General features: G+C 36.2%; 1 pseudogene, besides 1 other annotated feature; it reads left to right on the top strand.

Moving 5' to 3' along the window:
• Positions 35,837 to 36,338: an enhancer, noted in NCBI's record as "NANOG hESC enhancer chr2:76673861-76674362 (GRCh37/hg19 assembly coordinates)". NCBI's record gives its function as "activates a minimal SCP1, AML or CMV promoter by ChIP-STARR-seq in naive H9 embryonic stem cells {active_cell/tissue: H9 hESC(naive)}" and the evidence as "EXISTENCE:reporter gene assay evidence [ECO:0000049][PMID:30033119]".
• On the top strand, positions 37,663 to 37,903 carry RN7SKP203 (RN7SK pseudogene 203; annotated as a pseudogene).

The raw sequence follows: 72,089 nt of genomic DNA, 5'->3' as shown, positions 1-72,089 counted from the left end.
CTGTTAAGGAGAGGAGAGGTAATGCTGACCTGACTTAAGCCAGGGACAGTGAAGTTGGAAAGAAGGCAATGGGTTATAGTGTTTTTGTAAGCAGAATCAAAATTGCTTGGCGACTAGATAAAAAAAAGTGTCGGAAAGGGAGAGGAGAAAATTGAAGTTTACACATGTGTTTCTGCCTAGGTGACTATGTGAGTGGGAATGTAGTGATTCAATATCAGGAATGGAAAGGAAGAAGCAAGTTTGGAGAATAAAGATAATGACTTTTAGCCTTAATAGTTTTATGTCTGCTTTCCCAGAGTCACCTCACCACACACTGCAGCATATCACCAACCAAACTTGAGTCATTTTTGCATTAACTTCTTTTCCTTACTTCTTTTCAAAGTCATCTTTCATAATTAAGTACCACATTATTCTTTTAGGATGAGCGATTTTCCTTGCCAAATATATTTTCCTAGAGCAAGTTCTTCTGAGTTATTTATCTAAAATGCGTTTAACTTTGTTGTCGTGGCTGAAAACAACTTTTGTTCCTAACCTTCTTAGCAGTTTCTAAGACAAAACATACAGCTAAATTCCAGAGAGAGCACAAGTCAATTATCCTAGGTGAGTCTTGATTTATTGACTGAGGTTCTACGCATAGTCATTACTGCTATCTTCTGAGTGTCCTATTTCTGGTGCTGTGGTACAAAGGAAATGGTAGAGATTTGGGAGAGAGACACGTTTATGTTTAAACTCAGCCTTGCAACATTCACTGAATCTCTATGAGCCTCAGTTTCTCTATTCATAATAAATGCCTAGCTGATCATGTTGCTAAAAAGAAGAAATAAAACAATGTAAGAGGAAGTTTCATTCACAGATTTTCATTACAGTGTATCTGCTTACACATTGGTTCAATTACTGCTTATGTTTGTGTTCAAACATTTTTTTCTTACATAAATGGCACATAGAATCCATGACTAATTGTGAAGAGCAGAGAGCGACTAAAATAATGATATAGAAAACTTTATGGCATTATTTTTTAATGTGTAAGTAACATTAAGATTATAAAGTGTCAAATACATTTTATAAAAGTGTCAGAATTTAAAATTATTTCTACAGGCTGAAATAGTGAATTGGAACTAATAAAACATTTAATAGAGTAAAAGGTGGAGTTGACAGGTGTTATAAGAAGCCTAAGAACTATGAGTTGACTCCCCACCTAATTGAACAACAATATGGGTGCCTAAAAAGGAAATTTAGTTTTAATCTGTATTGACAGAGGTAAAGGGTCCAGAACAAAGTGGCGACAGCCTACTGTTGTACTTGTCATTCATCAAACATCATCCATTCAGAGGAAGATAATGAGCACAAAAAATGATTTAGTAACCAAATCTTAAGAGAAATGTCAATTTCATCTTCTGTAAAATGAGATAAGGGAACAAGATATACCCCATTCTCCTGTTTCAGTTACCTATTGCAGCATAACAAGCCACCCCAAAACTTGGTTAAGACAACTATTATGCTCATGGATTCTGTGGGTCAAGGATTCAGAAAATGCACATCAAAGGTGGTCCTTTTCCATGTCATCTTGGATGACTGGAATAGCTCGGGGTGCCTCAAGTGGCTGGGTGATAGAATAACTGGGCTAGCCAGGCTATTTCCAAGAAAGTTTCTTTCCTAAAATGGGATCTAATTAAACTAAAGAGCTTCTGCACAGCAAAAGAAACTACCATCAGAGTAAACAGGCAACCTACAAAATGGGAGAAAATTTTCACAACCTACTCATCTGACAAAGGACTAATATCCAGAATCTACAATGAACTCAAACAAATTTACAAGATAAAAACAAACAACCCCATCAAAAAGTGGGCGAAGGACATGAACAGACACTTCTCAAAAGAAGACATTTATGCAGCCAAAAAACACATGAAAAAATGCTCGCCATCACTGGCCATCAGAGAAATGCAAATCAAAACCACAATGAGATACCATCTCACACCAGTTAGAATGGCGATCATTAAAAAGTCAGGAAACAACAGGTGCTGGAGAGGATGTGGAGAAATAGGAACACTTTTACACTGTTGGTGGGACTGGAAACTAGTTCAACCATTGTGGAAGTCAGTGTGGCGATTCCTCAGGGATCTAGAACTAGAAATACCATTTGACCCAGCCATCCCATTACTGGGTATATACCCAAAGGACTATAAATCATGCTGCTATAAAGACACATGCACATGTATGTTTATTGCGGCACTATTCACAATAGCAAAGACTTGGAACCAACCCAAATGTCCAACAATGATAGACTGGATTAAGAAAATGTGGCACATATACACCATGGAATACTATGCAGCCATAAAAAAGGATGAGTTCATGTCCTTTGTAGGGACATGGATGAAATTGGAAATCATCATTCTCAGTAAACTATCGCAAGGACAAAAAACCAAACACCACATGTTCTCACTCATAGGTGGGAACTGAACAATGCGAGCACATGGACACAGGAAGGGGAACATCACACTCTGGGGACTGTTGTGGGGTGGGGGGAGGGGGGAGGGATAGCATTAGGAGATATACCTAATGCTAAATGACGAGTTAATGGGTGCAGCACACCAGCATGGCACATGTATACATATGTAACTAACCTGCACATTGTGCACATGTACCCTAAAACTTAAAGTATAATAATAATAAAACAAAAAAAAAAAAAGAAATTCTAACATGTATACAGTATTTACCCCTTTTTTTGCCCAGTGGCCTAACTAAACTCTGAATTTTAAAAAACAAAACAAAACAAAAAAAGAAGTCTTGTACCTGGGCTGGGAAGGCAATAGGACAGCCTCAGTTGTGCTCTCAAGCATGGGGGCTGTATGTGGCCCCTCCAGCATGGTGAGTTCAGGGTAGCCAGGCTTCTAATATGGAAGCTCTGGGCTTCAATAGTGAGCACTCCAGTGACAAAGGCAGAAGCTTCACGGGCTTTATGACCAGTTTTGAAAGTCAGAGTGCCAATTCTGCATACTCTATTGTTTGAAGCTATCAGAGAGCCCGCCCAGATTCAAGAGACAGAAGCATTGTTCTCACTGTGTTTTCAAACCATCATATGTCTTTCCTAAAGACAAAAAAAAATCATAACTTTCTGTCTCATAGGTGGGTAAAAATGAGATAGATTTTGGCTGAAAGTAAATAATAATAATAATAATGCTTACCTTATAGATATATGATAGCTGAAAAGTGGAATGGTGTGACCTATGAGAAAATTGTTCAGGATGTTGAAGAGGTATGGGATTTAGGAGTATATAAAGAAAATGATCTCATTATTCTGTGAATCTCAGGAGAGACAAAAAGTTTCAAACTTCAGTTACTACTGCTACTTGGTAGCACTATTCAAAACAGAAAAATCACATGAGGTTGTCTTTAAAGTACTTGCCAAAGAATAAACAAGAGGCCAAGTGAGAATGGGTTAGTATTCACAGTTGGGTCATCATCTCATGGAATAGTAGGAAATCACTCAACAAGCTCACGTGTTGTATCCAAATTAAGTATGTTCTGGACTATTGCCTATGTCCAAGAGAGTATTCATGAAAGGGAACTCTGTGTAATTCTTTGTAAATATTTCTGAGCAATCTGTGAATTTATGGAACCAGCCTTTTAGGATGGGATCATACCTAAGAGAGAAAGAGAGTGCTAAGAGTTAAGGGTGAAAAGCAGAATCAGGTCTAGATGAGTTTTCAATTCAATGAAGGCCTGAGCTGTGTATTGAGTTGACACGTAAGATCAGAGGGTCAGAATACCTGGAAAAAATGAAACAAAAATACTAGGTGGAAACTGAATACAGTGGCTAAACACATGCCTAAGGATAGACATTCAGATATTCCATGCATGTATTCAAAAGCTTAGGTGGCAGATAGACCCCATGGAAATAGGATATGATAGAAATGAATCTTATGACTATCCACAGTAAAGAAGGAAATGGGAGTGAGAGCACGGTAATGTGCTCCCCTCTTCCCCCATCATCAGCAGAGATAACTGAACATACTGATTTTGTACAGAAGAAACTTAGGCAGAAGGGAGACAAATAACACTATCAGCAAATCCAGGTCATGTGCCACTTATTGGTAGTCAAATATCAGACAAAGGCAATTATGAATAAAATGGTTTCTAAACCAAATCTTAATGAGAAGGACAGCTGCTGATATTTCAAGCTGGCATTGTAAGTGGATCCAGGACAGGGTATCAAGAGACTCCATCATCTGTGAGTAAAAGGAACAGCTGCGGCTGGGATGGAGCAGGTGAAGAAGTGGTTGTCCGGCAATTTAGAGCCAAGAAACGCATCCTTTGCCTGCCTCATATGTCTCAGGGAAATTTGATAGGAGTTTTACATGTTATTACATGGAGCTGTTATGAGAACAAAACAAGTCTATGTTTTCAAAGTAAATAAAAAAGGGTGTATGAAAAACAGGGCCTCACAGAGTATGAATTGAATAAAAACCATCATTCCAAAGTTGTTTCCTGTTTGCTTTCTATCTTTATTTTTTTTTTCCAGCCATGTGTCCTTCCTTACATGGGCTACTTGCCTCTGGTTTTTTATTCTCGTTGCTATATTTAGATATTTTAATTGACTCCTCTCTCTAGGCAAAGGGTGTAACTCAATCCTTACTCCCGATTAGCATATTGTTCATTGTAATTTGCTCTTCAGGGTTTAGTGACTTTGACTGGTTGGTTAAGTTTGCCTAACACAGACAAGCCTATACTTTCAAAATATGAACTCTGTAAGAAGAAAAGCAAATGTATAATTTCTGTTTGTAAGAGTCTGGATTAATGAACAAGTAAAATCTGTTGAATTCAAATAATAGAAGTAAATTATGAGTTTAAGCCCAATAAAATTGGTGTTTTTTTGTGGCTTTGCAAAATGTCTTTTTTCGTCTCTGAGGTTTATTTATTTTTATTTTTATTTTTTGCTTGTTTTTGCATTACTTATGAAAATATCTTAATTTATGAAGGTTAATCAATTCGTTAGTATAAATAGTTTAAATTGGTTTTTAACTTATTCTTTAACGAAGTTAAATTCTTTGAAAGAGAAGAAAATCTATGGATTTTGATGCTTTAATTTTTTGTTTTTTCTGAGACAGGGTCTCACTGTCACACAGGCTGCAGTGCAGTGGCGTAATCTCAGCTCACTGCAACCTCCAACCCTGAGCTCAAGTGATCCTCCCACCTCAGTCTCCTGAGTAGCTGGGACCACAGGCGTGTACCACCACACCGGGCTATTTTTTTGTATTTTTAGTAGAGATGGGGGGTCTCTTGCCCAAGCTGGTCTTGAACTCCTGAGCTCAAGTGATCTGCCTGCCTCAGCCTCCCAAAGTACTGGGATTGCAGGCATGAGCTACTGTGCCAGGCCCAATTTTTTCCCTTATCACCACAGATACAAGCTAGTAAGATGAAATTACTGTCCTCTTTGTATTTTCATTTTACATAAGTACATATTAGATGAAAAAATTTTAGAAAATAGAAATAAGTATCCAGAAGAAAATTAAAATTAACTATAATTGTTTTTATATAAAATAAATTCGATGTACTTTCCTTCAGATTCTATGATTAAATGCATGTGTGTGTATGTAAATATATATGCCATATATACAACTGTATATTATTTTTTAAACATGATTTTAATATAATTTAAGAAGTCATGTTACATACATGAATAAATAATTCTTATATTTGAATTCTTATGATCTTTTTTAGTTTGCATGAAGCATAACACTGTCTTGTACTTTGGATACATTCTTAAAATAAACTTGTAGTTAAAACATATTGAGTCAATACTTTTCAGTATTGCTCTCCTAAATTTTCCACTGAACTGGTAAAGGATGGTTATAATGAAGAAAAACCTGTATTACCACTGAAATCTGGTGATAGGTACCATCTATGTGCCAGAAAAGATACGAACATTCTATAAAATATAGAAAAAAAAAATCAACCATCAACCATGGACTCCAAGCAGAGAAAACAATTCACCAGTGATGGAAGGCCCAGGTACAGTGAAAATACATTGTAGCATAATAATCTACTGTTATAACATCAGCCCTCTTGCATGGGAAAGCTTTTATACAACCAGAAAACATGCACTGAAAATGACAATTGAAAGAAATCCCTTTATAAATGTTTCAGTGGCCCATCAGGTAGCCAAATGTACCTGAAGCTTTGATTGTCTTCCAGGAATTTAGAACCAAACATTGGTTTTAAACTATTTCTGCAATTTGTAAGTCACCACACAAATATATTCAATTTGGATTATTTTATCTTTTACATGGTGAGTCATGGAATGCAGAAACTTTAATAATAAAAGCTTTAAAAACTCAGAAAGGACAAGGCAGCCGTCCTGTTTCTTCATGAGTCCATGCTTAAAGGACTTACGTCCTCTTGGATACCAATTGTTTCTCCAATTTAAGTGCATGGCACTGATAACTAATGTTTTATCATAGGTAATTTGACTTAGACCATGGAGTTCATTCAAATTGTATTTTTAAACAATTTTAGTATTGGCTGATTTAGCATGATACTCTAAAGCTTGATTTTGAAAGGTTTGTTAAATACCGAAGGTTTAAAACATTAGATATTACAAAATAGAATCTTAGGTGACCATAAGTAGTTCATTTAGGCAAAATGATGACTCAAAAATTTTTTAAAAGAAAAAAAAAACCTTCTGACAGAGAGGAGACTCAGCTTTCCAAACAAGACCCACTGAGTCTGTCTCCTTTCTTTCCTTTTTCCCCTTTTTCTTTTGTAGTTTACTTCAACGGTAAATAAAAACCTTTCATTATCTCTTAATATTACATAAAAATCCTTTTTAAAAGAGAAAAATGAATTTTATGTTTACATTAGTGTGTTTTTAACGTTAAAGCTAGTTTTTTAACAACATTTTATAAATCTATTCAGTTTTAATTAGTTTGGCCATAAGGTGAGGTTTTTATAATCCTTTATAGTTTTTTCTCAGAACAGAACAATGTTCTAAGAAAACTCTGTTGTGCTTTTATTCCAATGTCCAATTTATGGAAAAAAATAAATAATGCCATTTTAACTTCAACCAATATGTTCACACATAGAATCTTTTACAATTTTTTTATAAACCTTCCACAACTTCTTCAAATCTTTAGCTTTATTTAATTTAAAACAATCCTTTAACCTTCTAACCTAGGCAAAAATTTGCATTCCCATACCTTCTTATAATCTCTTACCAAAACACATCTTATTCTCCTTACACACCTTGCATGTAAACTTATTTTTTCAGTAGATTCAATTACATATTACAATGTTAACTCTTAGTGACTTTTACTTTTGATGAAATTTTTGGTAAGTAAGGGATTTTAATTATGTACTAGGTCTGGAGCCTAGAACCCAAACAGAAATGAAGATAAGGTCTGACTCTTTCCAGTGTCTACTTCCATGTGTCCCAGGCCTTACCTAGCTGTAAAGCAGGCAAACTGTACAGTTAAGAATCACAGTGGTGGCCAGGTGTGGTGGCTCACGCCTGTAATCCCAGCACTTTGGGAGGCTGAGGCGGGCAGATCACGAGGTCAGGAGATCAAGACCATCTTAGCTAACATGGTGAAACCCCGTCTCTACTAAAAATACAAAAAATTAGCTGGGCGTGGTGGCGGATGCCTGTAGTCCCAGCTACTCGGGAGGCTGAGGCAGCAGAATGGCATGAACCTGGGAAGCGGAGCTTGCAGTGAGCGGAAACTGGGCCACTGTACTCCAGCCTGGGAGACACAGCGAGACTCTGTCTCAAAAAAAAAAAAAGAAAAGAAAAGAAAAGAAAGAAGAATCACAGTGGCATTTTATGAAGCATTTAGGAGACCTAATCACCTTTAAATCGTACAACATTTCTGGCATACATTTCTTTTCATAAATTATTTCATGACTTACACAGACCATGTAAGGCATTTTTAGACTTTCTGACTTGCCCTAAACATCCCTCTTTTTAAACAACCAATCATTTTACTTTAAAACAAGAATTTAGCATACAACATCCTTTCTTATATAAAATCTCTTTTCTGGCCAGGTGCTGTGGCTCACGCCTGTAATCCCAGCACTTTGGGAGGCTGAGGCAGGCGGATCACGAGGTCAAGAGATCGAGACCATCCTGGCCAACATGATGAAACCCTGTTCTACTAAAAATACAATAAATTAGCTGGGCATGGTGGTGGGGGCACCTGTAGTCCCAGCTACTTGGGATGCTGAGGCAGGAGAATTTTTTGAACCTGGGAGGCAGAGGTTGCAGTGAGCCGAGATGGTGTCACTGCACTCTAGCCTGGCGAAAAGAGTGAGACTCCTTCTACAAAAAAAACAAAAAACCTCTTTTCTTTATAACCTTCTTTGCATAGCTAGGGGGCATGGCTAATTCCATACATCCCCAGGTCTTATTTAGAATTTAATGTTTCCAAAATAAATTGAACAATTTTTAAAAGTCAAAGCAGTTTATGACCTTAAAGAATTTAGCAAACCTAATATCTGACCTGTGTAATTTAGACAAAGTGTCTTAATTTTATCAATATTCTTTAAGGCTGTTTTTATTTCCCAAAGATTACTAAAGTTACATGAGCTAAAAGGCATTACAGTTTTTGTTTTGCTTTCAAAATATTTAAGTGCTTGTTTTTGTTTAAGCCCAATTAATTAGTGCTCTTTTATATAAACATCACACACAAAACCTATATAATTACACAGACAGACAGACAGAAGATTACTACAGTAGTTGTAAGATTTTTTCATTTGCCAGTTTTTAAATTTCTTTATTGGTTATTGGTTTTAGGGTGGAGTCCTTGGAAGAACAGGGCCAGGAAAGGGGGTTCTGTTGCCTCCTGTTTTTCCCAAGGCATCCAGGCTATCAGAGCTTGAAAATCTGCTTTTAATTAAGCTGACTTTTAACCATACCACTCTTTAATAAAGTCCTTTTAAAATTTCTTATTACCCGATTTTAGCCAGACCAAACAGCGGATACTTCTGGCTTTTGAACTTTTCCAATGGTAACCTCCCAGGTGCTCAGAGAAAGGAAAATGTAAGAGATTTTGTGGAGGAAAATAGACTAGACAAAGTCATGCAGATATTAAACCAAAAAGGACTTACTTCCTAAGCAGAGAATCAAACCCAGCGTGCCAGTGTAAATGGGCAAAAACCTTAGCCACTGACCTACAGCACTGGGCAGCCTCCATTGCTCTGCCCAGAAGGAATCTGGAGTAATCAATTTTGAGCTTGCAAAGGCTTTTAACTACTCAAGACAATTTTCAGAGCTAACTGTGACATAAACCCTAAAATTCCTGTTCCCTGGAAGGCAGAGACCAAGAGAAAGTACTACCACGTGGTTACAAGGTCAGGCTCCCAAGGACAAAAAACAAGATGGAAATAAACAGTGACTTTTACCATTCATCTAACCATTTGCACATAGAGAGAGAAGCCAGAAATCTGACTGGTAAGAAATTCTTATCCTTTTGCCAGCATGCCAGGCTTCTGGGTTCCCTTTCCCTGAGCGGCCCTAGTGACTCAGCTTGCTGCACCACCATGCTGGGGCCAAGTCGCATCATAAAAGAAAATTACCTTTTTTCATTCGGGCCAGAATAAAATATGTGTGACAAAACATAGAAGTTAGCTACTCTGCTTAGTACCCAATATCAAACTGACAAGGCTCAAACTTGCACCTGGTTGCGCCCCATCATCGTAAATCCAACCTCTGACCAGGAGTTTCAACATGTGGTCTCTGGGCAAGATGGTCACCCTGAGTAATAGAAAAGATAAGAAAGGGAAAAGAAAGAGAGAAAAGCATTGCCTGTGGCAGGGTGGGGAAGGCGAAATACTCATGGAGGACAGAGAAAGACCCACCCATTGCAGCGACACTGAAAAGTTCAGGCAGCTGCTTCTCGACAGCAAAGAGATCTTTTCCAGAAGTCTCATCAGCTCTCAAATTTCCCCTTTTAGGGAGGAAAAAGCTCCCCATTTCCCACAGTCTTGTACATGCCTGATCCTGTCACCCACAGCTGTTCAGCAAAGAGTGCAACTCATATTATTCCAAAGAGAATAGCAGTTGACATCCTGTAGTGCCAAACACATTCTTAGCCCAAAGGGACATTACCAAGAGCCCGCATTTTCAAATGTACTACAATGCATTGTTGTTCATTCGGAAGGTACCACTGTAAGTGATCTTCAGTAAGATTTTGCCATTTCTGTAAGACTTTGCTGCCTCCCAGGCCTAAAGTATAATAAGCCAGATGGAACTCATTTTTCTGGAAATAAGGATTCCATTTTTACCTAAAATATTGGCTTTACTCTCAGGTTCTCTTGATTAACTTAGTCAACGATTTTTCCTACCTAAGCACACAGAAAAAATGAAACAAACGGGTAGAACACAAAAATCCCTGTGAATTTTCAAAAGCCAAATTCTATAACCCCTCCAATATTACTGCTTACTATCAGTTTCTTTCTGACCCAGCCAGATGTAAGAGGCCTCTAACTGGATCCAAGCCAGTTGATTCCTGGATCAAACTCATTCCTGTACCCAGTCCAGGTTCTGTCATAACTCCAAACCCAGTTTGGATCAGAAATTTCCTCAAAGAAATTTGGAGAGCTCAAAATCTGTGATTGGAGAGCTCAAAATCTGTGAAGCTCTGAAATCCAAGAGAGAGCTTACCCATGATCCCCAGCTGCTCTGAGAAATCAATAGATGCAAGTGGGTCCTGCAGGTAACTTGCGTGTTCACTCAGCACTCCTGGGGGTCACTAGAAGCTCCAGTTTGAATCCCACTTCTGACACCATCTGATAAAAGAAAAACTTCAGCCCAAATAAACTTAAAGGAATTTAATTGGGCAATGAACGATTTGCAAATTGGGCAGCCCCCAGAATCACAGCAGATTCAGTGACTCCAGGGGTACTGCATGGTCAGAACAAATTTATAGACACAAAAGGTAAAGTGACATACAGGAATCAGAAGTGAGGTACAGAAACAGTGAGATTGACTTCAGCTCAGTGTTTGCCTTATTTGAACACAGTCTGAACGTTCAGCAGTCAATGAGTGGTTGAAGTATGGCCACTGGGATTGGCCAACATTCAGCCATTGCTACAGGTGCATACTATTAAGTTAGGTTTTCAATTTCATCTGTTAAGCTTGGTTACAGTTCATCCACAAGGACTCAAATATAGAAGTACGGAGTCCTTCTCAGGCCATATTTGGTTGGCTTTAACGTTACACATTCAATAATCTTTATATTTGTATCCCCTCATTTTTTTTTCCTTTGTTGAGACAGGGTCTGACTCAGGCTGGAGTGCAGTAGCATTATCTTGGCTCACTGTAGCCTTGACTTTCTGGGCTCAAGTGATCTTCCCACCTCAGCCCCTACTGAGTAGCTGGGACTATGTAGGCATGCACCATCATGCCTGGGTAATTTTTTTGTATTTTTTTGTAGAGACAGGGTTTCACCATGTTGCCCAGTCTGGCCTCTAACTCTTGAGCTCAAGTGATTTGCTCACCTCAGCCTCTCAACGTGCTACGAGTGCAGGCTTGAGACACTGTGCCCAGTGCCCCCCAACTTTTTTTATACTGCAAATTTTGTCTAATGTCTAATTATTCCTGCTTTTCTTATGGTTATTTTTCCATTTGATTTTAAAAATGAGAAGACAGACAATTGACAAAAGCAGCACTTTAGAGAGATTGATGCCTGATGGTTTTCCGGAATGGTGGAGACCTTAGCATCATGCCTGGCATTCCTAAAAGTCAGCAGAAACAGCAGTTTACTGTTGGCTGCCAAAACAAAACCTATTTACTCCATTTTTCCAGCAGAAATTATGAACTTTTACATGGGAGAAAATGCCTATGAGCCATTGAATCTCATAGGGAGACTCAATGAGAGTCTCATAGGGAGATGGGAGGAAAATGGGAGGTTGCTCATACCATGTGTAGAGCTTTTATTACCTTTATGGTAACTTCTATTTCTTATTACAAATCTCTTTTTGACCTGCTTCTCCTAGTTCTTGGCTTCCTATTCTAAGCCATTCAATCTCTCCTTCATGAGAGCTACGTCCAAGTTTATGATATGCTTTATGTTTCTACACCTTGCTTCCTCAGTGCCTTCTTTTATCTGCTTTTCTTGTTACAATACGTATTTCATATTTTTCATTGCTGAATCACCTCTTTTCATTCTTTACTGAAATTTCAAGGGGCATTAAGAGAGTGCAGTGATTAGTTCATGGACTAATTCTTCCATCTTGATTTAACTACATACTTGCATATACACAGCATAATAGTGTACATTCTGTTTTGAAATGTTTCTTGTTAGTTAACCATCAAAATTATGTTTCCACTCAGTAAGTACTTTCACTTAACCATATTTTAATAATTATATAAAATGTTTTATGGACACACACAAATTCATATACTTATTTGGGATAAATTATTTTCTCATTTTTCTCCATTTTTAAATAGTGTCCAACTAATATTTTTACAATTTTACATTTGTCCCTGACAATAATTACACTCTTATGAGAAATGCCTAGAAGCTAAATTACTGAATGAATACATACAGAGGTTCAAAAATTGATGAATTGCCAAATTGTCCCATAAAAAGCTGTGACAATTTATATTTCCACCATAGTGGAAAAGAATAATAAAACTCATTCTCCGGGTTTTATTATTTTTAAGCTGGGATGATATATGGTAATTAAGTTGAATATATCATCATTTAATTTGCCTTTCATTGATGGTTACACAGATTGAAAACATTTTTATATGTTTAATAATCATTGGCAACTTTGTTCGTGAACTTTGTCTGTCCACATTTTGCCCATAGTTCTGTTGACTTTTTCTCATTCTTCAAAATTGTTTTCAAATATATGTGTCTGTATTGAATATATCAACATTTATTTTGTAACTGTTCTTCATATGTTCCCAAATTTTTATTTGCTTTTAATATTTTTGTTGGTTTTGATTTATTGATCTAAAAGTAATGTTGTAGAGAAAAAATTTATCAAATTGTTCTTTTTACCTTAATTAGGATCATGTATAAAAGTGTAGGTATGTCTCAAATTATATATTTATTTTCTTATAGTATTTTTATTTGTTAATATTCAAATATCTCATTTTGAAGATATTTTCATAACATATGTGAGCAATTATTTAACTTAAAATTTTGCCAAATATTTAGCCAAATGGCCTACAAACTACTTATGAAATAATTTTTACATACTGACTTGGACTGTCCACTATATTATATACATAACTTTAGAGTTGGGGGGAGTTGGCAGTTATGCTTTTCTGTTCCATTTCAATTGTACCTTAAGGGTGTGTGTGTGTGTGTGTGTGTATTTGTTTCTTCATTCTAGAATGAGGCAACATCTGGACATGCTCAGTTGTTGTTGTTGTTTTTAACATATCAGAAGTGAGGACCCTTGGTGTAGGCCACACTACCCTCATGTGGTGACTGGATACTCTTCTCAGATATAGAAAAGGAGAACATTCATACCACCTGCCCAATTTTAGGATCTAAAGGCTTCATTTAGGCATCTTTAATCCTAACTTCCTGATTTTCTCATATTTTGAAAACATGGATTTTTTGAAAACCGAAATGTCTAGGATATGTTGTTCTCACAGTTATCCTTGGATTCTTAAGAAAAAAGAACTCTAAGTTTCCTTCACAGGGTGCTGCCAGGAGGCTGTCGAGTGGTCACTGTTAGTTTTCAAGTTAATTTCCTCTGGGTCCGTGAGTCAGGGAAAAGAAGAAGGGAATGAAAAAGGAAATTGCTACATTCTTTTCTCAATCCCCTATTTCCTGAAATCTGTTTGGACTTTGATATGATTTGGAACACAGATTGTATTATTTATTACTTCCTAGCCCAAGTCTCCTTATTCATGTTACTTCCTCCCAGACACCATTATCAAATAATCACACTTAGTTTATTAGACTTTGCTTTAGTTTCAGTTTCCTTCACTTTTTATGATCTACTCCTGTAACTTCTTTTGATGTTTTAATGGGAATTCGAATGAAATCGCATCAAAGTCCGTTAACCTTTTTGTGATTTTTGAACCAGTATGCTATCCCTTCTTGATTCAGTTGCTGAGAATTGGTTAACATTAACTATACAATGAAATAGTGATTGATATGTTACATATATTTGATTCTATGTACTTTCAATGTTTAACAAATCTGTCTTTAGAAAGGAAAAAGAACTCTGCATTAATAAGTTTATGTAGAGTACACCAGAAAAAAAAACCACTATTATAGCTCCTTTGTTCAAGTCGAAGGTTTAGGAGTTGGACAAGTCTGGATCCAAATCCTATCTTGATCCCTTACTCTTGATCTCATTTTGAGAAAGTCTCTTAATCCTTGTTGGTTGTAGCTTCCTTACCTGTGAGGTTTTGTTTGTTTGTTTGTTGTTGTTGTTGTTTTCTTTTTTTGAGAGGGAGTCTCGCTCTGTCGCCCAGGCTGGAGTGCAGTGGTGTGACCTTGGCTCACTGCAAACTCTGCCTCCCGGGTTCATGCCATTCTCCTGCCTCAGCCTCCCGAGTAGCTGGGACTACAGGTGCCTGCCACCACGCTCAGCTAATTTTTTGTATTTTTAGTAGAAAAGGGGTTTCACCGTGTTAGCCAGGATGGTCTCGATCTCCTGACCTCGTGATCTGTCCGCCTCGGCCTCCCAAAGTGCTGGGATTACAGGCGTGAGCCACTGCACCCAGCCACCTGTGAGGTTTTAATGAGATCCGGCCCAAATACTGAGTACCCAAAAAGTGGGAGCTGTTGTTTTTATTATCACTATTATCTTGCCTTCAAATGTACCTTTATTTATAGCAAGGCTACTCAAAGTGTGTTTTCTGAACCAGCAGCAACAACATCAACTTGGAATTTGTTACAAATGGAAATTTGCCAGCCTCAGCTTGAACTACAAAATCAGAAACTATAGCAGTGGAACCAAGCAATCCATGATTTAATAAACCTTCTAAGTGTTTGTGATACATGCTCAAGTTAGAGATCCACTGATTTACATCATACCATTGCTAGTAGGCAATTTTCAATAAATCATTTTAGCAGACAAAAATAAAATACAACGAAATATTATCATGGCAGCCACACGTGACATTCTTAATTTTCTTATGGCTTAAATGGATATGTTAGTAACACTTACCAGGAAAAGCTAATGATTGACAAGCATTATTCTAAACATTAAAATGCTAATCATCAGCACTGGAATCATGGCGCCAGCAACGCATAACTGCTTTACATAAATAAATAAGGCCTGGCCTACTTGATTTTTTTTCTAACTGTACTTCAGATATAGGCCAACAATTTGGAATTTTTCCATGTCACTCTCCATTCAATCTTTTTTCTTTCAAAAGAGATACATTTATCAATACTTTTTTTTGACCACAAGTCAGAAAATATCTGCTGGACTACACCCACAAGTAGTTATCCACATACAGAGAGAGTTGAGATTACTCTGACCTATAACGCTTAGCTTAGGAAACTGCTTTCCCATAAATTTAATGTGTTAATTGTGTGGTTTCCATTTTCTCACATTATAGGTGTCAGCTCAAGCTGGCAACTGCAGTCTTTGAGGTCAGCAGACAGTATTGGTAGGCATACAGTTAGTGTCGCAGCTGTCTTAATGCACAGTTTTAACCCACTGGTTTGCAAACAAATGGCAAAATGTATGTGAAACTCTCTGTAGCTCCTCACAGTGTGAACTCTTACTCAGGTTTTCAAAACTGACTTCCTCCTCTACCCCACCCCTATTCCCACTGGATTTTTTAATTCATGTTTTCTAAAATTGCAAGAATTTTATTGTTAAACTTTTATAAAAATTTCTCTGACTTTAAAAAAATACTTTCAAGCTGTGCTGCCTTTTGAAATATCATCAGATACAGAGTTCCCTTTGGGGGACCATAAAGTTTAAAAAATTTTACTTTATTTTCCCTAGGGTAATAATACAGTGGTTTATCATTCACTCTAAATTCCTTAATTTTGTTCCCAAGGGGCAACCATTTTATATGTGCATTGTCAAATATCTCATGAAAACCTACTTATTTTAAAGCTGTTAGAATAGTTCTCAGTATTCCTAAGGGTTTCAGTTTTGAAGGAATTTTTTTTTTTTTTTAGTGACTGTTTCAAAATTTGTGTTTCTTTTTTGGATACAGAGATAGCAATTGTCAATGGAATGTGCTTGAGATTTTATTAGTGATTAGTTTTAAACCTCCAAGCTATCTCCATTTAGCTTTTAAAGAAAATCTGATATTTTGGGGGAAAAAACGATAAATGAAGAATATGTTTCAATAAGAAACATACTTTTATCTTTTTAAATTAAAATGAATTTTTAAATTGAAATGACTGTTTCACCGTGTGCTGGCTGCATATCCTTGAGCATGTCACCAAACTTCTGTGACTCTTGGATCCTAACTGCAAAGAATAGATGTAATACCTATTTTATATGGTTAATTAAAAATGATATTCAAATACGATAATATATGCAAAGCACTTAGTGCAATGCTTGGCACATATGATGATCTCAACAAATGTATTTTCGTTCCCTTTTCCCCAGCACAACGCTTATCAATCATGGAGACACATTAGAATCACCTAGTGAACTTTTGTAAATATGGATTCTCTTAGCCCTCCTGCCCAAACTTCTGATTAAATTCCTCTGAGCTAGATCCTAGGCGTCTGTAGTTCGTAAAGCTCCCCAGGTGATTCTAATAAGCGACCAAGGTTGAAAATCTGTATAAAAGCATTAGTCATCAAGCTTTCATGAGCTTCAGAAATACCTGTGGAGATTTTTCAAATTTTAAATACCTGGCCTTTAACCTTGGAAGACTCTCTGATTCAATAGAATGGGAGAGATTACATTAGGAGTTTCAGGAATATATTTTAGTGTCACTAACTGTTTTGGAATATCTAAAAGTTTAGAGCTACTCACATCACCTTACTTCTACCTCAGTTTCATAACGGCTTCTGAATGACTCACATTTTCTCATTTGATGACAATTCTGTGGAGTAGATATGGCAAAAATTGTCACTTTTGCTTGATGAACCAAAACAGTTGAATTTAGAAAAATGAAATAGCGTTACAGTTAGTTAACAGTAAGTGACAAAGATAAGACTCCCATTTGGGTTGTATAATAACAATAATAATTTACCAAGAGCATACTATTGCTAGGCAATGTGCTAAGAGGTTTGCATAATTTTTTAGCCCCTGCTGACTTAAACAGCTACTATTAATTTGCCCCCTCTTTATTTGTAAGATAACTAAAGTTTAACAGTGGAGAGTAACACGTTTGAGGCCACACAGCTGCTAAATGCCAAAACTCAGATTAACACCAATTCTCTCTGGTCTCAGAAACCTTGGACCAAGACACCCATGCTTCACTTTCTCCTTCTGAAGTGCCAGTGCCCTCTCTGTCCTGCCATGCTGCTCTGGAAGCCTCAATGTTATCATCAGACACCCTCTGTAGAGTGTTTCCCAGTACTCTAATTCACAAGAAATGCAATAGAAAAAAAAATATGGTTGTCATTACGTTTTCCTGAACTATCTGACCCTGACCTTAGGCTTTGGTACTTAAAGGCTCAAGTAAACTCTGTTCAGATCAATTAGGGCCTTTGGGTTGCTACTGACAAACACTCCAACTAAATTTTTGTTTCAGGAACTAGGCTTTTGGAAGTTTTTGGTTTATGTAAATTTGGAAAAAGACAAACTTAGGGCTGCTTGTAGGTTTTGCTTAATGTAGTAAGAAATGAAACAGTATCACTAGGACATGGTTTTGTCCAACTCTTAATCAGTTCCTACTCTCCTTCTTACTATATTGACTTCATTCTCAGAGAGATGAGCCACTTATTATTGTAAAATGGTTATGCTGAACATTAAAGAGAGCAAAGAAGAAAATCTGCTCCCCACAGAACCAACAATTATTTATAAACTCATTCTCATTACTCATGATGGTTCACATGCCCATCCTTGGAACAATCATTACTGCTAAGGCAACGTGACACTGTTCCAGAGTCACATGCCTTCTCAGAGGCTGGGTTTGGAGTCTGTTTCATGGGAATTGTAGGAATCAAAACTAGAAAAGAGATCTATTTTCGTAATCAAAATTGAGTGGTTGATGGAAGAAGGTGGGGTTTTCCTGCATGTCCTAAAATGCCATTCAGTTGTTTATGTTTATTGCAATATCTCATATTTATATAAATCTTTGTATTTCCCAAAATGTATTTTATATACATTAACTTATTTCTGCTATTCTTAAATTTATTACTAACAAAATTTATAACCCATATGTTTCTTGTCTTTTGAGGTTGTTCGTTGCTGATGTGTACCAATATTCAGAATGAACTCATCAAGGATTTAAAAGTTGGATGGACATGGGTCACTGACCATCAAGGGGATTATAGATTTGGTTGCCTGGCAGGGAAATTATGTTAAACTTTTCTTTGTACAATCAGTAAACTGGTTTTGCCATAATTACCTAAATGTATGTGTCACAACCAGAAGGCACACATGCTGGCCTGTAGTGATGATTAATTTGGCCTGGAGACTTCAACATTAGCAGCACAGCCGCAGTAAACTCCAGAGGTCAGTCTTGTAATTCAAATGTGGTGATAAGCCAAACTAAGCCTATACGGAAGACAAAAATTATACTGTAAAATTTCTGCCATTTTCTTCCTGATTAGAAAGGACTCACTCCTATAAGTGGCCCTTACAGTAAAGGTGATGAGAGTTTGAATGAGTGTCTGTGTCAAGAATACTTTTCATACCCAATGAAGAGCATTCAATTCACCTGAATCAAAGCCAACCCAATATGCCTTTTTATTCAAGACAGAAGAGTATTGTTTGATAGAACTATGACTAAAATTTGTGATATCTTGATTTTTAAAATATTCAGAAAACATTTTAAAACTAATATTAAAAATATTAATAATATTTATGAAGATAAAAGATCAAACATTTGGAAAATCTCAAAATTTATTTACTTTCACAATTATGGTTCTATATGTGGTGTTTGCATGTTTAAAACTTCAAATAATAAATATAATTACAGAAACCCCAGAAAAATGTGTTGAAAACAAAATTATGATCCTCTAGAAAACTGTTTACACACTGAGACACTATTTTATAGTTTTATGCTTTTTTCCAAGCTGAAGGGAAACAAGTTTATCTTTAACATAGTACTTTTATAAATATTCAGAGCATTTTCAGTCTCCTCTAATACAGTAATTATAAAAACAGTTGGTTCCTATTCATATTAAGCTTTCAATGATTTGTTTTGTCTTATGTATAAGCTTCTTTAGCTAGATAATGAGACTGAAAACTTTACCTTTTCAAGATTCCTCAAAGGTTATTCCTAGTCTACTTAGAATTTTCCCTCTACTCTGATCCTCTCTTTGCCTTTTTCAAAGCCTCTGTTTATACCTAGAAGAATATAAAATTAAAATTAGCCAGGAGTAAAATGGAGAAAGTAGCTAAAAATGATTTTATGACATTTCTATAGAATTATGAGATTCAAGGAAAAGTGATTCTATGCATTTTTACTAAATATTTCTTTTGTTTAAGGGAAAATGATGAGACTATTATTTCACTAATTTCTCTTTTATAGATGCTAACCCTATGCTACCTGACATGATGACAATTTCTGCCAAGCTGGACTTCTGTAGATGTGCTAGATCTGTTTATCGCATTTTGATGCATTTATTACAAACTTTCACTTTCAACAATATGGGTCACATTTTTCAAGATTCTGTTGTGCAGAAGAAAGATATAGTTATTTGCCTTTTCTCCAGTTTGTGGTTATGAAATAACTTCTGCCTGACTGAGGATTAATTATTCCATGAGATAAAAACATTGGTATGATTATAGAATTTTAAATGTTAAAGGACACTAAGTAACATTTATACCAATCACTTTCTTTCAAAATTGGATTAATTGTAATTCAAAGAGATGAACTATTGCTCAAATATGGAAAGCCATGTCATGGTTCAAAGGTAGCAAAAGCTAAGGGCAGTATTCTCTTCTACAGGACTGATTCATGATCTATCAGTTACTATATTACATTTGACGCATAAAACCCTTGAACAATGAAGGTAAGTAAGATACAGTATGTACTCCAGGGAGGTTGGTGTTTTAATCATGTGAGATAATGTATGTATGTATAAGTGTTTAAAACATGGTACGTGTTTACGGAAGTATTTTTAAATTAAGACAAAAGAAAAAAAGTTCAAATTGATAGGTTAAGGAAGAATTTCTAGGGAAGGTGGTGCTTGATCTGTATCTTGAAAGAGGAATAAATGATTTGAAGTTTAAATAAGTATCTACTCAAGGTAAAGGAAATATCTTATTCAAAGTTATGACTCTGTAGAGAACTAAGTAGCAATTTTCTGACTGGATTCCTAGTTATATAAGGAGCAGGAGAGCAACAGGAGATGAGGATGAAGATAATCAGACATGAGAGACTATGTATCATTCAAAATGGATTGGTGGGAGGATTCCTTTATCTTACACAATTGGGAGTACAAATGATCAGATGAGAAATTGTACTCCACATTTTTTCTTTTTACATTATATTCTCTGAACCTTTCATGATCAACTACATGAGGATGGCTATAGGTTTTTACATTGAACCAGGGCCTCTCTTTTGAATGCCATGATTGTTAGAAATTTTCAGATTGATTTAATAGCTAAAGACAGATTAAATATTAAAAATACTGTGTTTATTATTCTTAGCTCCCAACTTTCTTCTGATGAGAAATGTTACATGTCAATGACAATAGCAGTCACCCGGAAAGCCACTGTATTTTTTCACCTCTCTCGATCCAGAAGGCATTTGGGACACAATAAAAGAGACAGGATGTCTTCTTTATTCCCTCCTGATCTGCCTAGAAATGTGGGACTGGTCCTTTGCTCATATTTATCTTTATAAATAAAAACCCTGTTGGAGATGTTGTTGAAATAGCATGCATGTGATGTTCTGTGTAGTAAAATCAGTGGGGTATTTTCTTCGATGATATTGTTTTATCCAGTTTCTATAGGCAATGAGAACTCTTCATTGTAAAAGCAAGCAACAGAAAAGATTTGTGCATGTTCCTTATCCCAAGATCCCAAGGAATTATATTTGTTAAGTGAATTAGAGTCCTGTGTATCATTTACTTGGTCAAATTTGTGGACGCAGGGCCCCGTTACTACAGTAAATTGAACAGATGAATTATGAAAATTAAATCCAGTGTCCTCACAAATATTATTTGGAGAAAGCAGTATCTGAAAACTAACAATCTGGTTAATGAAAGCACAAAGAAATAAAACCTTAATCCGGGTTACAAATGTTCAACATATAATCAGAGTGGGAGAAGATAAAGGTAAGTTTAAATACAAGGGCGGAATATGTTAAGAAAATGCTTTTCTAGACAGGTGTGTTGGCTCACGTCTGTAATCTTGGCATTTTGAAAGGGCGAGGTGGGAGGATTCATTGAGCCCAAAAGTTCAAGACAAGCCTAGGCAACACAGTGCTACTATACAGCTATACAAAAAAATAGAAAATTAGCTGGGTGTAGTGGCACATAGCTGTAGTCCTAGCTACTCCAGAGGCTGAGGTGGGAGGATCACTTGAGCCCAGGAGTTCAAGGCTGCAGTGAGCTATGATGGAACCATTGTACTCCAGCCTGAGCAACACATCAAGACTCTATCTCTAAAAAAAGAAAAGAAAAAAAAAAGAAAACACTTTTCTGAATAGAACGAGGTTTACCTTCAGTTGAATATCAGCTCTGGTACTCACAAATATTTACTTTTTTTCTAATCTGTTAGGTAATAATAATTTTAAAATTACCTCATAGGTTTTATGAGGATTGAATGCATTTACACATTTAAAATATTCAACACATTTCATTACATGTGCCCAAGAAAGTTTAATTCACCCTTCCCTTCAATACTTTGTTGTGAGTTTCTGAAACAATACAGATTAAATATAATTGAGTTAAAGAAATTGAAAATATCTTCTAAGCTCTATTAAGAGACATAAAGAACAGTTTAAAAGAATTGCATAGGGACATTTCCCACCAGAGTGATAATGTAAAGATGACTCTAAAAAAATAGCTCTTTTAAATTATTATTTTTCCCGAATAATTTGTAAATGATAGTTTTGTGTTCATGTGTATGTGCATAGCTGTATTTTGAAAAGACAAAAGAATGTTTATTCTTCTTTATTCTATAATAAAAGCGGCCTATACTAATATTTATGCAAACATAATAAGCCTGTTGATCTTCTCATAATATGAATTTAAACATACTGAAATTCCAAATGTTATGAACACTAATTATTTTATAAATTGGTCACAGTTAAAAAAACATATCAAATATATTGATTTAGATTCATGTTTTAGAAAACAAAATATATAAAACAAATACATAATAAAAACTAATGCATTCCACTTGATGTAGAAATATACTAACCAAAGTCAGAGTGACAATGATTTATCAGATAGATAAATAGATAGGTAATTTGTACATATGCTATATAGGTGTATGTGCATATATAAATGTATAATGTAAATACATTAGCCAAATTATAGGACATCATTCCAATATTTTTATCTAAGAGAGACAGCATTTCCCATAATTTTGCTCTTATGTTTATTGACTTCCTGTTACTTTCCATGAATATATTTGAGGAAACAGGGATGGACATTGATACACTTGTACATGTAACATAGCTGTCCCTTTTGCAAAGCAGAAAAACCATCCCCTCAAGTGATGCTGTGCAACAGATTCTCCCTTTGAAGCCAATTCAGAATTTGTCTAGTAATCTTCTGGATGTGGGAGAGGACATTTAGGAATGAAATGTATCCCAGAGAGAAAATAAGAATAAAATTCACTATTTCAAGCAAACTGATTCCTTCATGCATTTGTGATATAGAAATATATTTTGTTGGCACTAATAAATATACATTAAGGACTATACTATTCTATTTCCAGTACACTGTTACATAAATGAATTTTGTACAATGTATGCGAATTGCTATAAATTCAGCTGAACCATTTAGTCACTTTATTTCAAAGTATCTATTCAATTGAACTAATGAAGTTGTAGAACATTGTCAAATAATAACAGGCTACAGAGATAGCTGTCAATATCATTCCACTCTGATTCGTTTCTTACTTGTTAGCATTCTTATTGATATGTAGGTGATTGGAAACAATGGCAGAGTAATTTTGCACAACATCTGAATTCAGGAAATAAGTGTAGAAAAGCAAATGATAATTTTGAGCAAAATCTCTCTGGAGTTAAAACATATGATAATTTAGTTTTCCAATTCATCATTTCTCTCTTTCTGTGCCCTCTTCCATGCTGAACAAAACCAGCTTCTATTCCTCTTTCCTATATTCTCTTAACAATCTACCACTCTCCCCTTCCCCTAACTTTGAAGCTTAGTGATATCATCAACCCTCTTTTTGCTTCATGTCCCATGAAAAACAGCACCCTTTTTTGTCAGTGCTTTTTCAATCTTCCACAAACATCCTTCCTCCCTACTCCTATTTGCCAGCATATTTCAAATGTAAATTCATATGTGGATACGTAGACTATTGTAATATTGCCAATCACTTCTCTACCACCACCTTCTCATCATTCCATAAGCATAGTCAAGCTGTTACAATCACTAGTCTCTGAAGATATTATTGTACCTTTGTTCTTGCCATATCTTCTTTTAAGAATATCCTTCCTAAAGCCTTACCTATGAAAAGCCTCCATATAAGACCCTTTCCTCAAGCAATCTTTTAGAATTTCTTTAACAGTTTTATTGCAGTCCAGCATTTAGCTTAGCTTTTTTGTATTCCACTAATTATATACGTTGTGTTTTGTCATTCTGAGGGCAATGTATAAAATGTACATATATATACATATGTATACATGCACAAACACATACATCTCCATACACATACACACACACAAACACATACACAAACAAAACATATGTATACATGCACATACATACACATCTCCATACACATGCACACACACAAACACACACACACACACACCTCTAATCATTACTTGTGTTTACTATCCAGACTTATGAGAACCTTGGGCTAAAGGCAGAAATCCTATAATGTTCATCTTGTTAGAATATGAAATCCCTCATTAACTCAGAGTATTAAATGAAACAGTTGAGTTAGTAACCAAATCAACAAAGAACCAGTAGAATATATGTACAATTAGGGACTTTATCATTTTGTTCTTAGATTAATTATATGGTTCATTATACTGGAATGTGTGCTTAATTTCACAACTAGTTTTTTTTCCTTTATATTTTTGTTCTTTCCATCTGGTTTGTGTGCCTTCCATTAAGAAAAAAGAACTGTGTTTTACATGTCTGATATGCAGCACAAATAAATAAATGAATAACCAGTAGAAATAAAAGAATGAAGAACTTTGCCTCAATAAAGAGAGCCAATTTTAAAACAAAAATGACAGACACAATATACCAGTGGCTTCACTAAATGAGAGTGTGCTGAGGGTATTTTTCAGCAGCACTGTGCAAAGCTATCAGTTAACATATTCTGTCCAAACTACTAAGGTCACCATAAAGACAGTGAACACTTTTTCTATAATTTTTATATTGTTATGAGAAGACAACTACCCCATGAGTGAAGACCTCAAGATAATTAACAAGTAATTGAAGTACACATATATAAATTAGCCTTGGTCACTTTGAATGGCTGTCCAACACTACATTCCCTATTTAAGTTAATAATTTGAGTTCATTTGTTTAAATATACTTCCTCTCAATTTTTCAATTAAATTTATTAAGGAATTTAGTTACAGGGATAGTTGTAACAACATCAGAAATCAGAGAAAGCTGGAATCACCAAGTTGAGGATTTTCTGTAAGAAGCTTTATGAAGCCATATTGACGGCGATAATCACTATAAAAGTAAAGAAAGTAAAAGAGTGTCAGGGAAGATTAGTAGGTGGGGATCCAGCAAGACCCCCTTAAGCTATGGGAAAGGTCAGGTTAAGGCAGTAAGGTGGTTGGGCATAGGAAACCTGGATCTCAATTGTGTGCACACATTGGAGCAACAAAAGCAACCAAAGAAAAGTAATCATTGCCCTTCTTAGGTGTGTGTGGTGTTACTGGAATATGGTTGTGCAGGACCAGACACATCTCTCTGCTTGAATTCTACCTGACAGTCTGAACACAAAGAGCTTCCCTTACCTGGGCTGAGTGCTCTCCAGGTCTACTGTACAGCTATCATCCTTCATTACTCTCCTCTGTGGTGGCTGCCATGCTTCTGGAATTACAACTATTTTTCGTATTTTTCTGCTTTGTTTTACTATTGCATAGGCTTAAGAAACTTCCTGTGGGGTAGTTACGAGGCATTTTTCCTCTTTTCTTACTTGCCTGAATGCCATTACAATTTATTGGCCCAGTATGAAATTTTATGTAGAAATAACTTTCTCTTACGGGTTGAAAGCTTTATTCTAATTCTTCTAGTGCACATCGTGCTGCTGGTAAGAAAATAATAATCCCTGTCTGACTCTAGTCTCTTGTGGCACACTGCTTTATTTTCCCCATACTTCTTTAAAAAATTTTTTCTCTTTTAGAATTTTTTTATCTCTAACGTTCACAGTGATGTGTCCAGCTGTTTATCTTTTTCATTCATTATGCTAAACACTCAGTGGCACCTCTGAAAATTCAGACTATGTCTTCCACCCCAGGACATTTCTTGTATTTTGGCTTTTATAACTTCCCTCCTTATGGTTAACTCTTCAATTCTTTTTGTAACTCATTCACGTCAAGTTAGAACTGGATTGATTTTTACTTTATCTCTCTTTCTCTATTATCTCCCTTTCTTTTTGCAATACTACATACATAATTTCTTTAGTTTTATCTTCTGAACATTCTGTTGAATTTTTATTTTACAATTATATTTTAATTTCCAGGAGCTCTTCTTTGTTCTTTCATTGTTCAACATCCTTTTGGTCCTCTGAGGAAACTAATTAAAGAATATTAATGATGATTTTTAATTTTTTTTCAATTTCCTGATTTTTTTCTGCATTCTCTGAGGTTTATGTTTTGTCCTTTTATAATTTTAAGTTACAAGTTTTCTTAAAATATTCGGTGATTCTTGGATATTTACTAATATTTAATATTTGGCACACATTTTAAATATTTGAAAACTTTGATTATATAGCTGAGACCTGTCATCTGGAAAACTATAGGGTGGTATATTGGTCAGGGTTCCACCACAGAAACCAAACCTGAGATAGAGAAATAGAGAGAGAGGGGCAGAGGGAGACAGAAACAGAGAGAGAGAGAGATTGCAGAAAGATTGCAAAGAATTGGCTTACACAGTTGTTGAGGCTGGCTATGCAAGTCTGAAATTTGTAAGAGAGATCATCCAGAAGTATAAGCTAGAAATTCTCATGCAGAAGAAGCTTCATTCCATTGACAGAATTTTCCCTTCTTCAGGGGAACCTCAGTTCTGCTTTTAATTTTTTTAAACTGATTGAACCAGGCCCACCTAGGTTATCAAAGATAATTCCCTTTCCCCAAAATCAACTGACTGTGTATGTTAATCACCTCTACAAAATATCTTCAGAGCAATCCCTAGATTTATGGTTGGCTGAATAGCTGGGGACTATAGTCTAACCAAATTGACATATAAAACTGACTATCTCAGGTGATCAACCAAGATGTCACCTTTTTTGCTGCAAGAGGACAGAGTGGATAGAGACACAAATATTGCAGTGGTTAAGAACATGCACTCTAGAGTCAGACTACCTGGGTTTAAATTCTAGTTCTTCAGAGCATTGGTTACAATATGTAACTTCTCTGTGCTTCTGTTTCCTAAACTGTAGGAATACCTCATAATAATATCTACCTTAGAAGTATACGTGAAGATAAAATTTAACATATCTAAAGCATTGAAATGTAACCTGTCATGTTCTAATGTCACGTCAGCAATACATGAGTTTGCTGCTGTCACTGATGTTGCTATTCCTACTGGCTTCTCAGGATTCTATGGATGGTATGGAGAAGAGTGAAAAAAGGGATCAACTGTTCCATATATAAATTCTCAAATAACATCCATATAAACACCAATGTTTTCACAGCCCAAGTCACCCTGACATCTTGAATGTAAAACTAACCTCCTTTGCTATAACTCATCCCACAGGTATCATGTGTGTCAGAATCTCCAGTTATTTCTCCACTCCACTGTAAGTTTTCTTTCAGAAATGTTCTTCTATTCCTCATCTGAAGATAGCTCATCTTGTTCACTTTGTTATTATCAGTTTATCTATATCTTAGAAATCGGAAAAGCCGACCAAAGTGTTTTTTCTACTCACACTCACTTATCATACAGCACATTTCTGACACCAGATTTATGAAGGTTTTTACCCAAACACCAAGGAATTCGCCTGTGGATACCAACTGGGTGCCCTGTGATCCAATTCAATTCTGACAGTATGTACCTGGAGATCGCATCAGATCCCACAGGTTAGGCACTCAGTCCCACCAGACAGCCCCCACATCAGCTGGCAATCACAAGCCCCAGCTTATGACCTGTGCTTCTGATCAATCCCCTGTGAACTGGGGTTCTTGAGATCCCCTCCTTGGGTTCAATTAATTTGACTAGGACAGCTCACAGAAATCCAGACAACACTTATGTTTACTGATTTATTATAAAGAATATTACAAAGGATACAGATTAACAGCCAGATGGAAGAGATGCATAAGGCCTGGTCAGAGAAGGGGTGCCAGTGCCTCATACCTCCTCCAGGTGCACCACCCTCTAGGAACCGCCACATGTTCAGCTATCAGGAAGCTCCCTGAACTCTGTCCTTTTAGGTTTTTATGGAGGCTTTATTACATAGGCATGATTGATTCATATTATTCGCCATCAGTGATTAATTCAACCTTCAGGCCCTCTACTCTTGTTGGAGGTTGGAGATGGGACTGAAAGTTCTAACCATCTACTCACATGGTTGGTTCCTCTGATGAGCAACCTCTATCCTGAGGCCATCTAGGAGTCTCCAGCTACCGAGTATCTCACTATCATAAAAAAGTACTAAATCACTTAACAGATTTCAAAAGTTTTAGAAGCTGGGTTCCAGGAAATGGGGACAAGACCAAATATTTAAAAAAAAAAAAAAAGATTCTCCTAGCATCCCTATCTACAAGGATATTAGGAGGTCTGTCTCAGGAACCAGGGACTAAGAACAAATATATATTTCACAATATCATACTATGTTTTATTCCTTTTATATTATTTTAATAAATTCACAGGATGAGCTAACACAAAGGATAAAATTGTCACATCAGATTCACAGGAATCAGAGTTTACCCAGTATCAATCTTTACCAATAATTTAGGATGTTGGATATCCAGAGGCAGACAAAGCAGCCAGAGAGTTTCACAAGGGCTTCCAAATTCTTTGTTGTCACATCAGACATATGCTCTCTGTCTCAGAATAAAACATTAGGTTTCATTGCGTTTGTCATATCCAAGTGTCACTAGTGGAAGTTATCCGAGTTACCCTGAGTTACCGGCAGCTTATCTGTACGTGCCTGCAGCAACTTTAATTCTTGCCTCCTCAGAAGAAAGAATTGAAGTTGCTGTAGAATCATACAGGGGCATAAGGCAGAAGAAGAGATTGAAACAAGTCTCAGAGCAGGAGTGGAAGTTTATTTTAAAAGGCTTTAGTAAATAAAAGAAAGGAAAATTCATTTGGAAGAGACGCAAGTGGGCACCTGAAAGTCAAATTCCTGAAGGTCAAGTGCCCTGTTTAACCCTGATCCAAAGGCTTTATAGGCTCCCTCCTTCCCGTGATTCTTCCTTTAGGGTGGGCTTCCCACATGCACACAATCCTCCTTACCCTTGGGAAATGAGCATGCTGCACTGTGTTTAGGAAGTTAGAGGTATGCCCATCTGAGGCTTTCTTCTGTTCTGGTAGAGTGCTCCCGGAAGGTCATATCTCGCCATCTTGTCTCTTAACCCTGCGTGCCCAGGAAGTCTCTTCTCCCTGGCATCTGCATTTAATTAACATTTTAATATTAATAGCTGTGGATCATAAGGAGATTGTCTTTCCATGGCTTTAGAGAGGTAGTGTGATAATTGTCAAACCTTCACCTGACATTCCTAGTGGGTGGGGAGAAGAGCCCTCTCCTGCCCTGCACATGCCTATCTAACTACCTGTAACACAAAGAGCATTTAAGTGATAAAGTATCTCCATTTTATACCCCAGATATTATATAGTTAATGTGACATTCAGAAGGGAAACATGCTTCATAGATCCTCTACTTATTTATTATAGGTAATCTTTTTTGCCAAAGAATTCCTGTTAAGGGCCCTCTGTGGATAAGGTGTGTTTCTCTCAGCAAATATAATTAATTTAGTTACTTGGAGGTCCAGCTGACAAGAAAATTAGATTGAATAACTGGTCTGCTTTTTTTCCCCTAAGTAAAGTGTTGGTAAATAATATCAAAATACATAATAGCAAAGAATATGTAACATTATGATGTGAACAAATATAATTTATTATAACATCACCTCAGAGTAGAAAACCTTTCAGTTCAATTGGATAAATTTTAAGAGGAAGACAACAGAATACAAAATAATTTCCAAAAATATCTTTTTAGGAAAACAGTGATAGAATGGTATTTATTTAATATGACCAAAAAGAACTATTTTATGTTAGCCAGTAAACATCACCATTAACATCAAAATAACACTCCCATTAAAATTAGCCATAATAGAAACCTATTTTATTATAAATATTTGTTACTGCTGCAAAAATATATGCCAAAGTAATTTTTGATCCTATAATAGCATTATTTGGGATTTGAAATATACCACAGTAGTTTGTATATGGCCTGCCAAATTCATTTGAAAACAAGAAGGTATATTTTTGTTGATATATTTTCCAAAAACTTTTAAAGGCTAGTGCACTGATATAATCATACTTAGATTGCTCACAACTAAGTCTTATTGGTTTGTCCCAAGTCTTTTTTATTTTTTCTTTATTGTATTTTATGTACTTTTAAAATTTCCATAAGGAGAAATGCACTCTTTTTATTGTAGTGTTCTGAATTTAGACAAATGTGTGTAATCAGGTAACTATTACCACAATTAATATAAAGAAAAGTCCCATCATTTTCCCCAATTCCCTAGTTTTGACTCTATGTAGTTAACCCCTCCCATCATTTCAATATCTGTTAACTACTCATTTGTTTGTGTCTCGGTGGAATGTCATGTAAATAAAATTAGAAATATGTAGTGTTTTGAGTCTGACTTCTTTCGCTTAGTATAATAATGCATTTAGTATTCATCAGTGCTGTAGCTTTCATCAGTATACTCTATTTCATTGCTGAATGGTATTCTATTATATGGATGTATCACAGTTTTCTTATCTTTTCCTAAGTTGAAATATATTTGGAATTTGTTTTTACTTTTTGACATTACAAACAAAGCCACTACTAATATTTGCATAAAGATGTTTGTGTGACTGTAACTTCTCATTTCTTTTCAGTAATTACTTAGGTCCGGAATGGCTGGCTAAGTCATAGAGCAAGTGTATATTTAACTTTATAAGACACAGCCAATGGTTTTCCAAAGTGGCTATACCATTTTGCATTCCCACCAATAACACATGAGGATTGCAAATGCTCTACATCCTCAGCAGCACTTGGTATTGTCAGTTTGTTGTTTTATTCTGTTTTGTTCAGCTGTTCCAATGTGTATGCGTGATGTCTCATTGTAATTTTTAATTTGCATTTTCCTACTGACTATTTGAGCATCTTTTCATGTGCTAGTTTGCCATCTGTATATCTTCTTTGGTGAAGTGTCTGTTCAAACCATTGGTCCATTTGCCAATCAGCTGTTTGTTTTTTAATTATTTAGCTTGATAGAATTTGCATATATATTCTCTTTGTAGCTTGGTTTTTCTTCTCTGAGCAGCATCTTTCAAAAAGAAGTTTTCTTAGTTTTGAAGACCTTATATTTTTCAATATTTTGTTTTAGGGGGCATGCTTAATTTTTTGATTATATGGAATGTGTTTTGGGTGTCATATCTATGAAAACTTTGCCTAATACAATGACTCACAGATTTTCTTCTATGTTTTTATCCAATAGTTTTATAATTTTAAATCTTACTTTAGATTTATGATTCAATTTGAGTTGATTATTGTTTAATGTTTGAAGTTAAAGGGCAAAGTTCAACTTTTCTTTTAATGTTCTAGCACCATTTGTTTGAGTATCCTTTATCTTTGCAATTTTGCCAAATATTATCTCATACAATGCATATGGGTCTTACTCCGTGCTTACTGTTCTCTTTTATTAATCTATGTGACTATTTCTTCAAACATACCAGTTTTGATTGCTGTAGTTTTATAGTAAGTTTTGAAATTACATATTGTTAGCCTTCTGATCTTGGTCTTCTTGTTCAAAAGTATTTCAGTTCTTTTGTCTTTTTATATAGATTTTAAAATCAGCTTGTCATTATCTATAAAATAGTTTTCTGTGATTTTGATTGGATTCTGTTAACTTTATAGGTTAATATGGAAAGAACTAACATTTTAGCAATATTAAGTGTTCCAATTAATAAACACAGTATATTTTTCTATTTACAAAATCTTTATTTCATTTTTTCATCAGTGTTTTATAATTTTCAGCATGCACATGCTGCTCATATTATGACAGACTTAAAAGTATTGGCCTTATTCTATTGATACTGTTTTTGTATTTCAATATCCAATGAGGCATTGTTTGTACAGAGCAATACACTTGATTTTTTATTGTTGGCCTTATGTATTGTGACATAGCTAGACTCACTTTTTGGTTCCAGGAGCTTTTGTGAGATTCTTTGGGGTTTTCTATGTACACGATCATGTCCATAAATGGGTGTTTTACTCCTTCTTTTACAGTCAGTATCCACTTATTTATTTACTCATTTTGCCTTCTTACACTGGCCAAGAGCTTAGTAAAGGTGTCCAGTAGGAGGATAAGAGAGGAACTCATTTCTCTTTTCCATTCTTATTGTAAAATAATTTAGTTTTTCAGCATTCAGTATGATGGTAGCTGTAGGGTTTTCATACATGCCCTTATCAGATTGAGGAAGTAGCCTTCTATACTTAGTTTACTGAGGATTTTTATCATAAGTAGATATTGAATTTTGTTGAAGGCTCTTTCCGTATCTCTTCAGATGATCATACAGCTTCCTTTTTTTTGGTCTGTTGAGATGATGAAATACACTGAGTGATTTTTCAATGTTATACTAGCTTTGCATTCCTGGGATAAATTTCACATTTTAGTGATATATTATCCTTTTTATATCTTGCTAGATTGTATTAGCTGATATTTTGTTGAAATTTTTTCATTTAGGTTTAAGCGAGCTCATCCTGTGGATTTAATTGCTTAAATGTTTTTGTCTGAGTTAGGTATTACAGTAAATCTGGCCTCACAATATAAACTAAGAAGCCTTCCATTTCTTCTATTTTTTGAAGAAATATCTATTGAATTGATATTAATTCCTCCTTAAATATTCGAAAAATTAAACAGTAAAGCCATCCAGCCCTAGAGTGTTCTTTCTTGGAGGCAGTGGGTCGGGGAGGGGCATCCAGTCAGGTTTGAATCAACCTAATTGTGCTAACTTTGACCAAAAGCTAAGAAGTTTCAAAATGACTCAGTGGCCAATTAAATGCTTTCAAATTCACGGTTTATTGCCAGGCTTTCACACACTGATAACCATGCAAATACATTCAATACACACACACAGGATAAGAGAAAAGAAGAAAGAAACATGGTGAGTAACTTGGGAGACCAAGCAGTTTTAGATTTCTCTGGAAAACACAGCCTATATTAAGAGGAGGCCTCAGAGTTTCCAGGGGCAGAGCTCCTGCAGGTGTCTCACCATGGTCAGTTTCTTTGCTGTTTTTATGTCCCTTCACAGGAGTGTCCATGGTGTACCTCAGCCACCTTTTGGCTTCACCTTCTGTGGTGGGGTCATGGGAGTACCTGGCCATAGTAGGTGTTATCACCTCAGTCCCTTATACATATGTTTATCACTTTGAGATGTATGCAGTTTCACTGTGGACTGAGTCAGTTGTCATAAGTGACTCTCATTTTGAGATATTTAGGATTACAAAAAGTTATATATGATGGTTTTCAACAAAAATTCTATTTAGGAAGATAAGTAGGTAAATGTGTGGATAGATACATAGAGATTGATAGGTTAAGGAAGATATATTTCTTCTGCTTTCTTCATTTTCTTTTTTGCTTATATTTCGATAATAAGAATGGATTGCTTTTCAAAAATGAAAGTAATGTTTAATCGTAATGCAAGTAAGGGAACCTAATTAAATTCAAGTGTTCATCTGGACCAACAAAGGAATGAGAATAGTAAAAATCAAGAAATGTTTGAAAACAATAATGAGAAATACTTTTATGAGCTACACTACAATAATAACTAAAATGAGGTAGTACTTCTACAGGAATCAACAGATCAATTAAGTAAAAGAAAGGTAAGAAATAGATGAATGTATGAGAAAGAGAAAATTTAGTTATGCTAGAAAAGTTAATGATTTAGATGACTTTTATAACAGTAAAGAAATTCTGGGTTGTTCAGCTACAGATACTGGGACAAAACAAAAGTAACTTCTTAACTAAGGCACTGCAAAAAAGAATCAATCCCCAGGTAGATTAAATATTGAAATTTAAGATATTGAAGCCAAAACTGCCATTAGAATATACAGATGGATGTATGTGTGCTTTGGATTGAATCATATAGAAGCCCTAACCCTAATGTGATGTATTTGGAGGTAGGGCCTTTAAAGCCTTAGCTTTACTTAAGGTTAAATGAGGCCATATGGGTGGACCTTAATCTGGTGTCTTCATAAGAAAAGGAAGAAACACCAGAGATCCTTATCTCTGTGCACACAGAGGAAAGACCATATGATATCACAGCAAGGAGGCAGTCTCTGCAAACAAGGAAGAGCAGTCTCACCAGAAACCAGCCCTAAGGGTACCTCAGTTTGGAACTATCATCCTCCACAACTGTGGGCATATAAACTTCTGCTGCTTAATCCATCCAGTTGGTGGCATTTTGTTATGGCAGCCCAAGCGGACTAGTACAATGTGCAAGCGAAAGATGGAGGAAGCTAGCCTAAACCTATACCCAAGCTGGGGGTCAGGTGGGAAAGGGAAATCCCAAAGTAAACAGCCAGATTTGACATAAATAAAATTTAAATATTGTCTAGGTAAAAAAAAAAAAATACCAAAAACATCAAAGGCAGGCAACATGCCACAAAATATTTGCAACACATTCCTTAAGTAGAACAAACTAAAAACCAAAAGCAAATTACCTACAGATTGAATAGACAATTTCTGAAAGACTGAAAAATGCCCAGCAAGCATGTATAAAAGTGTTCCATCTCAAAAGTAATCAAATAAAAATTACGATAAGAAGGAAATTTCATTAGAAAATGTGAAAAAGAATGATAAACACTGTTTATCAAAGTGAGGGAGGATGGCACCATATAACATAAATGTGGGAGAATAAATTCAGACACTCAGTTGAAAGTCAGTTTGTTGACATTTATCCAAATCACGCTCCTTGACCCAGTATTACACTCCTAGAAATTTATTCCCAAAGAGAAATACTGTTTTCTTAAGAACTAGCATTTTAACTCCAGAAATAAGCTAAAAGTGCATATTTTTTATTAACAAAGAAACAGATAACACATTATGGATAGAAGTATATGAAAAAAGTAGGAAGGTCACAAGAAAAAGAGGCAAGGGGATTTGTGGATTATTTTCTCACCACACTGGGCAGATCTTGGATCAATTTAATGGCACAGAACAGTTTGCAGAATTGTTCAACAGTCTCTAGTTCAGCCAGGAAATGTATCTTTCCCAGTAATCATGTTTGAAATAGGTAGTAATATGCCTATCATACTCTTAAATACTAAACTAAATGTAGTAGCAAAATTTCAAGTTGCTATTTATAAGCTGTACAGCTTTATAGCTAATACCTACTAATCTCAACTGCTTTACGAGACAGTATGGACACACACATACACACAGTGGTGTGATCTAGAGGAGTTTAGGCCTCATGAAGGGATGCCAAGGGTGAGGTCAAAATTTCAGCTACATGCAATTCACAGCAGCATTATTCATAACAGCAATAACATCTAAGAGAAACTGGATGAAGAAATTTTATGTTCATAAGTAGAATATATAACTATTAAAAGTATGCCATAGGAGAGAAAAATTTAATGAAATGAAATTAGATAGGCAGTAAAAAGTTTGCTTCAAATGGTATGGACATTATGATTCCATCAGGAAGGATACAAACAAATATTTTTTAACAGATATTTATTGAGCCCCTATTATATATGTGACACTCTTCAAGGAGCAAGATATCAAAAGAAAATTATTTCAGTGACTTGAATAGAGGTTAACAGCATTGAGGAACTGTGGCATATCAAGGGGAATCCAGGTAACATCCAGATTAATGCAAGGTCATTGTTTTTATGGACTAGAGGATGGTCAATTATGTGTTTTTGTGGTTTTAGCTCAAGAAGTTATTGTTGTCTGTGACCCAGACTTGCCCTGATTCCTCTTTTCTCGACACTTGCTTGTGATTATTGGTGTAAAAAAGAAAGGAGGGAGGGGAGGGAAAACAGTAGGGTAGAAGAGGCAACAGGGAAACTGAGGATCCTTTATCATGTTGCTTTTAGCCATCTCAAAAAGCAGTGAACCGAACGTAGCCATCTACTTTCCAGGTGTTAACATGCTGGTAGGAGGAAAGTAACAGCATATAAAACAAATAAAATGTACAAGGCCAGAGGATATGTGTTGCAAAGAAAATTAAAGCAATTTAAGGAAGACAGAGGGAAGCAGGGCTCAGTGAATTGGTCCTGGTGGGGTAGGAGCAATGTGAGAAGGGTGATGGGGAAAGTCTCTCTGATGAAGGAAAGAAATGGGGAGTGAGGCACATGAGAATCTGGAGCAAAGTTCCCAAGCACAAGAAATGTTAATGTGCTTTGTTTAGCCTTTTCAAGACTCAGCAAGGAGGCTTCAGTAATGACAATAATAGATTGGAGAGAGGGAGAAAATAGGATCTGAATTAAAAGTGATGGAGGGAGGGGAAGGTAGACTACACTCTTGTACAAGATCATCAATACTTTTTCACTGCAGTAAAATAGGTATCAGATGGATATATTAATGATTAATTGGCAGTTTTAGGGGGTAGTTTAAATTAAAACAAACTTAGTAACTTTTTTACTGCAAATGTAGCAGGCGTTACCAAAAAACAAATTATTCTCAAATTCAAAAGTAAAATTATGTGACTAAAACGTTAAGAATTTTTGAGAAGGATAAAACAAGTTTAGGTTAAAGGAATCTAGACAAGAATAAAAAAAAAGGAGCATGAAGAACAGAAAACTAGAGACAATGCCATTTCACTTTACATTTCTTGGGAAGCACATGGTATTTTTGTATGATTTCTATAAAATTTTTCTGAAGAGCTTAGTATTCTACTTCCTTAAATGCACAATTTTATATTATGTTTTATGTACCAGAAAAACAATGCATAATGACATTTAAAATAATTTTATTAAAAAATAGTTTTTCCTAGCCGATTACTAGGCAAATAATTCTCGATAAGCTGAATATTTTTAATATTAAAAATCATAGTGTAGTTCTTACGGAGGGTGCTTCTCCAAACATTTAAGCTATTTTACTTTGGACAAATGGAAAAATTCAGAAAGCAGAGGATTCTGACAGAAACAAAATTTACCTTTATGGGTCTCAACAAAGAGTGTTATTTCTCCTTTAACTAGTAAACAAAATTCTGCTTTTTATTCCATATGAAGTTTATTTAGTTATTTTTTTTTTTCTGGATCATTTGCTTGCTATGTGAAAAGAAGGAAGTGAAATAAAAAGAACTAACACATAACGTCTCTCTTTTGCGGTTTTGCATCTCCTGATACTTAAAAAAAAAAAAAACACTTAACTTCAGTACCTTTCCTAGAACACAAAATTACAAGTTAATTGGGAGGCAGAACTAATGAGAAGAAAATGAATGTATTGCAAATAGTTCTTTCACTGAAAACATCACCTTGAGCGTAAGTGTTGTTTTTTTTTTTGGTCAAAAACAATTATTGCAAATGATGAGTCTTTTGAACCTAATTTTTTCATGCATATTTCTGCTTCTATTTTTTCCCTTGTCATAACTGTTATTAAAAATTTACCTTTTAAACCCTAAAATAAATTGTATTAAACTGATAACAATTTTATATCATATTAAAACATCAAGTTATAAAATTATAACCTCTGTTCGAAATCCACTCCCTTCACATGCTTTAGTGGTACCACTTTGCAGCCAAATGTTCTACCCTTGTGTACCCTCAAGGTAACACTTTGGATTATTCTTGTTATGGTTGTCTTGAGGCTTACTTTTCCTTTTACAATATGATTTTTCACATATAGCTTGATTTCTTATAAGTAAACAATCTCTATTGACACCATGCTGTGAATAACGGAAAATCTGTCCTATACACGACCTTCTACCTTTCTAAAATTTTAGATAGATGATGATGATAATATTGATGCAGGACAGGCAAGCCCCATAATTGAGGCTTAGCTTCGGAGAGTTCTTGGATTCATCTAGGAAACAATTCGGATGTGAGGGCGATCTGGCTGCGACATCTGTTACCCCATTGATCGCCAGGGTTGATTCGGCTGATCTGGCTGGCTAGGCGGGTGTCCCCTTCCTCCCTCACCGCTCCATGTGCGTCCCTCCCGAAGCTGCGCGCTCGGTCGAAGAGGACGACCATCCCCGATAGAGGAGGACCGGACTTCGGTCAAGGGTACACGAGTAGCTGCGCTCCCCTGCTAGAACCTCCGAACAAGCTCTCAAGGAAAGAATTCGAGGGCGAGCTGGTGGTGTTAAACAGCAACTTTTATTGAAGCGGCAATGCACACAGTAGGAGCAGAGGTGCTGCTCCTTGTGAGCAGGGATCCCTCATAGGCGATGTGCCCAGAATGGCAGCTTAGAGGCAGTTCTGCACTCATACTTATACTCACTTTTAATTATATGCAAAGTAAGGAGTGGTTTATGCAGAAATGTCTAGGATGAGGATGATAACTTCCAGGTCATTGGGTCATTGCCATGGAAAGAGGAAGTAACTTCCAGACGTTGCCAAGGAAATGGTAAACTGACATGGCACACTAGTAGACATGTCTTATGGAAAGCTATTTCCACCCCAGAACTATTTTAGCTAGTCCTCAATTTGGTCTGGTGTCCCAGTCCTGCCTCTTACTTCAATATTATAGATATAGATTTAGATATAGATAGATAAATAGTTTTAATAAATTACCAAAACATTTATGTCTTGATCCAACAATTTTAGATATTATCTCCACCTGCTCAATAAGGTAGCAACCCTATAATTTCCCCCATTCCTTTCTTCTCTTGATCTTTCTCTCTCAAAATCTCTCAAATAGGTTTGCTTTTATTATTGCGAAAGTTGTATTTGCTTTTCTATGTAACTATGATTTTTCCATGCTCTTCTTGGTTCTAAAACTGAAAACCAGTAAGTGACATTTGCAGTCTTACAACAATAAAAATATTTCCACAAAGCGAATTATGGTTGAATCCATACATAAGATGCTATCATCTAAAGTCACCAGCCTTCTAACAATAAAAAGATAATCTTCCAAGGATTAAGATCAAACACAATCCATAAAATTATCTGAGTCAAACTACATTTTGCTTGCCTTCTATTTAGACTACGACCTTTCTCTCGTTTATTCATCAGAGAAATACACTTGTCCTTTCTCATTCACATGTTTGTGCTATCTGTTGAACAATTTAGTGTGTGGAGACCTCTTCATAAGTCTTGGTGCTTGTGAAGAAATCCAAGTACCTCTTGGATTTATTTGTTATCTTTTATTTATTATTTATTTATTTATTTGTTTATTTATTTATTTGAGACAGAGTCTCACCTTGTTGCCCAGGCTGGAGTGCAGTGGCACAATCTCGGCTCACTGCAACCTCCACCTCCTGGGTTCAAGCAATTCTCCTGCCTCAGCCTCCCAAGCAGATGGGACTACCGGCACATGCCAACACAACCAGCTAATTTTGTATTTTTAGTGAAGACTGGGTTTCACCATGTTGGCCAGGCTGGTCTCAAACTCATGGACTCAAGTGATCCGCTCACCTCCCAAAGTGCTGGAATTACAGCCATCAGCCTGGCCCAGATGTCTTTGCTATCTTGGAGTAAACACCATTATTTTTCTGACCTCTTCCTTGGTAGATTGCATTTTAGTTTTTTTGTGATCCAAGATCATATAGTTGTTTTTTTGTTTTTGTTTTTGTTTTCCCCAGTAAGACTGCTAGGAGGTAAAATTTCTATAATTCTGTATCTAAAAATTTGAATCTTGCCCTTACAATTTCAGTAGGTAAAAGATTACAGGTGGGGTGCAATGGCTCGCACCTATAATCCCAGCACTTTAGGAGGCCGAGGCAAGTGGCTCACTTGAAATCAGGAGTTCAAGACCAGCCTGGCCAACATGGTGAAACCTTGTCTCTAATAAAAGTACAAAAATTAGCCAGGCGTGGTGGCTCACGCCTGTAATCCCAGCTACTCAGGAGGCTGAGGTGCAAGAATTGCTTGAACCCTGGAGGCTGAGGTTGCAGTGAACCAAGATTAGGCCACTGCACTCCAGCCTGAGTGAAAAAGGGAGACTGTCTACAAAAAAAAAAAAAAAAAAAGGCCAGGCGTGGTGGCTCATGCCTGTAATCCCAGCACTTTGGGAGGATGAGGCAGGCCGATCACCTGAGGTCAGGAGTTTAAGACCAGGCTGGCCAACATGGTGAAATCCCGTTTCTACTAAAAATACAAAAATTAGCCAAGCATGATGGCAGGCACCTATAATCCCAGGTACTCGGGAGGCTGAGGCAGGAGAATCACTTGAACCTGGGAGGCAGAGGTTTCAGTGAGCTGAGATCGTGCCACTGCACTCCAGCCTGGGCGACAAGAGTGAAACAACAGCTCAAAAAAATAAGGCTGGTTCAACATATGAAATCAATAAACGTAATCCAGCATATAAACAGAACCAATGACAAAAACCACATGATTATCTCAATAGATGCAGAAAAGGCCTTTGACAAAATTCAACAACCCTTCATGCTAAAAACTCTCAATAAATTAGGTATTGATGGGAAGTATCTCAAAATAATAAGAGCTATCTATGACAAACCCACAGCCAATATCATACTTAATGGGCAAAATCTAGAAGCATTGTCTTTGAAAACTGGCACAAGATAGGGATGCCCTCTCTCACCACTCCTATTCAACATAGTGTTGGAAGTTCTGGCCAGGACAATCAGGCAGGAGAAGGAAATAAAGGGTATTCAATTAGGAAAAGAGGAAGTCAAATTGTCCCTGTTTGCAGATGACATGAGTGCATATCTAGAAAACCCCATCATCTCAGCCCAAAATCTCCTTAAGCTGATAAGCAACTTCAGCAAAGTCTCAGGATACAAAATCAATGTGCAGAAATCACAAGCATTCTTATACACCAATAACAGACAAACAGAGAGCCAAATCATGAGTGAACTCCCATTCACAATTGCCTCAAAGAGAATAAAATACCTAGGAATCCAACTTACAAGGGATGTGAAGGACCTCTTCAAGGAGAACTACAAACCACTGCTCAATGAAATAAAAGAGAATACAAACAAATGGAAGAACATTCCATGCTCATGGGTAGGAAGAATCAATATCGTGAAAATGGCCATACTGCCCAAGGTAATTTATAGATTCAATGCCATCCCCATCAAGCTACCAATGACTTTCTGCAGAGAATTGGAAAAAACTACTTTAAAGTTCATATGGAACCAAAAAAGAGCCCGCATCCCCAAGTCAATCCTAAGCCAAAAGAACAAAGCTGGAGGCATCACACTACCTGACTTCAAATTATACTACAAGGCTACAGTAACCAAAACAGCATGGTACTGGTACCAAAACAGAGATATAGATCAATGGAACAGAACAGAGCCCTCAGAAATAATGCCACATATCTACAACTATCTGATCTTTGACAAACCTGAGAAAAACAAGCAATGGGGAAAGGATTCCCTATTTAATAAATGGTGCTGGGAAAACTGGCTAGCCATATGTAGAAAGCTGAAACTGGATCCCTTCCTTACACCTTATACAAAAATTAATTCAAGATGGTTAAAGACTTACATGTTAGACCTAAAACCACAAAAACCCTAGAAGAAAACCTAGGCAATACCATTCAGGACATAGGCATGGGCAAGGACTTCATGTCTAAAACACCAAAAGCAATGGCAACAAAAGCCAAAATTGACAAATGGGATCTCATTAAACTAAAGAGCTTCTGCACAGCAAAAGACACTACCATCAGAGTAAACAGGCAACCTACAAAATGGGAGAAAATTTTTGCAATCTACTCATCTGACAAAGGTCTAATATCCAGAATCTACAATGAACTCAAACAAATTTACAAGAAAAACACAAACAAACCCATCAAAAAGTGGGCAAAGGATATGAACAGACACTTCTCAAAAGAAGACATTTATGCAGCCAAAAGACACATGAAAACATGCTCATCATCACTGGCCATCAGAGGAATGCAAATCAAAACCACAATGAGATACCATCTCACACCAGTTAGAATAGCGATCATTAAAAAGTCAGGAAACAACAGATGCTGGAGAGGATGTGGAGAAATAGGAACACTTTTACACTGTTGGTGGGACTGGAATCTAGTTCAACCATTGTGGAAGTCAGTGTGGCGATTCCTCAGGGATCTAGAACTAGAAATACCATTTGACCCAGCCATCCCATTACTGGGTATATACCCAAAGGAATATAAATCATGCTACTATAAAGACACATGCACATGTATGTTTATTGTGGCACTATTCACAATAGCAAAGACTTGGAACCAACCCAAATGTCCAACCATGTTAGACTGGATTGAGAAAATGTGGCACATATACACCATGGAATACTATGCGGCCATAAAAAATGATGAGTTCATGTCCTTTGTAGGGACATGGATGAAGCTGGAAACCATCATTCTCAGCAAACTATCACAAGGACAAAAAATCAAACACCACATGTTCTCACTCATAGGTGGGAATTGAACAATGAGAACACGTGGACACAGGAAGGGGAACATCATACACCGTGGCCTGTTGTGGGGTGGGGGGAGGGGGGAGGGATAGCATTAGGAGATATACCTAATGTTAAATGACAAGTTAATGGTTGCAGCACACCAACATGGCACATGTATACATATGTAACAAACCTGCACGTTGTGCACATGTACCCTAAAACTTAAAGTATAATAAAAAATAATAATAAATAAATCAATAAAATCTAGTCTTTCAAATTTGGCTGTAAGTTCTTGAAGGCAGAAACCATATCATACCTTTCTGGTATGCACAATATATTTTAGCATGTTAACAGAAGCATGTCGAGATTTTGTAAATACCATTCAAATGTTTACAAAGAGAATGAGTGAATTTATTGCACATTTAAAAACAAAAGTACTAAAAACAAAAACAAATTTCTAGGTGCAACACTTTCAAAAATAGGAAGTCTTTGCTTCATTGAATTCTAGGTTTCAGAATCCCTGTCCAATGTCAACCTGATCCTGTTTCTTTGTAAATTTTTCATGACACATTTGGACGTGTTTCTTTAAATTCATTATTATTAGCAAGTAGTCTTTCCTCAGTTCTGGAAAATTTTATTTCTTATTTCTTCAATTATTTTCTTCCATTCATGTAATTTTCTTCTAAAATTTATTTTCAAAAATAAATTTATTTGAGTATTTCTGTCTTAACGGTTTTCCTACTAGTATGTATCACCATTTTCTTTTCCCTTTTTTTTTTTTTTTAGACAAGTCTTGCTCTGTCACCCAGGCTAGAGTGTAGTGGTGCCATCACAGCTCACTACGGCCCAAGCGATCCTCCCACCTCAGTCTCCCCTGTCGTTAGGGCTACAGGCATGCATCACGATGCCCAGCTAAGTTTTATATTTTTTATAGAGACAGAGCCTTGCCATGTTGCCCAGGCTGGTCTTGAAGTCCTGAGCTCAAGCAATCCATCTGCCTTGGCCTCTCAAAGTGCTGGGATTACAGGCATGAGCCACTGTGGCCAGCTCACAATTTTTTTTCAAGTGTGGCAAAATATACATAACAAAATTTACCACTTTACATTAAGTACATTTACATTTTGTACTGTAATTACCATCACCCATCTCCAGAACTGTTTAATCTTTCCAAAATGAAACTTTATATCCACTAAACAGTAATGCCCTATTCCCCCTATCCTGCCAGGCCCTGACAACTACCATTCTACTTTCTGTTTTTATGATTTTGACTACTCAAGTATCTCATATAAGTGAAATCATAAAATAGTTGTACTTTTGTGATAGCTTATTTCACTTACCATAATGCTTTCACAGGTCATGCACATTAAGTGTGTGTCAGAATGTCCTTCCTTTTTAAGGCTGAACACTATTGCATTGTATATAGACACTACATTTTGTTTATCTATTCATCTATCCACAGACACTTGATTTGCTTCCATTTTTGGCTATTATGAGTAACACTACTATGAACATGGTTATGCAAATGCAGATTAATTCCCTGATTTCAATTCTTTTGGGTAAAAACCTAGAAGCAGAATTGCTGGATCTCTATCAGTTTATTGCCATACATTCTGAAAAAGCTCTTCAACAATTATTCCAGCCATCTACTGAAAATTGTTATTTTAGCAATTATATTGAGTTTTTAAATGGCTGATAACTATCACAATCTATCCTATCATGAATAGATTTAAAACAAAAATGAAATTAAGGCATTGTACCAAAACCAAAGCTGAAAGAAATCAGAAGACAGTATTAAAGGTCATAATGAGAAAGTCCTTCAGGCTAAAGGAAAATGACCTCATATGAATCTGTTGTGATTTTTAAAAGATGAAAGAAAAGAAAGGGTAATAAAAAGTTTGAATATATAGAGTAATTATAAGTGGATACACACTATACAAAAACAGTTATACTAATGCCTTGTGGGTTTAAACATACAGGGTATAAAAACACTCAGCAAAAAAATAGCACAAAAGTCAAGATTTGAGTAATTGGTGTTAATGGAATTAAGGGCCCTTTAATTGTTTGTGAAATGACATCCTAATTTATATTGGACTTTGAAAAGACACAGATTCATTATATAATCTCCGATAAAACTACTAAAAGAACATAACTAATCAGTAAAAGGAAAACAGAATGTTTAATGTTAAAAATTCTTAAACAATAAAAGTAAAATAAAGCAAAATAAACATAGAATGGGTGAGAATGTATAAACTAGAATAGTTCAGTAATCATAGTACATAAAAACAAAGTCAATATCTCAAATAAGAAACAAAGGTTGTCATATCAGATTAAAGGAATAATTTCTACTACACTCTGTTTACAAGAGACATACCTGATGTATAAGAATTTAGAGGGCCGGGCACGGTGGTTCACACCTGTAATCCCGGCACTTTGGGAGGCGGAGGCAGGCAGATCACCTGAGGTCAGGATTTCAAGACCAGCCTGGCCAACATGGTGAAACCCTGTCTTACTAAAAATACAAGAATTAGCTGGGCATGGTGGCGGGCGCCTGTAATCCCAGCTACTCAGGAGGCTGAGGCAGGAGAATTGCTTGAACCCGGGAGGCGGAGGTTGCAGTGAGCTGAGATCGTGCCATTGCACTCCAGTATGGGTGACAAGAGTGAAACTCCGTCAAAAAAAAAAAAAAAGAATTTAAAAAAGTAAAAAAGATGTACAATACAAACAATAACATAAAAAGTTTATTTTATCTAAAGTAGACATTACAAAATAAAGCATTAATGAAGATTACCTTTTTTGATGATGAAAAGGTCAATCTTCCAGGAAGTTTTTCTTTTAGTAAATGTGAATTTATCTAACAACATGGCCATAAAACATTGATGCAATCCTTATTTTGCATTGCTTTAATATGCACAAACTTCAGTTACTACAGTTTAGTTAAATAACGCCATTCTCCCAACATGACAGTTCAAATTTCATTTACCATAATGTATTAACTATGAGTAATTACATAAAGTACAGACTTTGCTACTATAGCTGTTTAGTCCACAAATCACTGCTTAAATAGCTGCACATCATAATCCGTGCAAAACACATCGCTTCTTTGAAGGCCTGTTGACAATTGGTTGCTGCGTATCTAATTTTCAGTTTATGCACACAAAGCAGTGTGCAGTTGCATCATCTCCTTGTCCTCCAGTGATAAACCTATGTGACATTTTATAAAAATAGATAACTGAAGGAAAGAATTGGCCCACAAAGATGAAGGTACAGCAAAGAAATAAGAAGTGATAAGACTGGAAGTAAAATTTGAACAGACAGTAAATGGAGTTATAGAAGAAATGACCAACTGTGGGAATGTGGGCACTGCTTCTGTTTGAGTCTAGATATTCAGCCACAGCACCTTAGTGAATGCCAACTTATGAATAGAGTGAGGAAAGTGGTCATGATGAAAGGAATGAAGACATCCCCAAGAAGTAATATTGACAACAAAAATTCACATTAATGGAACCCTCAGAAATATTTCACAGAATTTATGATGAAGGTGTCATAGTAACAACATATATTGGGTTGTTTTTCAACTTACATTGGGTGGTAAAATTCAATAAATGGTTCTGGGTGGCTTGGATCGTCATATGGGAAAATAATTTTGAACCCTACCTCAACTATACCCCAAAATGAATTCCAAATAGGACATACATTTAAATATGAAGAGTAAAAATAAAGTTTATAGAAGATAAAATGGGAGGATACCTTTCTATATTTAACATAAGCAAAATCTTTTTAAATAACAACTTTTAAGCTTGTACATAATCACACTAACCTTAAAGAAAAGATTATAAGGTACATTCCCCTGAAACTGGAAATGGTGCTCTCCAAAAGCACCATTGAAGACAATGAAAACACATGCCACGGGATGAAAGAAAACATTTGTAATATGTATAATCAAAAATTGGCTTATTCGAAAGACAAAAAAACAAAAAGCCACCAATTTTTAAGAAAATGACACCACCATAGAAAGATGGGTAAAATATTTTAACAGGAGCCTCACACAAGAATATATCCAAATAGAGAAGTCAAATGAAAAGATGCTCAACTTCATTAGTCTTTAAAGAAATGCAAATTAAAATTATACTAAGATATCACTAAGTGCAGCTCGGGGTAGATAAAATGAAAAAGATTTAGCAATACTAATGTTAACAAAGATATGGGCTAACTAGAAATCTCAAATCCTCCTGGTAGGAGGATAAATTTTAAAAGCATTTTGGAAACTTGTTTGGTAGTTTATACTAAGTTGAAGATATTCAGTCCCTAAACCCAACAATCCTAGTACAATGACCCAAAAGATATGCATGCATCCATGCACAAAAACATATTTACAGTAATATGAATAGTAGCATTGTTTATGATAGCTGATTACTGAAAACTGTAAAAATCCATTACTGGAAACAATTGAAATGCCTGTCAACAGTAGGATAGATAAATAAATTGTTATATATCAATCTCTAGGCTACTACACAGCAAGAAAAATGAATAAACTTTTACTACATAAAACATGATGAGGAAAAAATTACAACCTAATAAAAAAATCATATTGTGTGATTTTCTTCAAGTTTGAAATCAGGGGAAGTCTGGAATGGAGTTAGGGTTTGTTACTGAAGGACAGCGCAAGAGCTATTTCTAGGGTATTGTAATTATTATTACTATTATTTTACCTGGGTGGTGATTACATGAATATATTCACTTTGTGATAATTTTGAGTTATATACTTACGATCAGTGTACTCTTCTGTGTTTGTGTTACATTCAAGATAGTATTCACTGGCAGGTTAAACTCATCTCTTCAAGTCTCCAATCTATTGGAATGAAGTTTCACGAGAAAATTATAAAACTCATAAGGATAGTAAAAATTTAAAAAAATTTTAAACAAATTTTAAATTTATGTTAAAGACAAGTTTAATATAAATCAGCATTAGATGCATAGACCTATATAATCTTTATTATATTATTCTGTTGTCTACTTATATTACCTCTTCTATTAGCACTGCTTTTATAAATTTTTTTTTTCCTTTCTTTACTCGAGAGATTCTTATTAAAACTGGAAGGTAAATATGAGTTTATTTCCATCTAAAATATGACTTAGAACACAAGTTCTCTTCTAGTTCTCTATGTTATTCATGTTAAGAATACATCGATTTGCCTGTAATCCCAGCACTTTGGGAGGCCGGGGCAGGCGGATCACGAGGTCGGCAGATCGAGACCATCCTGGCTAACACGGTGAAACCCTGTCTCCACTAAAAAATACAAAAAAATTAGCCTGGCGTGGTGGCGGGCGCTGGTAGTCCCAGCTACTTCGGAGGCTGAGGCCGGAGAATGGCATGAACCCAGGAGGCGGTGAGCGGAGATGGCGCCACTGCACTCCAGCCTGGGCAACACAGCGAGACTCTGTCTCAAAAAAAAAAAAAAAAGAATACATCGATTTGAGTTGCTTCCTAGTGCTTATCGAATGTGGTCTTGCCATTTAAACTAGATTATAATAGCAACACTGCTTTTTATTTTCCTACTTCTGAACATTTGCAGAGTTCCTTTCTGTTCAGGACCTTCACCCTAAACATGTACTCTCCTCTGCCTGGAATGTTCCCTTCTCCCTCTCTACCTAGCTGGGTGCTCATCAGCTTGCAGGTATCAATTTTTGCTGCCTGCTCCTCTGTAATACTCCTATGTACTTGTCTAAATATTCATAAAATTAGAAATAAGTTCTATTAATAATCATAACACATATAGAAGCAAGCAAATTGCCTTGCTCCTAGTAGATGCTCAAATATTTATTGAATACATGAATGTTAAGGAAGGTCATCAATTAGGACAGTGTTTACATATAAGTAATAAAAATGAATTGTGGCTTAAACAGTTTACTCTTATCGCATAAAAATGTCTGGGGTTAGGCAATGCTGTACACGGTTTGATGGTGCAGTAGGGCTCTCAAGGGTGTAGGTTTCCACCATTTTGCCTCTCTGCCATCCTTAGCCTTATAGACTTTATTCCTCATGTGTCTCCCTTCACGTAATTTTTCAAGATATTTTCCACAAACTCACACATCATGCTATTTCCAAGCATGGATGATGACTGTATATAACCAGAAAAAATTATTTTTCTAGAAACTCCCAGAAAATATCATTGTCCAGAACTGGGTCATATTATCACCCCTGGGTACAGAAGAAAAAGAAATGAGAAAGTCAGTATCTCACTCTTCCATATTGTATATTGTGGGAGATGGACAAAGGAAATTAAAAGTGGGAATACCTTTTGAGTAAACCCACAATCCTGGTCTTCTACAAAGTCCAAAAATGTAGATTTCCATATATCAATGTGGATGAATAGTAGAGTTCAGTGAGTACATATCAATGAGTTGATGGATTTTCAGCACTTCAATAAACATACATTCAAAACATCATCAAACCTACTAACATTCCTTAAAGGCAAGCACACCATTGGACACATTCCAACCCATTTCATGTCATTACATGACTATGTCTGAAATGGTGAGCCGTGAAGAAGGGATAACAATTCTCTGTGAAAATAAAAGTTAAAAAAAAAAAGAAATAAAGCAGAGTATATCAAACATATCCCATGATTTCTGCCTGGCATTCATCCACTTTGATAATTCTTTTTCTCTCTGATGTAGATATCATTCTTTTTTTAAATCAGCACAGGCAAACTGAGCTATCAGATATTAGATAACAACTATAATTTTAAATAATCTCATAGTTCACAACTTCAAAATGTAATATTATGACAGAATCAAATTAATCTCTAGTTTTTTAAATAATGAAGCAGTTCATTTTTATGTATGTCTATTGCTGCACACATACTACTCTTTAATTTTGATAATATTCAGATTTCAAAAGTGTAGTCTTAAATAGTTATGTCCATCACTCTGGAATTCAAGGTTAGACAAATTATTAAATAATTTGAGAGATTTCTGAATATTATGCCACAGGAATCCAATATGATTTTCTTGACATTGAAAGACCTCTGCTTAGAATCACTGTGAGTACTAATGCATTAGTTTAATAATTCAAAGTTACACTACTGAATGACTCACTAATTTCAGCCTTGTCATCATCACTCTCCCATAAAAACGAAGTATCAGAAAAAATCAAGGATTTATATGGAATAAATTTGCTGCCTAGATAGTTCTAGATTGTTAATGAGCAGTGACCCTGCCTACCTTAATAGATATAATTAGTTTTTCAAAACACAAACAGTAAATTTAAAAATGAAGAAAATACATTTTCCAACTTTGGCTATTTATTACACATTTATTGAGAAAAAAAGCAACAGACTATACAGTTAATGAAGAAACAAATCCCTAATTCCACCAGTGGTAGGCCATATGCCAGATAGGTTTTTGTCACAATCCTACAGCAATGTGGTTTTCCAGAGCTATTTTCTAGTTCTGAAACTGTGTATGTATGTGTGTTAAGGTCATACTGTATACTAAATTGCTTTTTCTATCTATATGAATACATATCATGGTATATTTCTGAAAGTTATTTAATGAATGTATTATATAGTTGTTATATAATTTATTTTATTTCCTGTGATTCATTTTCAAAATCAAATGACTTTAAACTATGTTGAATAACATTACCAAATTGCAGGCCAAGAAGTCTTTACCAAAATATGCTCCCACTGAGTGGCAACCATTTTATGGGCTGTTCCTTTTAATTCCCAAATTCCATTTGAAAAAAATAGGCACACAATTGATGATATAATTTTGATATAATGGAATTTAGGTATGCCTAAAGATTTACACCTAGGTTAGTGACTTTTAATAAGCTTTATTAAGTCAGGGAACCTGAGTGTATACCACTATGCATTTCACAATCTAAAATAGTGCAAGGCAGGTAGTGAACATTTAATACATATTTACGAATAAATAATTAAATGGATAAATGTTTTTCTTCTAATTGCTTATTTATATTCTAAGCCCACTTTGCTCTTTTGAGATATTTATCATTGCTTTTTATTTTTGAAATAAAATATATTGTTATGTATTTCCAATCTATCCCCTTTTTATATGTGTTATAAATATTATTCACAGACTAATTGAGTTTTATATTGTTCACTTAACTTAATTCTAAGTTAGCATAAAATTTTCTAAGATTAAAAGTAACAATATAATCACATACACAAAAACACGTTTGTTAGCGTTTGTATAACTTTAGTTTAGTAAAGGGCTGACCCAAAGACAGACACAATGAAAGAACATATTACTTGTTGTGACTATATAAAAACAATGGGCAAAAAAACTCCACCACAAACATGAGAAAACATTTCAAAAGCAACGGCAAACAGAATAATATATTTTGAATACATGTAAAGAAGATAATGTTCGCAGATTTCATATACATGTATTTCTTGATTTTTTTTTTTTTTAAAGAATAACCAGGCCAGGCGCGGTGGCTCATGCTTGTAATCCCAGCACTTTGGGAGGCCAAGGCGGGCGGATCACGAGGTCAGGAGATCGAGACCATCCTGGCTAACACGGTGAAACCCCGTCTCTACTAAAAATACAAAAAAATTGGCCAGGCGTGGTAGCGTGTGCCTGTAGTCCCAGCTACTTGGGAGGCTGAGATGAGAGAATGGTGTGAACCCGGGAGGCACAGTTTGCGGTGAGCCGAGATGGTGCACTCCAGCCCGGGTGATAGAGCGAGACTCTGTCTCAAAAAAAAAAAAAAAATAACCAACCACTTAACAAAAAGAGCATAGGATGAAAGAAGGACTTAGCAAAAGATTTAATGGCCAATGAATTAGAAGGTTTACTAATAAGTTAATGGGTGGGGTGCAAGTAAAATAGAGGTGCGATAAGTTCACTCCCAACAATGTTTCTCATCGCCAAAGTCTAAAAGTGTTTCAAAATTACTGTGGGTGTGGAGAAATAAAATGAACACAGTCATTCCCTATTTTGGAAGAAAAAGGCAGGAAGACCAAAGTTGCTGATCAACTTATTTTAAATATGTAGCCCAGAGGTGGCAGTACTTGTGATATGTAGATGAGTAATTTGCCTTCACAACAACCTCACACAAAGCTAGAGAAGTGCACGTCTTGCATGAGAGTGAGGGGAAACGAAAGAACAAACATGAAACATATAATTCACACATGAGGATAGATAAGAAAACTTTTGAGTTCTTCCTACAGGTATGAATCGGAGATATGAATTGGGTTTCTTCTACTAAGCATCCGGCTTTTAACTATTAGATCATTAACACAGTTCCTAAGGACAAATAATAATTCTCAAAAGAAGTACAGACATCCCACAGATGAAAGAAAACATTTTCCTAATTAAGCAGTGGTTTGCAAGGCCATTCTGCCCACAGGAGAGAGAGTACTACACTACTTACTACACACAGAGCTCTAGTTTCTACTCCCCTGATAGACAAAATAGGAAACTGTTGTTTCTCTTGATAACTGCTCCCTTAGCTATCCAAACTGTAGAAGCTTGGAAATTACAATTTGCACGGGACTAATTAAGCTTTAAATACATCATCATCTGCCTCTGGAGCAGTGGCTCTGAGTTTTAGCTGCACGTTAGAATTCACCTGGGCAGCTTTTGAAAACTAGAATGTCTAGGACCCTTCTCAGACAATTGTATCAGAATCTCTGGGAGATAGAAGAGGGAGGCATCCAAGTTTTTTGTTTGTTTAGCTCAGCAGGTAATAATGATGCAAGATAGATGTAAAAAATATTTCTATATAGGAAAGGGAACCTGTAATGTTCTTAAAGATTATCTACCAATTTATTTATCTACCTATATTTATCTATCATCAATTTCTTTTTGCTATCTAAACAATAGCAAAGCATACTCATCACTTTCATAAGAAGATTGCGGTTGCCTTTCACTTCTTTTCAATCTCTCTCCTATTTCAATCAGGATCCTGTTGATGCTGTCTAGCCAAAAACCGCCTGTATTTGAACAAAGTTAGTTTTATGGATTCTTTGAAATAGGAAAATATACCATGAGAAGCTATGAAGCGTCTCAATAAGGTATTAGAAAGGACTTATTATAGGATATTGTCTTACATCAGGATTTTGAAGAGTTTTTTAAGGAAGCATGGCATTGTTCTAGGTCAGATGCTATTAGCAAGTCAGGGTTGGTTCTACAATAGAGTAGCTGAATGAATCTTATCAACGAGGCAGGAGCAACGAGGCAGGGCAAAGCTGTGATGAGCAGAGAAGCAGCATATTGTCCAGGAAATAGGGATGTGGGCCATTTTTTTGTAAACTGGACAGTATTCTTTTTATGATATTTGATCACACAGAATTATGGATGGTCTTGTTTCTGTCTAGCTTCGCTTATGGTTACAGAGTGACCTTGTTTGATGTTGGTTCTCTGTGAAATTGTTTATGCTCAACAGAAGGACACTACAACCTAGTGGTAAGTTCCAGGCCAGCTCCCACCTTCAGGGGAGCTCCCACTGATGATCTCATCTTTCCTCACTCCCTCAATCTCAGTATTCCAGTAATACTGACACACTTGCTGGCCACTCACCATGGAAAGTGTTTTTTTCTCTCATGGCTTCTGTCCTTGTTACCTCTCGTGTGTGGGACGTTACTCCATCATACCTTTACATTACTACCTACTCCCCACTTGATTGCAAGTCGAATATCCCTTCTTCGGAGACACCTTTTCTCACTATCTTAATAAAAGCAGCCCGAACCCCAACCATCTCTATCTCAATTACTCAGTTTATCTTCTGCAGTGCTCTTAATTCAGACTGCAGCTTTGACAACAGCCCGTAAGTATTGATGTATAATAGTAAATTATCATTGTTTCTAAATTATCTTAATATAATAGATTTCCTCTAATTCAAGAGTTATTTCAGATTGTCTTAGCAAGAATTACCAACATTAGCCCCATTGAATCTTCTTGACTCTGACCACTTGCCCAGTGTGCAACCAGAGATGATACAATATTCTGATGAGTTTAAGCCTGGACCACAAGGACTCTAAAGGCCACCTCCGCTCATGCACCTTACTCCCCCTGGCTGAGGAGATAGTAATTCTACTGAACTATATGAAGGAAGAATGGTAAAATGATGGAGATACCAAACAATTATTAGAGAATGACTGGTGGAATATTTTTAGTTAAAAGTATTGAGATTTGTTGAGTTTTACATTTACAAAACATGCTTTTCAAATATGACACAAATTAAACATAAGTGATGTTTTCACATTGGCAAGATGACTGACATAAAGCTGGCACTATGATTCATTAGTTAACTGTTGTGCAGGTATACTTTTACACGTCAATGAAATTCGATCTATGCAAGTTTAGGAATTGTTTTTCTGCCTGTTTTGCAAACTCTCACACTCATACTATTTACACACTGCTGTAGACCTTTGTACATCTGATTGCCATTTGCCATTTCCTCCTCTCCTTTATGTCTTAAAATAAGCCCTGGATATAAATAAAATCATACATCATAGATTCTCAATTGCTTTCCTAGTATGAGCCCCTCAGCAATGTACAAATTCTAAATTCTAAATAAGTGGGCATTTTTAGGTCAGGACAAAAGAATTCACAATAAAAAGGCAAACATAATGAACAACAAAAATTTCGAGTCAAATATTTAAATGTTTATCTCCTCAAAAACAATTTTTCTCTTCCAGACTCTAATCTCTCTCTCTCTCTCTGTCTCTCTCAGACACACACACACACACACACACACACACACACACACACACTCTCTCTCTCTCTCTCCCTTCATAAGGTATCAGGGTATTTCTGCATTTTCACAAGCAAAAACACATGCATAGTCTCTTTATGAGCTTGTTTGATATTTTGTTAGTAAATAATCCTGGACACAGAAAATCTAACCCGATCAAGTCTGACATTTACTTTATTAGTCTCAAGATGATATCTCTTTTCTTATCTTCTTTACATGCCCAAATATGCCAAAACCCATCTTTTTTGTTTCCTAAACTCTTGCTGATATTCATCATACATTATTAAACAGAAGAATCGTATTTTTGTAACAGAAAAAATATCCTTTCTGAGGTTGGAAAGAACAGAAGAGAAACTAATCATCCCCCATAATTGATGTATTCACTGGATGTCTTGATGTTGATAGTATGGAGTCAAAACAACAAGGAGGTGTTGGTACATAGATGTGACTGCCTCTATAGAGAAAGTACAGATTAATGGGAAATGGCTAAAAGCCCAGGTTCTAGGACCAGATGCCAATGTTTGAACCCAGTCCCCACCATTAACAAATTATGTTCCCTGATCTGTAAAACTGCAATGAAAACATTACCTATTGCATAGGGTTAACATATGGATTAAATAAATGTATATGTATACAAACATTTTGAATTTTTACTCAATATATCCTGGTCATATTATCACCAGTTGTTTATCATTGTGGCAGAAGGATGTGTGGAGTATTACATATTTTCACATATTTAACTCTGGGATCTGCCCTCATTTGACATGAGCTGTGAATTGGCCCTATATTGGGCAGTTATCAAGCAAATGCTTAGCTTTCAAATTTTAGAATTTCAGCCCAAATGCAATACAGAAAAACTTTGTTTGTTTCCTATAACTTAATCACATTCTAGGTAAATAGACCTGTGGAGCTTTTCTTCTGATATAGGCTAGAAACTTGTGTGAAGGGTAATTGAGTGCAGACATTAATTTCAGAGAGTATAAACTCTTCCACTCTATCCCACTCCCACTTAAATATCTGGGGAGAGAAGAGTAACCCAAGAGAGCTTGGAGATCCTGCACCTATGGACTGCAACTCAAGGAGCATCCAGCATGGACACTCACGGTCTAAGCACGGCTGCATAAGGTATCCAGGCAAAGTGATCTGAGAGCATCCCCTCTACCCCAGGATCCCCCAAAGAGGCATGCATTTTAAACGAATGACAGAATGTCAAGAGACCTTTGTCATTTCAAGAGTAGAAAAAGAGAACACCAGGAAATAGAATTTGACATCGAATTTGACCTTGAAATAGAATGAAGAGATGGTCACATTTTAATGTACACCATCAGGGCGTTCATTTAATGAACACATCAGGGCGGGAGAAACTACTCTAGAATGAAAATGATAATTTCTCTAAAAATTGCTGCAGGATGACCATGCCTAAAGATAAAACAGGATGAGTCACATTTCAACAAAAGGCAGAGTAATTCACTTTGAAGAAGAAAGATTTATTCAATGTAATCCCAGCCAGGAAATAAATTACATGTCCATCACTGCTGAAAGGATAAACAAACTGTGGTTTATCTAAACAAGGAAGCATTACTCAGCAATAAAAAGGAAAGAACAATTGTGCATACAACATGTGAATGCATCTCTCCAGTGGCCATATAAGCCTGAGTATCTCCATATCTTACAGCATAGAGATGTCTATAAGTCTCCAGGCCTCCTTTTTCTTTGAAATGTCAGCACATAGCTCCAGAGTTAGGTAAATTCCTCTGGTGCTCTCACACTATCTGTATAGCTAAATATTAATTTCCCAAGCCTTTCTTCTAGCCAAGGATTCCATGTTTTTAGAAAAATTTACTCAGTAAGTACAATATTTACATAAATAAAAATATATGTTCTCTAGACTCCACAAAACTGTAGCCCATTATCCCACATGAACATAGACGCAAAACTCTTTGCGAAAATATTTCAAAATAAAATCTAGCAATATATAAAAAGGATAACAGACAATGACCAAGAAAAGTTTATCTGAGGAATGCAAGGCTGGTTGAATATACAAAAACCAATCAATGTAATCCACTATATTACTACATTAAAGAAGAAAAACTACATGATTATCTCAATTATTTCAGAAAAAGCAGTTGACAAAACTCAACATCCATTCATGATTAAAACTCTGAGCAGATCAGGAATAGAAAGTATCTTCCTCAACATGATAAGGAGTATCTCTAACAAATCGACAGCTGCTATCACATTTAATAGTGAAAGAGTTAATGCTTCACTCCTAAAATTGAGAATAAGGGAAGGGTGTCTCACCACAAGTACTGAACACAATATTGGAAGTCTTAGCCAGTGCAATAAGGCAACGAAAACAAAGCCATTAAAAAGTACACAGATTAGAAAAGAAGAGATAAAATAATCCCTATTCACAGATGACATGATTTTGGACATAGCCAATCCAAAGAAATATATAAGAACAATTATACTTAATAAATAAATTTTGTAAGAGCATAGACTATAAGGTCAATTCTTAAAAATGTATATACTAACAATGAACAGTTACAAAGTGAAATTTAAAACAAGTACAGTAGCCCCTCCCCAAAAATAAATATGTAGATATAAACCAAACAAAACCTGTAGTTTCTATCTGCTCAAGACTACAGAATGTTTATTAATCTAGGTATACCTCAAAAAATAAGAGACATACCCTACTTAAAATAAGAGTCAATAAGTAGAGATGTAAATTCTCCTTAAATTTGTCTATACACTTGATGCAATCCCAATAAAAATTCCAGCAGAAGTTTTGTAGATACTGACAAGCTGATCTGATAATTTACATAGAAAGGCAAAGGACTTGGAAGAGACAAAATCATTTTGAAAAAGAAAAATAAAAGTTGGAGTAAGCACACACTATCTGATTTTAAGATTTACAAAAAAGTTGCAATAATCAAAGACGTATGGAAGTGTCAAAAAATATAGATGCAAAGATCCATGATACAGTATACAGACTGATATGCTTAGGCTTTGGGTCCCCACCAAAAGTTCATCTTGAATTGTAATCCCATAATCCCCATAATCACCACGTGTCTTGGGAGAGACCAGGTGGAGGTAATTGAGTTATGGGGACAGTTTCCCCCATTCTGTTCTTGTGACAGTGAGTGAGTTCTCATGAGATCTGATTTTTATTTTTTTTTAGACGAAGTCTCGCTCTGTTGCCCAGGGTGGACTAGAGTGGTGCGATAGCTCACTGCAACTTCCACCTCCCTAGTTCAAGCAATTTTCCTGCCTCAGCCTCCCAAGTAGCTGGGATTACAGGCGCATCGACATGCCCGGCTACTTTTTTATATTTTTAGTAGAGACGGGGTTTCACCATGTTGGCCAGACTGGTCTTGAACTGCTGACCTCAGGCAATCCGCCCGCCTCGGACTCCCAAAGTGCTGGGATTACAGGCGTGAGCCACCACACCCAGCCAAGATCTGATGGTTTTAATAAAGGGCTATTCCTCATTCACTCTGCACTTCTCCTTCCTGTCACCTTGTGAAAAAGATGCCTTGTTTCTTCTTCACCTTCTGCCATGATTGTAAGTTTCCTCAGGCCTTCCCAGCCACACTCAACTGTGAATCAATTAAACCACTTTCCTTCATAAATTACCCAGTCTTGGGCAGTTCTTTACAGCAGTATGAAAATGAACTAATACACAAAGTCTGAAGTAAAAGCACATAAAAATTTCAGTTTATTTTGGACAAGATCAAAGGCAATTCAATGGAGAAAGCCCCTAATCTTCTCAATAAAGATTGATAAGATAATTGAACATTCATATGCCAAAAAAAGTATTTTGAACTAAATCTAATACCTCGTACACAATTTAATTAAAAATGAATCCCAGATCTAAATGTAAAATGTCAACTATTAAACTTTTAGAATAATACACACGAGAAAATACGCATCACCTGAGTTTAGGCAAAAATTATTAGATATAGCACTAAGAGCATAATCCATAGAATAAAAACAAGTTAATTGGACATTGCCGAAATATAAGCTTTAGCTCTGCAAAAGACACTGTTAAGAAACTGAAAAGATAAGACAATAATTGATAGAAAACATTTGCAAATTGCACATCTGTCAGAGAATTTGTATCCAGGACATATTAAGAACTCTATACATAATTGCTTAAAACAAGATGTAATCCAAATGTCCGTCAGTAGATATATGTGTAAACAAACTGTGATACATCCATACAATGACATACTACTCAGTATCTAAAAGGAACAAACTATTGACACACAACTTGGATCTCAAATGAGTTGATCTGAGCATAAGAAGCCAGTCTTGAAAAGCCATACACTGTATGATTCCACTTAAATAAGGTTCTAAAAAGCACAAAACCATAGTTATTGAATACAGATTATTAGTTCTTAAAGTTAGGGATGGTAGAAGGATGTGAATACAGAAGGATACCTTGAGAGATGGTTTTTCTAGGGTGATGTAACTGTTCTGTTTCCTGATTGTAGTGTTGCTTACACAAATCTATTCATGTACATTTTTATGCATTTAGCATAGTCAAAAAAAAGTTCATTTAAAATATTCTTACTCCTCTTAAGACAGTTTTCAAGACATTACTGACTCATGCCTTTAATGTCAATGCCTTGTGATTTCCCTCATATTTCTGCCCCTTTAAATATATTTTCAATGTATCAATTTATTCATAACATTATTAAATATTCATTTTGTGACAAGCACTTTTCTAGATTCTTGGTGATATGAACAAAGTAATGATATCTTTGGGCATGTTTTTTCCTGTTGGTAATTTGGAAGATCATCTTTATCACTTTGGCCTCTGGCAGCAATTCAAAACTCTTAGCTGTTTTTCTCTCTCTTTGACAATTTTTCTTCAAGACATTTAACCAGTTGACTGACATACTGGCAACAAATAAATTTGTATGTGCCTTTCTTCCATGCATTCCATCTTTCCCAAGTAATTTATGACTCCCTCTAACTTTATCTAAATTCATCTCAGTAGTTATTGGCAACCACTGGTTTCAGGAACTAACTGGGTTTAAAATTTTTCCACACTGTTGGAAAGTGAATAAACATTAACCCATGAAATGGAAAAGTCACAACTATATAATAAAAGGTCAAGTTTTTGTTATTATGAGTATTTATTATTGAAACAGAGATAAATTTTAAAAGGTCATGGAAGAGGAAATCTTTTCTTCTTTCTTTCTTTTACTTTTTTTTTTTTTTTTTTTTTTGAGACAGGGTCTCATTCTGTCACACAGTCTGGAGTGCAATGGCATGATCATGGTCATGGCTCACTGAAGCCTCAACCTTCCAAGCTCAATTGATCCAGCTCAACCTCCCCAGCAGCTGGGACTACAGGAGCAAACCACCACGCCTGCCTAATTTTTTGATTTCCTGTAGAGATGAGGGCTTACTGTGTTGCTCAGGCTGGTCTGAAACTCCTGGGATCAAGAGATCCTCACGTCTTGGCCTCCAAAACTGCTGGTATTACAGACATGAGCCACTGTGCCCAGACTAATCCTTGTTTCTAAATGTCCATGGGCTCTACTGAAGAATAGGATCTCCTTTTGTTTCCAACCATATTAACTAATATTTTATGACATTTAAAGAATTAATGTTCCTTTACTTAGGTGGGTCAACAGTACTGTGAGTTTTTATAAATGCTTTATCACTAAGATATACTACTAAAATCTTTACTGATGAAATACAATAATGTTTGAAATTTGCTTCAAAATGATTTGTGAAGAGGAGAGAAGTTTCAAAGAGTATAGATCAAACAGGAGTGGGAATGAGTTGATCATTTAATCTTGGGAGATGGCATGTAAGATTCATAATACCACTTGAAATCATAATACCCAATTTTGTATACAGTTTGTATTATCTATAATAAAAAAGTTTTAAAAAGAAATAAAGGAAAAAGTTAAAACTTTTCTTCTGTAAGAAAGCTTCTCTCACACCATATCAGTTACATTCAGCTTGCCAAAATAGACACAAATTTAATTCAGCTCAACAAATACTTCATGTATGGTGTTTTGCAGCCACTAAAGAGTTCTTGCTGGGAGGAAGGAGACACAAATAGCCTAGATATCGAATTGTATTTCATCTAGAGATAATCAACAGTTTAGACATACAGTATTTGAAGGAAAGTGTGTCTTTACTGCTACCATCCCTAAATCAAGCCTGTACAAAGGCTGGTCTACTATTTGGTCCTTCTCACACCAAAGTCAACTCATAGGGAGAAAAGAGATTTCCTCACCCACCAAGTGTCAGAAGGTACTGACCTGCTAGTGGACATAGGTCTCTAAACAGACTATTGTTCCCAGAACGATTGCTGGTCCTCATAGCATGGCTTAATCTTCACAGGATATGTCTCTACAGTATCCAGCTAAGCCACAGGTACATGATCACAAGGAGTATCCAAAAGTATAAGAATAAGGTGATGTAATAGGAGAGAAATACACAAAAATTTTTGAGCTATGACTGCTTGATTTGAGTTCTAGGGGTAAATAAAAAATCACAGTCACTTGGGTTTCTTTAGATAACCTATGGAACCTCCCTATAAAGTACTTCACAGTATAGCATTTGGTAAATGACTTCTGCAAGACAAATCTTGAAACACTTCTTTTAAGCCTTAGCATACATGCAATAGCATTCCCTCCCTCAGTGTTCTTCCACTTAGCTGCAGCTTTAGCATTAATTGAAAGATGTTCTGCCTGATGTTTTAAACATAAAATTATTTAATTCATATAAAAGTAAATAAAACAAGCACAAAGTCACTTCTGATGTTTTCATCTTTAGCTTTATATTTTGAGCCCAAAGCTTCTGATTTCTATATCTGAAGACATTTTGTTGGCATAATTCCTTCTGAAATGGAATTCTGTGTCTTCCTAACTCCTTAAGTATTTATTGGGCAGTTCCTTTGTGTTGGGATCTGTTTTACGTCTTGTAAACAAAGCAGATGAGCCTCTGCCCTCATAGAGCATATATCATAATTTAAATAATTGCAGACTAGCGTAAGTAGGAGAGAAGCAGAGTAATGTGACAGAGAAAAGTGTGTGTGTGTGTGTGTGTGTGTGTGTGTATACAAGAAGGGAGAATACCAACCTTTTAAAAAGGGCTTTGAGGGAAACCCTCTCCAAAAGATGATGCTTTACCAAGACTCGAAGTGTGAGAAGCCAGCCATGAGCAGCACTAGAGGACAAACCCTCTAGATAGAGAAAACAGCATGCTCCAATGTCCTAAGACAGTAAAGAGCTGCATTGTTCAAGAATCAGAAATAAAGCCTTGTGTGGAAGGAGCTTAGTGACAATGGGGGACAGCCACAACAGGCCAGATCACAATGGCCGTGTCGGCTATAGCAGTGAATATGGATTTTATCTTTTGTGCTAAGGAGAGCTCTCAAAGGTCTTTAAGCAGGGCTGTGAGGTCATATAGTTAAGGTTATATAAGATCACTCTGGCAGTGTCATGCAGAAGGCATTACAGAGGGGCCACAGTGGATGCAGCAACACCAGTATGAAGCTATCCAAGAAGAAAGAGGAGAGGGAATTTGATTAGGTGGGCACCAGACACAACAGAGAGGCTGCAACTTAAAGATATACTTTAGATAGGGACAAGATTGCTGATTCATTGAATATGAGGAATGAAGAACTGGGAGGTATCAAAGATAAATTTTAGGTTTCTGAATATGTCAAATAGTAATGCCATTACTAAAATGATAAGGGCATGGCAAGGTTTCAGGGAAAGGGACATCAAGGCTTACTAATCAATAAACGTATGCAACTGGATATATTAATGGGATAGCTGTATATATACTTACATGTTATTGAGGTGAATCCAGGCGTAAAAATACAAAATAGTTGATCTTTAGCATTCAAACAATTTTAAAAGTTATAGAAATGAATGCTGTCACTTCAAGAAATAGTAGAGCTAGAAAAAACAATTATACAGAGAAAATTAATACAGGAAGAAGACTCAGGAAAGAGACTGAGAAGGTGACACCAAAGAGGTGGGAGGAAAGTGATGTCATGAAAACCAAAAGGAAAGGGGTTCAGTTCGGGTCCAGAGAGTCATGTATTGCTTCATTTTTACTCGACCAACAATGTCCTTATATAACACATAGTTCACACAGAGTAACATGAATTTTTGTCTTAGTCACTCTTCTAAATCTCATTCAAAAGATTTTTATTTGACCTAGAAATACATTTTATGTCCACTGTCATTCTCCTTAACACCATGCTATTGGAATTCTCTGCTAGTTTGAGCTAGCCTCACCATCTTCCTTTACACTCCATAATTTCACAGCTTTTTCTTTCTTTCTTTTGGAGACAGGGTATCATTCTGTCACCCATGCTGGAGTGCAGTGGTCCAGTCATAGCTCACTGCAACCCCAAACTCCTGTGCTCAAGCGATTCTCCTGCCTCAGCCTCCTGAAAAAAAAAAATGGACTACAAACATGCACCACCAACCATAGCTTTTTTTTTTATTAGTTTTTTGTTTGTTTGTTTGTTTGTTTTTTTGTAGAGATGGAGTCTCACTGTATTGCCCAGGCTAGCTTTTTCTTATTTTTGTTCTTCTACTTGAAATTTCACTTCTACAACTTTTTAAACTTGGTTACGTCTCTTCACCCTTTAATAAATAACTCATTGACAAATTAGGACCCTTGCCTTTTAAAAAAAACTGCTCAAAATGTTTTTAAAAAGAGTAAATATCTCCAATGAGCTTGGATCTCATGGCCCTATGACTTTGTGTAATTTGGACACTGTCATTAAGGTACCAGCATTGCAGAGCTCCTGTGCTGGGAGCGCATACAGATCAGCATCCACATCTCTGTATTTCTTTCCAATACACCAGTGCATCTTTCGTTAACTACCAATCCCATTACATTAGTAATCAACAGCCCAACAGCCTAACCTTGAATACTCCTCTCAATACTGAACCCCACCTACATCCCTCCCTCTTGTACCCAGATCATTACTAGTCACATTACTAGTCACATACGCTATCAGTGTCACATCCAGATCTTGTTCTTACCCACTCTCTAGGAGTGTGTGCTTCCACTCTCTCAAAATTTGCCTCCTGCACTCTGTTTCCTCGCCTATGAACAGGGGCATTGGGCTGGATGATTTCTGAGGTCCCTTCCAGCTCTGACATTCTGTGTGTAATTAGATCACTGCACTGTGACCTGTCTATAAATACAGCAGGAGTTCAGAGAGGGTTAGAGTAATTGAAGAAAGTTTCCTAGAGGAAATGTGGAGATTGAATAGGGTCTTGAGTAATGGGAAGAATTTAAACTGGCAAAAAGATTGTCCCATGTTGGAGAAACTGCATGACTCAAAGCAAGAAGGGGGCAAGAAAAGATATGTGCAGAGTGACTGATGAGAGATAAACCTGACTGCCATAGCATTGTGTGGATTGCTGGATAGTGAGAAATGAACCTGAATCAAAAGCAAATAATAATAAATAGAAAATAAACAAGCACCTGAAGGTGACTGAAATGAAATCTGAGTTCAGTAATGGCAACAATATTCTGCCCTATACTTTAAAAAAAGTGTTTGGAGGCTAAAGGAAAGTCCAAATTGGGGGATTTAAAATGAATTTGTAACTCTACTATAAACTCATTTTATGGCAGTGAAGAATCACTTTAGTGGGTTTCAATATACCTAACTATGAAGTAAAGATAAAACAATTTATATGATTTGTTTTGGGGGCTTGACCCATACCTAGGGGATGATCCTTAGCTGGTGGTGTTATGCCAGCAAAAATACAAAAGTGGCACTATCTTTCAATCATCATCATTCTTATGCTAAAGAACTTGGAAACGAGGAGGTTTCCTTGCTGAAATCTTCCTTGTTTAAATCAGTTTAAATCTTTATCTAGACCTGTTAATAGGTAGGAAGAAACAGAGGAAGGAAGGAGAGAGGGAAAGAGAGAGGGAAGTCAGAAGGGAGGAAAGAAAAATGAGGAAAAGGAAGGGACAGGAAAGAAAGGGAGGGGAAAAGGAGGGGAGAAAAAGAAAAAGGAAAAATCTTTCATAGTAATGCCATACCCCTAAATCCTAACCATTTATATCACAGAAATGTGACATGTTTCTCAGTGCAAAACAGGCCACATGTACTATTCATATGATCATTTTCTCACAATTTGAAACTTTTAACTAAGTAGAGAAAAATAAGACACTTTTAACCTAGATATCATCACCACATGAAATATCTGAATAAAGCTGAACAATGTGTATGCCTTCTTTAACTCGAGGAATGGAGATAAGTAATATCTAATGTGAACTATACGCATGTCACAGAAATTAGATATAAGTAATATCTAATGTGAACTATATGCATGATCTGGGTACGAGAGGGAGGGATGTAGGTGGGGGTTCAGTATTGAGAGGAGTATTCAAGGTTAGGTTGTTCATTACTAGTGTGATAGGATTGGTAGTTAACGAAAGATGCCCTGGTGTACTGGAGAGAAATAGAGATGTGGATGCTGATCTGTATGCACTCCCAGCACAGGAGCTCTGCAATTCTGGTAACTTAATGACAGTGTCCAAATTACACAAAGTCAGAGGGCCATGAGACACAAGCTCACTGGAGATATTTACTCTTTTTAAAAATATTTTGAGCATTTTTTTTTAAGCCAAGCGTCCTAATTTGTCAATGTGTCTAACATCATACCTTTAGAACAACAAACCTCAGGAATAGGTATAATTCTCATAAATAAGGAAAGTGAAGTTCAAAGAGCTTAAGTGATTTCCCAATGTATCACCAATTGAAAATGGCTGATCTGGGATATGAATTCCATGAGTACAATACTCTCTACCCTTCATGGCCATCACACACACATGCACTCTCTACCCCATAGCAGGCCAAGATAACTTCTTTACAGCAAAGCTGGGCTCTTAAAGTATGGTCAGAAAACTACCTGCATCCAAATCACCTGGGAAGCTTCTTAAAACTAAGATCCCAGACCCTTCTTCAGACATACATCATTGTAACATGTTCTCCAAGTGATTCTGATGTGCACTAAAAATTTGAAGCAATGCGAAAACCAAACTGCTTTCCATAAATCACATAATACAAATGCTGCATGAACTTTTAAAATGAATTCTTCCAAACCACATCTTTGATACTTGAGTCTCTATTTTCATCAAAATCTAATATCTCAGAATTTAAACTGAAGCCGTTTGGCCACTATAGTTGACTTTCCAAAATGAGGCTTTTAAAGGCAAGCCAGAATAATATCTGTGAACTGAAAGACTGAAGAGTGGTCAATAACTGAAGAAGCAAATAAACCAAAATTTTAAAAATGGAAAAGTTTTTAATTTTGTGGGAGACTATTATGACATGACTAAGAAACAGAAAAAGGGTGACTGAAGACTAGGACCAGTGAAGAAAGGACTTTGGGAATTCAAGCCAGGTACATATTAATATTTTTAAAGATCAAATTGATTGAGGTATAATTTATATAGAAATAAAACAAATGCATATAAATGTAGAGTTTGATTTTTGTCAAATGTATACAATATGCAATCCCAAATATAAACACTATATAGAATATTTCCACCACCCCACAAGATTCTCTTATGCCTCTCTGCAGGCAATATCCCTCACCCCTAGCTCCAAGCAACCACCAGTCTTTTTAATCATGCCACTTCTAAAATGTCATATGATGAGATCAAACAGTATGCGAAATCTTTGAGTCCAGCTTTTTTCTTAAGGATTATTTTTGAGACACATTCATGATGTTACGTATATTTCAGTAGTTTGATCCTTTTCGTTGATGAACGTTTTGGGGCTTTCTTTAGGTGATAGTCGAGTGTCCAGAAGAGGGGCACAGGGAAAAAAATTCTTATACTCACAGGTCCTAGAGGGAGAGTCACTGCATGTCAAGTAGGGGCCACATGAGAGGGAGCAGCAAAGGAGCAGGCTCAAGTCAGCAGATAGGGAGTGGAGAGAGAATACGCATCCATGGGCAAATGCCTCTATTGGAGGTCAGGGTGGAGCACACCAGCAAAATGTGTGAGGGGATTTGACTGGTGACTTTAAATATTACCAGATGTCAGTCAGGGGAAGGCAAGTCAGAGAACTTGATGAGGCTCTGACCTCATCACACTTGTACACCTGGTTACCTGGGAGGGGCGCTGCTCACAGCTTGTTTGTGGAGATGTCGAGGCAGCAAGAAAATACAAAGTTTTAAAATGTGTAATACAAACAGTAGTATTCCCTTGGAAGATACACCATAATTTAGTCATCAGTTCAACTCTTGATGACTGTCTGGGTTTTTTTCAGTTTGGGGATATCATTAATAGAGCTTACATGAGCATTTTAGTGAAAGTCTTTGTATGGACATATATTTTCATTTCTCTTGGGCAAATTCATGGAATTGTTTTATGATAGGTGTGTTTTAACTATATAAAAAACTGTCAAACTGCTTTCTATAAATTGTACAACAAATGGTTGTACAATTTAACAATCCTATCAGAAATGTATGAGAATTCCAGTTGCTACAAATCCTCACCAACACTTGATGTTGTCAGTATTTAATTATTCTAGTGATTGTGTAGCGATATCTCAAAGTATTTTAAATGTATTTCCTTGATGATTAATGATATTGAGCATTTCTATGTGCTTATTGGCCATTTATAAATTTCTTTTTTAGAAGTATCTGTTCAAAAATGTTCACCATTTAAAAAATTGTCTTCTAATTATTGAACTTTTAAACTAAAAAATGTATATGCTTTCCTTATCAAGTTTATGTGTTGTAAATTTTTTTCTAGTCTATCACTTATCTTTTCATTTTCTTAATAGTTTCTTTCAAAGAGCTAAGGTTTTGATTTTGATAACTTATTAATTTTTTATGGTTCATGTTTTTTGCATCCTACGTAGTTAATTTTTGCTTCTGCTAATTGGTGAAGATTTTCTCCTGCTTTTCTCTAAAAAAATTTGTTACCAGGGATTCTGCATTGGGATGGATCCTTTAATCGAGGAGATAACAGAGCTCGAGCTCTGTACCAGCAATCTTGGTTTTTGTAATAGTGAGCGAAGAATTGCAAACTAACACCCACATGTAAGCTTAAAGCCAATTTTACTGAAGCACAGTAATAGACTCTCAGAAAGAGAGTGGGCTGATTTCACTTCATGTCACTTCTGCTTTAGAGCTCAGGGTGTTTTTATGGGGTTTGTGGGAGGAGTTGAGGCTTGGGCTGTTTGAGTGACAGAATGATGTCATTTGACTGGCAGTTTATGGTTATATAACTGAAGTTAAACTGTGCATGTTTTACCCGTAATTTGTTAAGAAAAGCCCTCTAGACTGCTGGGCGGGGGGGACAAAACCACATCTAAATTATAATGGCTGTATAAGCAGGATGGGGTTCTCCGCGCCCGCCCCTCCCCCGCCAAAAAAAAAAAAAAAGTAATAACTACATGGCTGGTAGAAGATGCCCAAGGTACTGGCAGTGAATTTCTGTGGGTCTGCAGCAACCTCAATTCTTGCCTCCTCAGAAGAAAGAATTCAACTGAGGGGCATATGGCAGAAAAAGAGGGCAAGTTTCACAGAAGGAGTGGAAGTTTATTTTAAAAGCCTTTAGAACAGGAAAGAAAATAAAGTATGCTTGGAAGAGACCCAAGCAGGAAACTTATAGAACAAGTGCGATGTTTAACCTTTATCCTAGGACTTTATAGGCTTGCCTCTTTCCCACGATTCTTCCCTTAGTGTGGGCTGCCATAGTGTGGACTTACTTTCTTTTTGAGAAGGAGTCTTGCTCTGTCGCCAGGCTGGAGTGCGCGTTCTCGGCTCACTGCAACCTCCGCCTCTCGGGTGCAATGCGCCGTGCCCTCCTTACCCTTAGGAAGTGAGCACGGCAGTAATTTTAGGAAGTCGTAGGCATACTCATCGGAGGCTTTCTTCCCTTTTCCCGTGGAGTGCCCCCAAAAGAGCATACGCCACCATTTTGCCTTTTAATGCACATGCCCGGGCTCACCCGCCCAATACTTGAGATTGGAAGCCCATTTTTGCTTCTCCCTGGCACCTGCATTCAATTAAAACTTCAATGCAACAGGTGTGGACCATCAGGAAATGGCCTCTACCTGGTGCCGGCTACCAATTTATCACTTTTAGAGAGTCAATGTGATAATTGACCAACCATCAGCCAACATTCCTAGTGGGTGGGGGAGAGCCCTCTCAGGCCCCCCTCATGCCTGTCTAACTACCAGCAACAAATTCTTATCTCAGGACCAGCTGGTTGAAATCCAGGTCACATCTCCTATGCATACCAAGTCTGTATATTAAATGAAAAACAGAAGAAAATTGATTTTCTTTTTTTTTTTTTAATACATACATATATATTCTGGAGAAGGGGACAGCTGCCTCTCTTTCCCTTACAAAAAAAAAAGAACTTTTGCTTCCTGAAGATGCAATAGATCCTAGGTTCTCACTCTAACCTTTTGAAATGTAAATACGTCTTTCCAGGGGCCATAATAAGCCCCACCTCATCCCCAACTTGCTGTGTTATTGGTTTTTATGACCTAGAAGGTGTTTCAAGGTCCTAAGCTTCATTTTTTTCTTAAAATGTAATCACACATCCCCAGAGTTAAGTTAATCTATCTATACAATTGTCTCACTATATATATCCAGGTGTAAATTAACTACCTAAGGGTTGCTTTTAGCCCAGGATCCCAATTTACAGAAAAATTTGTTCATTAGGCCCTAACTCTGTAGAAACACACCAAAAAAAAAAAAAAAAAAAAAAAAAAAAAAAAAAATTCTCTACAGTCCACAAGTTTTACAAATTTTCATCTGGTTTTTATATAAAGGTAATACTAGCCTTGTGAAATGTTTTTAGGACTATTCGATGCTAGGCTGGGTGCAGTGGCTCACGCCTGTAATCCTAGCACTTTGGAGGCCGAGGCAAGGAGATCACTTGAGGCCAGGAGTTCGAGACCAGCCTGGCCAACATGGTGAAACGCCATCTCTACTAAAAATACAAAAATTAGCCAGGCATGGTGGCACATGCCTGTAATCCCAGCTACTCGGAAAGCTGAGGCACGAGAATCACTTGAACCCAGAAGGTGGAGGTTGCAGTGAGCCGAGATCATGCCACTACACTCCAGCCTGAGTGACAAAGTGAAAGTGTCTCAAAACAAACAAACGGACAAACAAACAAACAAAACTATTCGATCCTTCTCCATTTACCAAAAGAGATTGTGAAAAATTGGTCTTATTCTTGAAATATTTGGTTGGATTTCTGAGTGAAAATATCTGGGCCTGGAGATATTGTTTCTGGAAAAGTTTTTAACAATGATTGAATGTTATTAAAGAAAAATAATTATCCAAACACTTGTTTAATATGGCAAGTCAGACTTTATTAAGGGGGGCCATGATGAAAGATATAGGGGCCACTGCAATGCAGTCTCACTGTGGGTGAGAGACATTGGAACCCACTTTGACTCCAAGAAAGACAAGTGGGGATTTATAACCAAGGACTAGAGAGGGGGGCAGTAGAAAGAAAATTACTAAGAGAAAACATCAAGCATCAGAGCTTCCTGGCTAGAACTTAATAGGATTATTGCTGAAGGCAGGCCAGGTGATAAGATAAGGGTGGTCAAATGTCAAGCCTGGGATATCCACTCTAAGCTGATTTAACAGAATTCTAACTCAAACTGTATTCTACACAGAGATGGAAGTCCAAGTTCACACAAAGTTAAACAGAGGACTCAGAGGAGGCTTACTAAAGTTCTGGTGAAAGGAGAGAGTCTTTGTCAATATTTTCACTAGTTTTAGCACTCTTGAGAATATCTATTTCATCTCGTGTGAGTTTTGCTTGAGAGTTTTGAGAAATTGATCCATTTTGAATAAATTTTCAAATTTATATGTGAAGAGATTTTATAGTATTCTCTTATCTTTTGGGTCCATAGCATTATCTCCTATTTCAATCCTAATACTGATAATTTGTATCTTCTCTAGTTTTATTCATCACCTAAAAAAATAAGCTTTTAGTTTCATTAATTTTCTCTATGGTTTTCCTATTTTAATTTTCTTGAGCTCTGTGTTTATTATTTCTTCCCTTCTGCTTGCATTTGGTTTTTCTTTTTTTTATAGTTTCTTAAGTTGGAACTTTAAGTTATTGGTTTGATACCTTAATTCTTTTTTAATATTAGCATTTAATGATATAAAGCTTCCTCTAGCACTGTTTCAGCTGCTTTCCACAAATGACTGTTGTATTTTCACTCAGTTCAAAATATTTTCCAATTTCCCTTGAGACTATCTCCTTAATCCTAGTATTTTGTAGAAGTGTGTTACTTGAATTCCAAGTGTTTGCAGATTTTCCTTTTATCTTTCTCTTATTGATTTCTACTTTAATTCCTTTAGGATCATGCATGAATTCAAATCTTTAAATGAGTCTGTCTTGGTGTCTTTTCCATGTACACTTGTAATGAATATGCATTCTGCTGTTGTTGAATGGTGCTATAAACGCCAATTAGACCAAGTTTGTTAATGTTCTAGCTAACTTCTGCTATATCCTTGCTAATTTTATGCCTATCCATTGCTGAAATCAGAGTCTTGAAATCTCTAATTATAATCATGAATCTATCTATTTCTCCTGTAAATTCTCTGTTTTTGCTTCATATATTTTGAGGCTCTCGCAGTAGGTACATACACCTTTAGTATTGTCAACTCCCCTTGCTGAATTTACCCTTTCTTTATTACGTAATAACCCTCTTTATTTCTAAAAATGTTTAAGTCTTTTGATATTTATTAATTTAACCATTCCAACTTTCATTTGATGTATGTTTTCTCATTATATCTTTTTCTTTGAGACAGGGTTTTGCTGTCACCCAGGCTGGAGTGCAGTGGGGTGATCATGGCTCACTATAACCTCCACCTCCCAGGCTTAAGCAATCCTCCTACCTCAGCCTCCTGAGTAGCTGGGACTACAGGTGTGTGCCACTACAGCTAGCTAATTTTTTTGTACAGAGAAGGTCTCTCCATGTATGTCTTTTTGTTACTGAAACAGAAAGGGTTCGGTCTAGGTCTTGCTGCTCACCACAGGGAAAGCCAGTCACTGAGGCAAAGATTGCCAGGGAAGAAGTCTTTAATCAAGGGCTGCAGCCAAAGAAACAAAAAATTCAGTCTCAAATCCATCTCCCCGGCTGACTAAAATTAGGGGTTTATATAGCAGGGAAGAAATGTAACCATATTTAGGAAAACAGGAACTCAGGAGGGGTAAGAAGGCAATGATGATGAATAAGGGACCTGATGTCTCATTGTCTGGATGTTGTGATCTGGTGTGTTTCAGTTCCTTGATACTTTTTGAGAGGGCTGGGGGCTCTTTTCTTAGGAAGAAACTCAGATAAAACAAATATAAGTTTCAAACTTTAAGACCAGAAGGGTAAATTTCTATGTTTATCCCCCCAAAAAGCTGTCTATGGACTATTGAGTCAGTTTCAGTCCCCCCTTTTCTATATATCAATGCCTCAATCATGGGGAATGTAGTTGTCAATCTTTCTGGCTGCTTCAAGCTGAGGAGGGACATAGTGGGCAGCTCTATACCATGGGTGACTCTGTGGCCATTCAGGAATCAAAAGTTAATCTAACACCATAGTTTTCTTCTGAAACACAATCATTTTCCCTCCAGTCTCTCACTTCCACCAAAGACAAATCACAGCAGGAACAATCTACCAGCAAAATAAGCTTCAGTCCCACACACTTCACCTAATAACCCACACAAAGTGCAGCAAGAATCATTGTCCACATAGGCTCTCTTAAACTGCCCTTACTGGAACCTGTCCCAAGGCCGTTTCAATCAAAGCCCTGGGACAATTATCAGTTCCTCCAACTGTGTCCCATTATAAACGAAAACAAATTCTTATTGAACTTATGCAAACAAACACATTGCCGTGAATTAACAACATTCATAAATAGTTTACAAAGTCTTGAGAAATTAGGCAGAGAGAAAGAAATATGCCTCAAATTCTGTTAACGAAAGTATATTCTATTCGTTATACTTAAAGCATACTTAAAAGCTATAAATAGCTCAAAAGAAAAAAAAACTCCAGACTATAAAACAAAAAGAATCATCAATATTTCAAACCAACAAAAAAAGCCATAAAAATTATTTCAGTCCTTGGTTAGTCAGTCTATGCAATCAACTACTGTTCTGCTTCATATGAGGTTAGCAATCTTTATGAAAATATCAGCCTTTCAATTAGTGACCTGCAAGCTTTCTT

The sequence above is a fragment of the Homo sapiens genome, chromosome 2 (assembly GCF_000001405.40).
Source record: "Homo sapiens chromosome 2, GRCh38.p14 Primary Assembly".
NCBI classification, from domain to species: domain Eukaryota; kingdom Metazoa; phylum Chordata; class Mammalia; order Primates; family Hominidae; genus Homo; species Homo sapiens.
Note: the sequence above shows the minus strand (reverse complement) of the source record. Positions and strands in the feature narration are given on the sequence as shown.